The sequence below is a fragment of the Equus caballus genome, chromosome 24 (assembly GCF_041296265.1).
Source record: "Equus caballus isolate H_3958 breed thoroughbred chromosome 24, TB-T2T, whole genome shotgun sequence".
Lineage (NCBI taxonomy): Eukaryota > Metazoa > Chordata > Mammalia > Perissodactyla > Equidae > Equus > Equus caballus.
The window spans coordinates 56,214,527-56,285,204 of record NC_091707.1 but is presented as its reverse complement, the minus strand read 5'-3'; the positions used below and the strand labels follow the sequence as shown (position 1 = coordinate 56,285,204).

Genomic DNA, 70,678 nt, shown 5'->3' with positions numbered 1-70,678 from the left:
GTGTCAACATTCTATCAGCAGGAGTGAAACAGAGGAGGCTTCCTCCTTTGAGTCACTTTACCTCCTTTATTTATAATAGAATTGTCTTAAGTGTTCCCTTTACACACATTGAAATCTACATCAGCAATGTTACACTGTTTGGTTCAACTATCAAACATAATCTAGAAAACTCAAGAGAGAAGGAAAGTCTGTGGTATTTATTCACGTTTGCTCTTTACTCGTTGTTGTTCCTTTTTCCTTCCCGATGTTCCAAGCTTCTTTCTTTTACCATTTCCTTTCTGTTTCAAGAACTTCCTTTGACCAATCTTTTGGGTAGATCACGCTCAACGAGGGCTGGCCTCTTCGAACTTTCTCCTTACTGCTAGGATATAATCTGCACTCCTTGGATGTGGTCCTCACTCCTGGAGCATTGCCCTTACTTCTAAGATGTGGCCCCTTTGCACTCTCCTGTGAAAGCCCAGGGGGTCTTCCAAAGCCCCTCGGTCTCACAGGGCGTGAACTCCAACCTCTGTCTCCACGGTTCTGTGTGGCTCGTGATCTCTGCTTAGCTCCTGAGCCTCCCGGATGGTTCTTGCACGGCTTTCTCGGGTCTCACCCTGAGCCATCACAACTCATGACAGTGACTTGAGAAGAATTTGTGCGGAGGTTACTTCTTCGTGGTCGTCTCCACCTCACAATTTTATTCCTCAAGTCTCAGCTGATTTGGCAGCTCCAATCTCCAGCTCTGTGTCCCCAGCTCACAAGGTCTCTGCTTTCTGCTCGGACTTGTTTCCCAGCTTTGGGAGGTAGAAACGCCACTATGAAAAGGGTGGGCCTGTTTGCGGAATTCACATCATCCACTCCTCTCTGAGTGGGCATAACCTTTCAAATTCTGTCTGCCTGGGCTCTTCTCCAGGGCCTTCTCATGCTGGGTGCGTATATTTTACCCACCTTTTACAGTTGTCAGAGAGGATTAGCTCTACAAAGCATTCTGTTATGGCTACAGCTCGAATCTCCCTCCCTTTTAAAATTTCTTTTTAAAATTCAATGCGTTATACTCATTGATGATAAAATTTCCCCAAATTTGTCTGACAGGAGCCTCTTCAAGCTGGTTCTTATGAAATTTTGACAAGTCTCCATCAGTTTTAAATCTTTCCTTGTTTTCTGGCATAAATAATTTTGACTTTTCTGGCCCCAGGCCTGTTACCAACTTCTAGGCCAGTTCAGTGGAGAGAGCTAAAAAGTAAATATTTAAAAATTGGTTCATATTGATGCTTTTAATTTCATTCCAGCATCTTGGGGTTCTTCCCATCCTCCCTGTTACATTTTTGCATCCCTGTTCTCCTACAAAGAACTCTGGTTTTCAATAACATCCATATGTTTACTTTTCGCCCAGTCCTACAATACACAGGAAATAGTTTAAGAATTGCAACCCCAAATCCATTATCAACGACAAACTCCTCAGTAAAGTCAAGATTTCTTTTAATTCTTCTTCTCCTTACCCAAACAGATTAACATGTTCAAACAGTACTTGGATTAATTCTTTTTTTTTTCTATGTGGTTATGTTATCAACCTGATAAACAGTTACATCCATTTGTTTTGTTTGTATTCAGTTTCAAGGTTTCTCCCAGCTCTTGTTGATTTAATTTCATTTTATGAATGTGTAATATAGTAACACGGTTCAAAAGTCAAAATAGTTTCAAAAGGTATATTCAGGGAAGTCTCATTGTCCCTTACTTTCCCCTACTAGGAGTGAATCTGAGCATTTAAAAAATATGTTTAAGGTTTCTACTCTTACAGCTGACTAATTTTATTGGTTTCTGTTTTATTCTATTTCTTTTTGCAGATCTCCATAAGTTCTTCTATTTCTTTTTGTGAAATTAGGCTCTTTAAACTTCCTGTCTTTGCTGGGATCAATTTTGGTAAATTGTACTTTCTTAGAAAATCATTCATTTCATCTAAGTTTTCATATTTATTTTCGCAGAGTTGTGCAACGTAGTCCATTATGATTTTTAAAAAACTCCTCTTTCCCTATGTATATTACCTTCTTATGCTTTCTTGTTTTGTATACTTGTGCTTTATTCCTTTTTTCTTGATAACTGAAGGGTTCTCTATTTCAATTTTTTCAAAGGGTCAGAATTTTGGTTTATTAATTAGTTCTATGGCTTCCCTGCTTTCAACCTCATTAATTTTTCTTTTTCTTTTTAAAAATTGAGGTGAAAGTCACCTAACAGACTATTAATCATTTTAAACTGTACAATTCAGCGGTATTTAGTGTATTCACAGTGCTGTACAACACTAACTGTCTCTAGTCTCAAAAATTTTTCATCACCCCATAAAAACACCCTGCACCCATCCAGCAATTATTTCCTGTTCTCCCCTCCCCCATCCCTTGGCAATCTGCTTTCTGTCTCTATGCATTTGCCTATTTAGGATATATTATATAAAAGGAGTCATATAATATGTGAAGTTTTGTGTCTCCCTTCTTTCACTTAGCATAATGTTTTTTTTGAGGTTCTTTCACGTTGTGGCATCAGTACTTTGTTTCTTTTTTATGGCTGAATAGTATTCCACTGTCTGGACAGATCAACTTTTGTTTATCTAGTCGTCAGTGCACAGACATTTGGGCTGTTTCTACCTGTGGCTGCCATGAATAACGCTAATGTAAACACTCATGTTCAAGTTTCCGTGTGGACATACGTTCATTCCTCTTGGGTGGATAGCTGGGAGTAGAGTTGCTGGGTCATATGGTAACTCTGGTTGAACTTTTTGAGGAACTGCCAGACTGTTTTCCCAAAGTGGCTGCACCATTTGCGTTCCCACTCCCTCATTAATTTCTGCTCTCTCTCCACCATTTCTTTCTTGTGCATTCTTTTGGGTTACTTTGTTGTTCATCTTCTACTTTTTTTTTTTTTTTCTGGTGAGGAAGACTGGCCCTGAGCTAACGTCTGTGCCAGTCTTCCTCTATTTTGTATGTGGGATGCTGCCACAGCATGGCTTGATGAGCGGTGTGTAGGTCCACACCCGGGATCTGAACCTGTGAACCCCAGGCAACTGGGCCGCTGAAGCGGAGAGTGTGAAATTAACTACTATGCCACTGGGCCAGCCTCACATCTTCTACTTTTAAGTTGGGAATTTAGTTCACTTATTTTCATTATTTTGTTTTTATTGACGTATCTGAAGTCATGAACTTTTTCTCTGATAACTGTCTTAACAGTATCCCAAAGATGCTGATACGCAGTGTTTATTTTTTTGAAGAGATCTTGCAATTTCAATTTGTATTTTGCCTTTCACCTGAGAGTTGTTTGAGAGAGATTTTAAATTTCCAAGGCAGAAAATTTGTTTTTTTGAATTTGTTTTTAACTTCCACTTTAAATGCATTGTAATCAGTAACATTTATTTGTATTGTTTCTACTTTATGAAAAGCATCGTGACATAATGTGTGTGTGTGTGAATTTCCATCTTGATGAGTGTTTCATGTGTGTTTGAGAAGAAGGCATACTCTCTTTTGTTGTGGTGTAAATTTCATACAAAACCGTGAAATCTTCCTTGTTGATTCTATCCTTTAGTCATTTTATAACCTTCCTGGGTTTTTGTTGCTGTTGTTCACTTGCCCAAGAGCAGCGTGTTAACTCTCCTGTTAGCAGTGTGTTCTGTCCGTTCCTTCTTACACCTCCTGTGGCTGTCGCTTTATAAAGGTGGTTGCTGTGTTATTTGTTGCATAAGTATTCCTAACTGTTGAATCTCCGTTGGCCTAATAACATAACATCTTTGTCACATTTAACGCTTTTTGGCCTGAATTCTACTTTGTCTGATGTCAGAGTCAAGCCTCTGTTTTTCATTGTTTCCCTTGGCCCCATATAGCTTCGTCTATCTCATGACTTTCAGTCTTTCTAAACCGCTCTGTCTAGAGTCACGGCTTGCTCTGTAAACTGACGTGAAAATCTTTTTCTTATAATAGGTGAGTTAAATGTATTCACATTCGCTGCTATGACTCATATGCTGGTCTCCACTCTGCCGCCTTATTGTATGTAACGTCTACTGTGTATATCGCATTTTGTTTATTCTATTTCTTCTTTGATGTTTCCTGTTTTCTTTGTTCTTATTTTTTAAAGCATAATTTCCTTTATTTTTCTATTGTTGTTTTGTAAACAGCATTATTGAGATCTTTTCCACATACCATAAATTTATCCGTTTAAATTGCAATTCAATGGATTTTGGTATATTATGTTATTAATTTTTTTAAACTTTTGGTGAAATATATATAATATAAAACTTATCACTTTAACCATTTTAAAGTGTACAATTCAGTGGCATGAAGTACATTGCAATGCTGTGCAGCCATCACCACTATCTATTTCCAAGATTTTTTCGTTACTCCAAAAAGAAGCTCTGTCCCCATGAAGGAATAGCCCCCCTCCGCCGCCCCTGGACACCTGTGGTCACTTTCTGTCTCTATGAATTTGCCTCCCCTCGGTACCTCTAATAAGTGTAACGGTGCGGTATTTGTCCTTTTGTGACTGGCTTATTTCACTCAGCAGAACGTCCTCAAGTTTCATCCACCTTGTAGTGTGTTTCTGTTTCTGCATTTCTTCCATGAGTTAGGGACGTTGGCATTTTTGTCCGATTGGCTGTCTTTATTCTAGTATATGTTATAATCTTTAATTAGCTTGAGCCATATAGAACTGGCATTTTTGTAGGTGAAAAATGGTCAGATATTGCTAATTTCAGATGGTGCAAACTAATATTATTTGGTTTGTCAGTGTTCAGTGACGTCATCTGTCTCCCAGCTATTATTGATGTGACAGTTAATGAGTTTATTCCGTTTACCTCTTTCCCTCTCCCTTCTCTTCCCACTTTAAGTTGCATTCTTTCTATTTTGTCAGAACTGATAACATTTATGTGTTACTCTTCCAGATCCAAATTAAACATATCTAATGCTCGCCACCAGCCTTCTAGGAGATTCCACGGGAAGGGCTGGAGAGTAGATATTTCCTGCGTTCTTGCACATTTAAACTGTTTTTCATAACTTGGGTAGTTGAAGGACAGCTCGGCCTGATAATCCTTGCAATTTCCAGTTAAATTCACTCAGATGTCCCACGATGTCAGGTTAAGTACACCATTTTCTGAAACCAAGTGGGATTTGCTAAGTGAGTCATTTACACTTTCCGCCCCCATTTCTTCTCTCAGCTCTTAAACTCTTGACAAGTCTCATTCTTTGGACAGCCACTTTGGTATGGAATAGGCGAACTTGGTATTCCAATGCCATTTTTTGTTTTTTTCACATAATGTTGAAATGGATGGGACTGTCACAGCTTGGATTTTATTAAAGTCACCTGTTTGTTCATGTCATTTAACGCGGAAGTCAGATCCGAGTGCAAACTTCTTATACAAGAGGCTGTGAATAACCCCATGCATTACTTGCATCTCGGTGCTTTCTAGAATAAATTTGTGATGTGGAGCCGTTACACCTTCCATCATTACGGCACATCTGTACGCGACGCAGCAGGGCCTCCATAATGAGCTCTGTGTCTCAAAGTATTAATTTACCAGTTTGAATGTTTCATTTCCAGTAATTTGTTTTGGGACGACTTTAAAGAGCAAACGGTGTGTCTCCAGTTTTTTTCCTTTAGGGATTCTAATTAGCGCTATTAACTGAGCCCAATTAGGAAGGTGTTAATATACAGATTCATCAATCAGCAATGAAAACTTTTTTGGACTTAATAAACCCCTGGAGTGGAGTTGTCTTTGTCATCTGACATGTCCGCAATTCGTTTATTAATAATATTATTTGAAAATGTCACCTTTTCCATTTCCTTTGCTTCATTAGTCTCAGACACAGTGTTGACAATTTCCAATCGGCCTGCTAAAATGAGCGATTCTGCAATTATGTGACTCATTTCGGCTTCAGCTTTTAATTGCCTGACCTTGTAACCAGGTCGTCGTGCTCCATCGGATACTGGGGCAATCGATCTCGCCAAAGAACTTTGCTTCTGAATTCCTGCTGGCGGATGCTGATAAAAGGTCACAGCTTTTTTTCTGCACGATGCGCATCGTGCTCGGTGAGATGCTGGCGAGGTCTGCTTGGCCCCCTTCCTCGCTGGATGATTCTTCCAGCCAAATAAGACATTTAGGCCGGGGGGGATTGTCAGGGCACGCGAATCCCCATGTGCGACAACTCTCATTATGTTTGCCTAATTAACGACTTAGACTTTTGGGGGCAATTACTGCTTGTCTTGTGACTATAACTTTCCAGCCTTAATTAAAAAGTTGTCAGTTATGGAGGGAATATAAGTATCTGTAAAAGTACCTCCATTTAGATATGAAATACTTAAGGAAACCCAGGGCCCTTGCAGATTCTGCAAATCAAATTTTCAAGGATTTAAAAAAAAGATTGTCGGCATTAGTAAATGTTAAAAATAAATAAATAAATGTTAAAATTAAGCATGAGGTCAACAAAGAAGAATGTATTAAAATCTTGATTTGTATGTAATTCAGGAATTAAATTTCTGAAAAATTCACAAAGTGTTACTATTACCTACACACATGTATAATAAAATATATTTTGAAAAGATAGATTGCCCAGTGCCATAAATGCCTACAGTGCCCTTGAGTTAATTGGTATGCTTAAAGTATGTTAAATTATTATTTTTTAAACATGTAAGCTTGTTTCTTAATTTCTAAAACCAAATAATACTTCATTATGAAATTTCATTAAGAATCAGACTTTGGCTAATTGTAAATATCAGTTTTTAAAAATAAATTAAAAGAGAAGTAGCAATCAGGAAAATTAACAAAGTCAATTATGCTTTATTTGGAAACACCTAATACTGAGATTCATCACCATCAAGATAAAGAAAAAAATCATACAGACCTCCCGTGATAGAATTAAAAACTGTGAAAAATAAAAGCAAATCAAAATCGAAAATAAATATTTCCATACCTTTGCAAAACAAAGAATTTCGCTGATGAAGAGTGGGTGAGCAAAGTCCTGATCTGACTTGCTGGTTGATTGATGAGAAGGCCAGAGTCGTGCCACTGGCTGTAACCTCTGGAGGTGCTCTCCGGAGGACGGGGTGTACACGTGATCTCAGATGCCAGAATAATAATGACAATTCAGGATGTTCATGGAAGAGCTGTCCAGCTGAGATTCCTCCCAAAGAAAAGGAGTCCCTGAAAGAGATGTCAGGTCCAGCTACCATGACTGGGGTGGCAGCCACCATCTTGGTTCCAGCTGGTGGACAAACCAACGCTGAGGTGGAAAGATGGCCACACAGAGCATAGAGATGGAAAGAACCTGGGTCTTTGAGCACAACACTGAGCTGCTGAATCAAGCCGCCCTGAAACCTGCCCGACCTCTGGACTTCCTGTCATATGAAATAATAGGTGTTCCCCTCATTTTAGCTTGAGTCAGGTGTTTTCTGTTCCTTGTGACCCAAGACATCTAAACTGAGGTGGTCCTCAATGAAGGTTGGTTCAATAGATAGATGGGAATTGAATGAGAAGAAGATTATTAAGGAATTAAAATACAAGCAGTGTGTGGAGAGAGAGGGCTCGAGTCCCTCCTACCCCAGGGGGTGGCTGGTGTGGGTCCTAGTGGGTGAAGGAGCCCTGCCAGGCTGGCACTTACCAGCAGGCATGTCAGAAAGTGCCTCCATTTTCAACAGCAGGGGCTGTTGAGAGAACCAAATAGTTTTGCAAAGTTTTATTATGATTCAGACAGGAGTGACAGTGTTTTGGTGTGGGGGCGGGTGGGGAATGAGTGATCACTCTCGTCTCAGATAGGTTTCATCTTCCGAACATTCGATCAGACCATGAGTGATGGGTGGGTATTAACTGCTCACCTTTAAATGTCAGCCACAGAGAGGCGGCCGCATGGCCCAGACGTGGGCTTGGGCGACTGCGGCGGAATTCATTAGCCTGTGACAACTGTCCCAGAGCCTGTCAGATGTCCTTCCATGGGATATACGTTATCCTCAATGACTTCCAAACTGGCCAGGCCAAAACGGGAAGCCACTCAAGCCCCAAGAGTGGGGAATTTTGGGGAAGTGATGGCCAGTGCTTAATCCAATTCCATCCACTTTATTCTAAAACTTTACTGAGAATGACAATAGCTGGCACGTTCTGAGGGCCCGCTGGGTGCCAGCCCCATGCCAAGCTCTCCATACTTAATTTTCACAACCCCTCTGGAGGTGCACGTGGTGAGTCCCATTTAGAGAAAAGGAGGCTTGGAAAGTCAGGTGATGGCACACTGGATGCTGTGGACCCCGAGCCCATGCTCTGAACTGCCACACTCAACACCCCCACCCGGTGACATCACTGGGCCCTGGGCAACCAAGAGAGAGGAGGCCAGGTCCTTCCAGTGTGTCGCACTCACACACACACACAACAAGACACACAAACAAGTCACCAGGAAAGGGGGAAGGGGCCAGCTCCCTGGCGGTTTAAGCTAGTCCCCTCGCCTCACCTGTGACGGAGCTAGGCGCTGAGGGCCCTGCTGAGACCCCGAGTTGGGGGAGGCTGATGGGGGCCTCCAGGCATGCAAACACTGCAGGCTGGGGGAGGAGGCCGGCCCCACGAGAGCATCACTCTCTCACCTGGAAATTAGGGCTGGCTGATTCCCTCCCAGACCACCCTGGTATTCAACATATATTCAAAAAATGATTCAAAAATTGTGTTCTTTGACTCCAACAAAAATGCCAGTTCACTGTGGAAGATCTGGACAGTGCTGAAGCGTATAAGTTAGAACATAAATTACTCAGAACCCCCCGAGAGAGGAGCTGAACACTGCGGGCTATCTTCTCACCCACTTCTCTCTCTCTCTGCGTCCCTCCTGAATCTGCTTTAACTTATTCCACGAACATTTACTGAGCACCTACGATGTCCCGGGCACTGTCCCTCCCCCTGGCCCCAGTGGGGCCTCAGCCCTCCTGGGCTTAGGTCTGGAGATGGACGGGGGTGAAGGGAACAGGAGCCTGGAGGCCACTGCCCAGGAGGCAGTGGGTGGACAGGAGGCTGCTCCTTGTCAGACGTCAGGAGAGGCCGGAGGCAGGAGGTGGCATTGGGCAGAATCTGAACGAGGCAGGTGGGAGCCATGGGAGGCTCAGGGAGAAGAGTGTCCTGGGGCAGGGAGCTGCTAGGGCAGAGGTCCCAAGGAGTGAATGCGCTTGGTTGTTGGTGGGCAGCCAACATTCCCTGGGGCTGGAGCAGGGGAGGGGGTGGGGATGAGGGGGACGTGGGCAGGGCTGGCAGCCTGAACACGGAGCCCGGCGGGCAGGATACCCGGGCTTTGGAGCCAGCCTCGGGGGGCAGGTGGGGTGAGGACCACATGCCTCCCTTAGAGGGAGGCCACTCCCAACTCTGACAGATCTGGACATGCAGGGACCCTCTGGGGCCGAGCTGCCCTGTGTGTTTGGCAGCTTAGAGGCCCCGAGAGATGTCCTCCAAGCCCGTTCCCCCTGTGCACCTGGTGCCTGTCCCCGCCTGGCCCTGGGTGCCCCTCCATGTCCTAGGGGCCCCACTTCACCCTGCCTGGCCCTCCTCCCCCTGATGAGCTTTGGGTCCTGGCCCTCCCGGCTTTGGTGAGTCAGCGCCCCAGAACCCGGGGTTTCTCCTCTATGCAGGGGTGATTGCACCTGGCCTCTCCGGGGACCCCAAGTTTAAAGCCACTGCAGATGACACTGCATTGAGGACCTCTCCCCTGGGACGCCCCCACCTCAAACTCAGCATATCCTGAACCCAACGCTCCACAGCCCCCAAACCTGCTCCTCTCCCGCTGTCCCCTGTCTCTGGGAACCATCCAGAAGGTTCATCAGGCCAGAAGCCTGGAGTCACCTCACCAGCCCAACCCCGGCTCCTCCGAAGGCCTCTCTCAGGTCTTGCGAACCCCACCTCCTCAAGGCCACTGGAGTCTGTCCACTTGGCTCCATCTGCCTTGGTCCCTGCAGAGTCCAAGAAGCATCCTCTCTCCGGTCCACACCTCAAGAGCAGCCTCCTCGGAAGGCCCCTCCCTGGGTCCCAGGCCACAGTGTAGACACAGCAAGTTTTTAAACCACGTACTTCTGGTTTCACCGCCCTGCTTGAAATCCTTCAATGTCAGGCTTTCCACTGCTCTTAAGACAATGATCAAAATCCTCAACAAGGTTCCCCTGCTAAGTGCTCTCGAGGCGCCCATGCAGCGGCGCTCCTAACTGTAAGGAATTAATCATTGCTCCGAACGGCGGTGAATTAATCATGTGTGAGTGTTGGTTTAATATCTGTTCCCTACCGGAGTTTAGCTGTCACTGCCATATTCTCCGCACCAAGCACAATGACATGTTTATATGTTGAGAAACAAGCGAATAATAAAATCAGCTAACATTTGCGTACTTATTATCTTCTAGGCAGTGAGCTAAGCATTCTGCATATATTAGCTCTAATCTCAGCAGCCTCATGTGGCAGATGCTGTCCTCACCATGGAGGCGAGGAAACCGAAGCACAGAGAGGTAAAGTAACTTGCCCAAGGACACACAGGAAGTGCTGGACTCAGGCAGTCTGACTTCCAGGCCACGCTCAGAAATAAACGATAATATTAATTCATTGTGGGAAACATCAGAAAATGCAGAGAATTAAAAAAGAGTAGTCATTCAGAAATGACCACCACTGACATTCTGGTGTATTTCTTCTAGGCTTTTTCCTATGCCTATGAATAAATTATAGACTCAGATGTTCTTACTATTTTACTGAACGCGATTGGTGACATACTGTAGTGCTTTGTAATCTCCTTTTCTCACTGGACAGCTTGGTGAGACCACCTTTTCATGGCGTCATCTACAACAATACTTTTATTCATACTCAGGGTATGACTGAACTGCAATTTACTCAACTCAGCTGCTCTTGTGAACATTCTGTCCACTTCGCCCAGTCTGAAACATTGTCGCAATGATCGTGGGAGTAGCCAAATCCTGAGTCTTAACTTATTTCCTGTGAGGTGGAGTTGCTGGGTCCAAGGGCAGGAAGGGTTTTAAGACTGGGGTTCAGTGGTGCCAGAGCCCCCCAGGAAGGGTGGAGGGACCCACTTGCCCATCCCAGTGCCCCGCCCCATCTCCTAGTGCAAAGTCAGGTCCACACCCGGCACCCACATCTACCCGGGGCTGGGTCCTTGGCATGCAATTATGTGGAACAGACTTAGAAAACGCAAAGCAAACTGTCTTCTCCTCCACCTTCCCTCGAGGACCAGCTGCCTACTGTCCCTCCCCGGCCCCCCACGCCTTTCCCCTCCAGGTTCAGGCTCCCTGAATCATGACCCCCCAGCATGGCCAGGCCCGGGAGGGCTGTCCTACAATTTGAGGGTGGAGCATTGGCACGGAAGCCAGCATCTCTCTCTGTGCCTCACTTCCCCCTCACTCTACATCGAGAATCCAGCCAGGATTATGCCTGTTCCAGCAGAAACAAGAGGTGATCTTTTTCTTTTCTCCTTTTTTTTTCAGGTCTGGAAAATTTCTGCAGCTGCTGAGTTGGGACTGTTAAGAAAACACTGGCTTCCCATTAAAGACACGACTTTGCTTCTTTTAAAGAAAAGGTTTTGTAAGTTTTCAAATAACTTGGAAGAGCTAAACAAACTTAGTATTAAAGTGGGCCCTGGGGTGGCCCCTGCTGCTGGGTTTGAGGGGACAGGGGCTTGGAGTGGAAACCCACGGGCCTCGGATCTGGGACTGGAGGAGAAGGAGGCAGCCTGGGGAATAAAAAGGAATTCTTTTCCCTGAGACCCTCTACATCAAAACTGGAAAATGCCGGGCTGGGGTACTTGCTGGCTGTAAAAAAAGCATCGTGCATGTTGTAGGCAAGAGCTGGCAGCCCCTCCCGGGGAAAGCCCTTTATCTGGGGCCGAGGAGACCTCCTACAAGGCGCCTTTCCCAGACTCCTGAGGGTCTGCAGGAAAAGAGGTCAGAGTTTGGAGTCTCTTGGTGACCATGCATCAACTTGTATTGCTGTTTCCATCTCAGGAAGCAAAAAAAAAAAAAAAAAAAAAAAAAGGTGTGAGTGCCTGTGTGGGAGGACTGTCGCACATGGTAACCCTAGCAGAAAGCCCGCCAGGGAGCTGACGTCCCTTGCATTGTGCGTATGAGAAACTGAGGCCAGAGAAGTGAAGGGATGTGCCCAGGAGCTCCGAGGTAAATGGCGTTGAGATGAGAATCTGCCAAAACCCATCTCCCCATGTGGCCTGCCCCCCTTGAGATTAGACACGTGGCATCTGCTCGGGGTGGTGCCTGGTTTCCAGCACCTTCTTCTCCTCTGCAGAGGGGGCTCGTTACAGCTCAAGCTCCCTGGGACAGAAGTAAATGCCGAGGTGGGGGTTTTTCATCTCCACATTACCTGACGTGGAGGATAGGAGCCATTCAGTCAGAGATGCCTTTTTCGGGGGGGATTTCTCTCCCTATAGGTAGCTGTAATTCACACTTCCACCAGCAGGGTGCGCGTGTCTTCTCATCCTGGCCACACCACGGAATGTTATTTTGTTGCCAACCTGATAGATGAAACATACACCTTGGCTTTAGAAAAATATACATTGTTTTCCCATGGAAAAGTAACACACCCTCATTAGACACATTTAGGAAACTGTAGGAAGCGGAAATAACTGCTGTGCTCCCAATGCCTCCAGCAGCCTAGGGTGCTCCAAGAATATCTGCTGAATAAGTGAATGAGGAAAAACAAATTACCATGGGTCCACCAAGAAGAAACACTTCTGCCGACCTTTTGACGTGTGTGTTTTCTCTGAGTATTTTTTCCCACCAAAGTTTAGGTTTGTTTACTTTCATTATGTACCCCCCCCCCCCGCAGTTTCTTTTATCCTGTTTCTTTCACTTCACGTCAGCTGACACATATGTTTCCGTCTTCTAGGTGCGGTTTTAAGGGTCTCTAACATCCTCGCCAGCTTGTGAACCACAGTTTGACTCTTCTGCTGCTGCACTTTTAGGCTGTTTTCCATTTTTCTCTTCATAAAGGATGTGGCTGATGCCTTTCGGCAGAGAACTCTTTCCATATTTCACCTTATTTCCTAAGGAGAGAGTGTCAGAAGAGGGATGAACTTGGTCACTTGGTCAAAGTTTTTTCTTTTTTAATCTGATTTCATATTTCTTAAGAATGATGCACCTTATGAAACAACTTTATATCTGTTGAGAAACCTGGTTAAGTTCTTTTTTTAATATTGTTTTTAAAAAAGACTTGTTCTGAACAATATCCTGTGTCTTTCAGAAAACAGCGGCGGATATGAAAGGAGATTTGTTCCCTCCAAGCTCTTAGGAGACGATCTGGCTCAGGAAACAGACACATCAGATCCTTGCGTGTATCTGATGGTTGCCATGGGAACAAGTCATTTAACACAATGCTGGGTTAAAGCATTGATCAATAAGGGAGGGGGCAAGATTGAAACAAATTAGTTGGTGTCTGAGCAGGCCGGACAGATAATGACAGTAACGGGCAGTGCTCTGCCTGGCCTCCTCCCGTGGCCGGGGCCTGGGCCTGGGCCAGCAGAGGCAGGAGTGGGGTCCCTTCATCTAGGGTTGGGATGTGTGGGGCAGAGAACAGAGTCATATCAGGCTGAGGAAACTGTTCCCCAAACCAGATACTGGGGCAAGAGAGGCCTGAGAGGAGTCTGGGGACCTGGGCTCTGGGGGTGAGTGGAACACAAGGCGACATGGGAAGAAGCTGGGATGGACCCCAGGGCCTGGGCACAGCCAGTCCCGGCTTCTCCACGCTCCTGCACCATGTTTGCACAGACGGCTGGGACATCTTGCCACATCCTTCATCTCTCAGGTGGGGCATCTGATTCCAGAGAGGAGCCGTGACTTCCTCTGGGTACGCAGCAGCTCCTGGTCCCAGCCCCAACTCTCTGTAGGAGTGACATGGGTCCAACAGAGGACCCAATCCCAAATGCTCTCAAGGGCTCCTAGCTTGGTGGGGGAGAAAGGAGATAAGTTACAATGCAGCCTTCATGAGTTTGTTCATTTATCCATCCAAAAATACTTTCTGAGCATGTCTGTGGGGCTGTGCCCCGGCCTGGGCGGACAGCAGAGACAAAGTGGACGGAACATGGGCTCTGGGGCCAGACCATGGATCGGCCACTTGGCAGGCTCCACATCTGTTACATATGATAGTGACGTAAAGCCTTAGATCTGGGCATGGGGAATAGTGACTGCTCAGTGGCCATCACTATGACAATGATCTGAAGGAGAGGCAGAGCCTGATGGGGGTGAGCTGAGTACCCACTGAGATGTTACTGAGTCCTGAAGGGTGACCCAGGGAGGTCAACATGCAGAGCAAGGCTGTGTTCAAGGACCAGAGGGTGGTGATGGGCTGGATTACTCAGGGAGCAAGGACAGGAGCTAAGCGAAGGGTCTGGGACCACCCAGGGCCGTGCCTGTCCACCTCTGACCCTGGAGGGTGTGAGGGTGGGTGGGGCTGGGTCAAGGGGCAGTGCCCATCCTGAAAGACCCGGGACCAACAGCTGAGAAGTGGGATCCCAGGCAAGCTGGGGTTCTCCAGCACACCAGCCTGGGCGCAGGAGTGGGGCTTCAGCCCCATCACAGGTTGTCTCTTGGGGGCTGCCCAGCACGGTCTGGGGCCGGACGCCCTCCACAAATAAGTGTAAGCTGGGACACACTTACTAGAAGGCAATTTAGCAACATGCATCCCAAACCTAAAACTGCCCCCACCTTTGGTTGCAGCAGTTTGACTTCTGGGAATCTTTCCTAGGGAAATAACCCTAACCCAAGGAGGTCCACTGCGGCATTATTCACAGCCGGAGCTGGAAGCGACCTAGAGGCCCCAAATCGTGCATTGGTTAAGTAAATAATGATTCATTTTCTTGCTTTCACTCAGGTGTCTGCCAAAGACGCAGCCGCTAACCCCGTGCCCTGTGTTTTGGGCATGGATGGGGCATTCCCTCCTCCTTCTGGGAACCGGAAGCATCCGGGCTGGCCTGGGAGCCATCAAGGGCTCAGACTCCGCATTTGGCAAGACCTGTTTCTAACTGCTACCCCCACCTCCTGGCCGTTGAGCTGGCAAGTCACTGAAGCCCGTGCCCCTCAGTCTTCTCATCTGTATGATGAAGGAACCATGCGCAGCGTCTGGCTTGGCGCCTGCAACAGAGTCAGCCCTCAGGATGTAGTAACCTCGCCCTATTTATACCATGTTCGTGTGCCTGGAACAGGCTCCGGGGGCGCCTCGGACCCCAACTGCCACGGCAGCCACACAGCAGGACGAGGAGAGAACAGCCCGTGGGGCCGGATGCGGCGGGGCTGGGACGCCAGGCAGACGAGATGCCGGCTGTGCAACCTCCCTGGTCCCTTCACATCTCTGAGGTGCACTTGGCTCGCGGGTCAAGTGGGGATACAGCGCCTTTCTCCGGGGGCGCTGAGCGCGGCGATGAGCGTGGGTAACACAGCCAGGAGTGCTTCTCCCCCGGGGGAACAGGATTTTCCGGGGTCCGGACACTCACGCCCCCCGGATCGGCGCCCCGGAGCGCAGGCGCGCGGCGGGGGGCTGCCCCCCAGGCGAAGGGCCGGCTCCCGGCATCTGGAAAGACCCGCGGGTCGCGCGGCCCCGGAGCGGCCGGCAGGGGGCAGGCTGTCCCCGCGAGCCGGCCGTGTCCTCGCGTCACCCCGCCGCCTCCAGCCCCCGCGCCTCCTGAAGGGGCCACGCGGCCGCCTCTGCGCGGAGGGCGAGCGGCCCTTCCCCGGGGAGCCCTCTCCATCAGCGCGGGCCCAATAATTTACGTTTAATTTGGGAGCGGTTTAATGTTTAATTTTAAAAACTGAATGATTCATTACCATATTAATAAATAATAACATTTATTATTCTCCTAATGAGTGTCCAAAATACAAAGGCAATTACATGTCTTATATCTTTTCTCATAAATTGAGACAGCAGAGCGTTAATTACAGAGACTCATGCGCCGACCATGTTCTGATCGGGGTCCTGATCCTGCCTTTGTCTCTTGTCTCTGAACCAGCTGCTCCCCCCGCTTCTACAGCCCCCCGCTTTTAGGGGAGGGGGGGGGTCCCGTGACTCAGCTCCAGTTTCCACAGGACCCCCGCCCCAGACCCAAGAGGTGTTGCTGTTCAGCTACCTGGAATCCCACAGACTTAGAGACATTTTCCCCATCCACCCTCCTCCCCCTCTTCCCCGTCCTCCTCTTCTCTCCCCTCCTCTTTCCCCCTCCACCCTCCTCTCTCTCCTCTCCCTCCTCCCCTTCCTGCTCTTTTCCCCATCCATCATCCCCCCTCTCTCTCCTCCCTCCTCCCCCTCTCTCCCCTCCTCTTTCCCCATCCACCGTCCTCCTCTCTCCCTTCCCTCCTTCTCTCCCCTGTGCATACTGTGTTTCCTCAGCTGGGTGGCTGGGAAATGGGCTTCTGCCCCTCAGAGCTGGGAGAGTCAGGAAGGAGGTGCGCCCTGAGTTCCTCCTCTCACCCCTGCTCATTCCTTCCTTCCACACATATCCACGGGGCAGTGCAGGTGTGGGATCCTCAGGGCACCCATGGGGAAACTGAGTCTTGGCAGAGGAGCTCGGTGGCCCTCCTCGGGTGCGGGACAGGCTCAAGCGACTCCACACTGTCTGCTGGCCCCGTGCTGGTTCTTGCTCCCGCCCAGTGCAGGCTGCGGCAGGCCCCGGGCCGGCAGGTGGAGGGCGCAGGGTCTGGACAAATCCAGAGCCGGTCAGTGTCCCGGGCCGGCTGCGGTATGGCTTTGTTTCCTCCCCCATCAGCAAGTTGTTCTTGCTGGTTGTAGAAAATGTGGAAGGTTAAAAAAAAAAAAAAAAAAAAAAAAAGAGAAAGACAGCAAAGCAGTCGAGTGAGCAAGACTCCTAATCCGGTCCTTGGAGGCCCCACAGGGCTGGAGGTTTAGCACCCCGAAGTTTGAAAGGGCAAGGCCTCTGTTTAAAGGGCCCTTCTCCCCTGAACTTAGACACCCCCCTTCCAGGAGAGCAGGAGGGAGATTCCCTGCTTGGTCCCTAAGAAAAGACGGTCAGAGATCAAGGTCCACCCAGGGCCACCCCTATGGTCTGCACCCCATGTGGATCATATGGAAAACTACCAGGAAGTTCACCCACCTAGAGAGAACCAGGCATTTGGGTACATATCCATCTAGGACTGTTTCCATGCAAATGCTCAAAAAGAAAGTTTTTCCCCCAATAGGCATGAGATCTTACTCCACATGCAGTTTCCCGTCGATTTTTTTCACTAATGTTTTATTTCAAGCATTTCCTCACATCATTGAGTCATTCTTCAAACACCTGAGTTTGCACAGCTGCATAATATTCCACCACAGTTACTGAGGCTGACTTCCATTATTGCTTGCACCTTTCTCCTTTGCTGACGGCACCACAATGGTCGTCGTGGGGGTAAGTCTCCGTGGGAATCCTTGATTACCTCCATCCATTCCTAGAAGTGGAACTACTGGGTCAGGGAGCAGGAGTGCCTGGAAAGCGGCTGGCGCCGTCTGCCAGCGTGCCTGCCAGCAGGACACACCCAGGCCCAGGCACACTCTCGGGCATGCCTGGCAGGGCCTGTTGCACCGCTGTGCCTGCCAAAGCTGGTATTATCTTCTGACAAGCTCTTTGCAGCACTTAACCATTTTCAAGGTGCTGCTGTACTTGTCCTTTCATCCCCAGTCCTCGTGGGAATCTGGAAATACATGCAGGCTGGTTGTGTTCTCCTGTTTTATACAGGGAGAGACTGAAAGTCAAGAGCATTTGGCTCAAATGATTTTAAAGTCTCTTTCTGACCTCAGGGGCCTCTAAAGCCCCTGTGTTTCAGATTATGGGGGAAGACTCAGTGAGATGTCACTGTCTCTGGAATCCATCTCTCTACCTACCCACCCACCCATCCACCCACCCATCCACCCATCCACTCATCCATCCATCTACCCATCCACTCATCCATCCATCCATCCATTCATCCATCCATCCACTCATCCATCCATCCATCCATCCATCCATCCACTCATCCATCCATCCATCCATCCATCCATCCATCCATCCATCCACTCATCCATCCATCCATCCATCCATCCATCCACTCATCCATCCATCCATCCATCCATCCATCCATCCATCCATCCATCCACTTGTCTATCCATCCATCCATCCACCCATCCATCCATCTACCCATCCATTCATCTGCTCATCCATTCAATAAGCATTTACTGAGGACCAGCTCTGACTCAGGCCCAAGTGCAGGGAGTTTTGCACAAACAGCTCTGGCTCTTGCAGGGAAGGCTGACGAGAAAGAAGGGACCGCAGGTGTGATGACTCATCTGCAAAGTGAGGGTTAGGCTGTCACAGGAGTGTGTGACAGAAGCCAGAGCTAGCTGGGGCAGATGTCAGGGGACCCTTCCTGAGGTGGGTGAATCCTGGCCCCCACTGGCACTCTGTGTGACTTTGGGCGAGTCCCCGCGACTCCCACCCTGCTTCCTGCTCTGCAGCATGGAGGAGACAAGCCCTAGTTCACCCGTGGGCTGGGAGGCTGGGTTGGTCAGGACATTGAGGATGAAGGGGCAGGTCAAGGAATGAACGGGAGGTACAGCCCCGTGCTGACATCTGTGTGGCGGTTGTTCTCAGGAGTCTCGCAGGGTTAGTGAGAACTAACAAGGGCTCAGTGCCAGGCACCATCTTGCTCAGTCCACACAGAGCCGTGAGCTCTTCATTATTATTATTACTAACCCCTTCTGAGTTTTCACTATGGGCCAGGCATTATACTAAGCACTTCCTGTATCAATTCATTTACTCTTCTACCAGCCTTGTCAGGTGGGTAGAAACTACCATGCCTACTTTAGAGATGAGAACACTGAGGCACAGAGCAGTTATGTAACTTGCCCAAGGTCACACAGCCAGTGGGTGGGGATCTAGAATTTGAACTGGGCAGCCTCACACCAGAAGCCATGCTCCTGACCCCACAGTGCTGTGTGCCCTTCTGATCCTTGTTCTTATTGCAGGAACCCACATTTTACAGATGAGAAAACTCCAGGAACCTGACTTGCCAGGGACCCTGTGAGCAATCAGGCCTGTGGGACTCCCCCCCCCCCCCCCCACCAGCCTGGCTCTTTTCAGCCCTACCTGCCCGACGTCCCTGGAATACCACCTGTGAGAGTCCCCTCCCCCTCCAGCATGAGGTGATGTTTCCCCTTACTCAAGGCCCTGGGAGCTGCCAGACACACCTGAACCCCATAAGGGGTGGAGGGGAAGCCCAGACATGGGCAGAGTTTGAGCTGTGTGGCTGCACAATCTTTCACCCTCTCTGAGCCTCCCATGCTTGATCCAAGGAAACCATGGATGTGCAGGAATGCTGTGAACGGGAAAGCACCAGGAACATTGACTGCAACTGTCATTCATTCATTCATTCAGTGAATATATATTCTGTCCTACTGTGTGCCAGGTCCCTGCTGGGCACTGGGGTTCCAGCAGTGAATAAGAAGGCAGGACCCTGTCCTCAGGGCACTGACAATCTAGAGAGGGAGGCAACAGGGAACAAAGAAACAAGTAATTACCTACTACAGTGTGAAGACTAGGAGGCGTGAAGAAAATCCGAATGGGAGGACTGAGAATAATGGGAAGGGAGATCCCAGGGGAGCCAAAGAGGTCACATTTAAACAGAACGAATAGGGGACAAGTCACATGACTATCTCAGGAGAGAACATTCCAGGTAAGGAACAGCAAGTGCAAAGGCCCTGAGGTGGGCTTTGCTCAGTAAGTTCAAGGAACACCCAAGAAGCCGTGGAAGAGAAAGAAAGTGAGAGATGAGGTCGGGAAGACGGGGTGGTGTTAGAGGCTGGATCTGGTGTGGCCCTGCGAGGAGGACTGTGGAGTGAGCTGGGATGTCCTGGGCAGGTTCTGAGCAGAGCAGTGACGTGAGGTGACAGGACTTCAGGATGCTGCTGGGTGCCCGAGGAGCAGGCTGTGGGCACGAGGGCAGAAGCGGAGAGGCACTGCCATGATCCAGGTGAGAGGCAGAGATGGCTCAGGCCAGGCTGGTGGCTGCAGAGGTGGGGACTGGCTGGATTTGGGGTAAACTCTGGACGTGGAGGAGACAACAGAATGACAAGGTGGGTGGGACATTGGGATGGAAGACAGAAGTCGAAGGTGATTCCCAAGTTTGGGTCTGAGCCACGGAAGGAAGGTGGTGGCATCTGCTGAGTGGGAGAGCGGGATGGAGATGCTGGGAGGGGACCAGAAGCAGGGTGATTCTGGGTGAGGATGGAGCGGCTCACTCCCTGTCCCACCGGCAGGCCGGCAGGCAGGTGGCCACCTGAGTCTGGAGCTGGGGGTGGTGCCACCCTAGGGATGGAAAACGGAAGCTTTTTCCGGAGCCAGGAACAGACGCTCCTCACTCCACATCCTTGCTCTGAGAGCCAGGAGTGACCCCTGGCCTCCAGACCACCAACCCTCAGGCCTGTACTGTCCCTACCTTGTCCTCACATCCACTGCTTCCCCTCATCTGAGCTATTACCCTCTTGCCCCAGAACCATCTTTGTAAACCACCCACCTGATCAGATGCCTCTCTTTCTAGCACCATCTGTGGCTCCTTGCTGCCCCTCAGACCAGACTGTCCCGCAAGACCCCTGCCCCTTCTCCAGCCCTGCTCTCACCACTCCTGGCCCCCACCCATGTTCCAGCCCCGCCAAACTGCCTGGAGTCCCCCAGAACACTGACCGCTTCCTGCTCCCAACACTGCTGTTCCTTCCGTCCCCTCCACCTGGAACTTCCCCGGCCTTCTTCTACCTGACTCTGAGCTACCATCTCCTCCCTAAACCTCCGCTTCCCCATCTCAGGGTGGGGGTGACAATCATGGGCCCTGCCTCGCCATGCCCGGAGGTGTCAATGAGACAACACACCTGGAGTGGGAGCGCACTGCCTGATAAACACTGACTTCAAGAAAGCAGAGCTCAGGGGCACTTCTTCCTGGAAGCCCTCTCTGGCTGCCTCCCACCCTCATCAGAGCGCCCCCACCCCCCTGTTCTTCACACTTCATGCTCTTGGCTGATTTCCCCCCAGAAGCACCCTGAGGGCTGAGCTCCTTCTGGTCCCCAGGCCCACCCTGGGCCAGGTGCACAGCAGGGGTGAGGGAAAGAATGGAACAAAGGGCTGAGTGCCCTGACTGCAGACATGGACAGGCTGTCGTGTCCGTCCCCCCCAAATCCTCTCAGAGCCCGGGGAAGGGATCTTGTCCTTCTGTGCCCATGAGGATGCTGAGGTCCAGGGCGGGTAGGGAATGGGCCCAACGTGCCCAGCCCAGGGGCTCTGACTCCAGGTCTGGCCTCAGGTGACCTCGGGAGGGGGCAGCTGGGTTGGGGCCTTGGGAGCAAAAGACGGCCAGCGCTCTTCCTTCCTGCCTGGAGTGACACAGGGCTTCCCGGAGGAGGGCATGGCTGAGCCGGGCCTTGAGGGAGCCACAGAATTTGGCCGAGCAGTGGATGGGGAGGGCCTCCCAGGAAGGGGAAACTGCAGGAGCAAAGATGCGGACATGGGAAGTGGGGCAGTCTTCTGATTGGCTGGAGGGAGCTCGAGGGTCTTCTGATTGGCTGGAGGACAGCGCGTCTGACCCCAGCACTGCCCGCTTAATGCTGGCGGTGTCCTGAGCGATGCTGCATCCTCCATCGACCTCTGTGACCCCGTGAGGATGGCTTGCCACACTCTCCCGAAGGTGGCTGCTGCTCTTTGCTGATGGACCACAAATGCAGGTTGTGCCCAGACAGTGCAGGAAAATGCGAGCTGGGTTGTTTTCTGGTCGTGTTAAAGTTGCTGTTGGGGACTTCACAGCGGGGACGCAGTGTAAACACCTCCTCTAAGCGTGTCCTTGCTTGAACTCTTTAGGTCACAGCTTCCAAGGTTCTAAAAGGTGTCCTCTGTCTGTGCTGGCCGCGCCCTGCCTTCCCCACATCACGGGGTGGGCGAGGGTCGTGGGTCAGCAAGAAGAGCCATTCATTCATGCGAGGAACATTGGACCCAGAGCATGACATCCCCACTCTGACCGACTGGGGCAGGAGAAGATGAGTAGGAAGGGCCCGTGGCATTGCGGGCAGTGGTCTCTGAGGTCCTTGGAGGGGCTGCCCCTGGAGGATGGTGATGTTGGAGCCTGGGGACAGGGTGGCTGCCAGCAGGTCACTCATGTTAGACAGTTGCTGTCACCACCGTCTGGGGTGCCGTAGACCAGGAGGAGCACCGTGGCCAGAACAGAGAGGGAGGACCGACCCCTGGGCGCCCCTGCAACTCGTGCCTGAGGGTTAGTGGTTCACCTAGGGCCTTGGACTTGCCTTGTATTGGCCACGAATGAGTGTCACCCCAAATGAGAACGTTTACACCATTCTGGCAGCCTAGTTTCTTGGGATCCCATGAAAGAAAGGGAGCGCCGGGTGGTGGGAGCGATCCATTTGCCAGGCCTCCCTGCAATGCAGAGTGTGACTCATTCTGGCGCAGATCATTCCAGGAATGTGCAGGTCCAAGCAGCTGAAGCCTCTGGAGGAGACATGCTGTGGCCAGAGGGACTGGAGAAGGCACCTGTGGGGAGGGTCCCCGGGCCCCATGGCCCCACCCTGCCCACCCCTAGGCCAGTGGCCCCCGTGCCGACCGTGCAGCCTGTTCTGGGTATTGGGAACAAGCCCAGACCCCTCTGTGGGGATGCTGTGTCTCCTGCAAGCCCCCAGTGGGCCTCGGGCAGTGCTTTCTCCCAGCCTGCTGCCCATCTGGCTTCTCCACCCACCCCGCAAGTCTGACGCCCTTGGGTCCCTGAGTGTCTGGTCCCCATCGCTGCCGTGCACAGGACTCTGAAGCAGAGGTGGCACTCTTCTCTCTGAGGTGCTGGCTGTCCTTTTTTCCCCATAACTCCCCTGATCTATTCCCCTGAGCAAGGGACGGAGGGGCCCAGGACTCCCTCCTCCCTGTTGTGGTCAAGGGGTCTGACTTCCTGGACCTGTTTGTTTATTTTGCCCTGAAGTTTCCCTCCTGAACCAAGCTCCAGGCTGCTGGACTCTCCGGTCTCAGTCTTGCAGACTCTCCTGCTTGAGTCGTCCGGGGAGGTCACATTACATAAACAAACGTGACCTCTGCTAATAGACGATTTTACTTCTTCCTCTCCAATCTTTATGCCTTTTATTTCATTATTCTTTCCTAATTACAATGCCAGGACCTCCAGGATAATGTTGCACAGAAGTGGTGACGTGGACATCCTTGCCTTGTTCCCAGTCTTAGGAGGAAAGTGTCAATATTTTAGCATTAAATAGGATGGTTGTGTACGTTTTTCTTTAGATCACATGCAGGAAGATTTCCTTTATTCTTAGTTTTCTGAGAGTGTTATCAGGTACGGGAGTTGAATTGATCATGTGTTTATTTTCTCCTTTCTTCTTTTAATATGGTAAATTATATTGGTTTTTAAGGGTTAAAGTAAACTTATACTCCTGGGATAAATCCCCATGCCTTTTTATATATCATTGGATTTTATTTGCTGATATTTTGTTAAGAATGCTTGTGTCTATATTTTCATGAGAGATGTTGATCTGAAATTTTCTTTTGTTTGCAATGTCTTTATCAGAGTTTGGTGTTATGTGTGCTAGCCCCCTGAAATAAGAAGTATTCCCTTTATCCTCTATTTTCTGAAAGAGTTTGTGTAAACTTGGTGTTATTTTTCCCTTCAATGTTTGATATAATTCTCCAATGAAAACATCTGGTCTTGGAGTTTCATTTATGAGAACATTTTTGATAAAAAAATTCAATTTCTTTTGTAAATATAGGACTATTTAGATTTTCTATTTCATCTTGTGTTAGTTTTGGAAAGTTGTGTTTTTCAAGGAATTTTCCCATTTCATCTAAGTTGTTGAATTTGTTGGCATAAAGTTGTCTGCAGGATCTGTGGTGAGAATCTCTTTTCAATTTCTGGTATTGGTAATTTGCATTCTCTCCTTGTTTAGTGATCAGTCTTTCTACAGGTTTATCAATTTTGTTCATCTTTTCAAAGAACCAACTTCTGACTTTGCTGGTTTTCTCTTTTTCCTACTTTGTTGATTTATGCTCCTTATTATTGCTTTCTTTCTCTTTACTTGAGTTGACTTTGCTCTTCTTTAGCTTCTTGGAGTGTAAGCTTAGGTCATTGATTTTATACCTTTCTTCTTTTCTTTATAAGCATTTAAAGCTATAAATTTGCCTCTAAGCACTGTTTTAGCTGCATCCCATAGATTTTGACGTGTTGTATTTTCATCATTATTCAGTTCTTGTGATTTCTTTGACCCATTGATTATTTAGAAGTGTGTTGTTTAATTTCAAAATATTTGGGGGTTTCCTAGATTTTGTATTATTATTGCATCATTTAATTGCACTGTTGCTAGGTATACTCTATCTGATTTCAGTCTTTTTAAATTTATTGAACCTTGTTTTGTAGCTCAGCATATGGTCTATCTTGGTGAATGCCCTTGAAAAGAATGTGGACTCTGTAGTTGTCAGATGTAGTGTTCCATAAACATCAGTTAGGTGAAAGTTGTTGATAGTGTTGTTGAGATTATCTCTGTCATTTATGTCTGAACTAAATTTTTAATCTTTTGTTTTATCAGTTACTGAACGAGTGGAGTTAAAATCTCTGATGATGATTAAAGAGTTGTCTATTTCTCTATTTAATTCTGTCAACTCATGCTTCATATATTTCAAAGTTTTCTTATTATATGAATACACATTTATGTTTGCTGTGTCTTTCTGATGAACTGATCGTTTATCTTTATGAACTGATCTTAATTATCTCTAGGAAAACCCTTCATCTTGAAATCTCTTTTATCTGATTCCAGCCTTCTTATAGTTACTGGGTCCCCCCCCCCCCCATTCACATCCACTTATTTCAACACTCTGTGTATTTATATTTAAAGAATATCACTTGTAGAAGCCTGTGGCTGGTTCTTGCTTTTGTATCCATTCTGACAGTCTCTGCCTTTTAATTATAGTGTTTTGCCCATTGATCTCTCATTTTATTATTTGTTGTATGATTATCCCTTTTGTTTTTGGATCCTCTGCTTCTGTATTTCATCTTCTTTTGGATAATTTGAATATCTTTTAGAGTTTTATTTTAATTTATTGCCATTTTTAGTTATACTTTCTCATATTTTTATAAATTTTTGGTAGTTGTTTTAGGGATTAAAATATGCATTCTTAACTTTTGACAGTCTACTTAGAATGAATATTTTACCACTTCATGTAAAATGTAGAAATCTTGCAACCATATTGTGTTGGGGGCCCTGTAGTTGGTGTATTAAAATAAGAATATGCAGATAACGAGCTGCTGAATGAGGCACAAGCCACCCACCAGGGTCACAGGTGCTCTGTCAGCATCTGAGCTCCCACTTTGGGTAGGTGAAAAGCCCTGGGGTCATTTTGACTGAAGGCACACTTTCAGTATACACACACAAAGGAATTGAAGTCACAAGATTTATTGCTTACAGATCCCAGAAATGGGGTAGGGGGAGTTGCAGTGAGCTAAGCAAAGAGCAGTCCTCTGTCCTAGTTGATGAGTGAGCAGGAGGTAGAGAGCAGGGTAGCGAGCGCCTATAGGAGGAGGTTGGGGCAGAGGTCGCTACCTTTTCATGGGCTCAACTCTAAGGGGTTTGTTGAAAAAGTGCCCCAGGAAAACAAAAGCAGGAACTTGTGGCAGGAATCCTAAGCTGGGGTCCTCATCTCAATGTCCAGACTGTGGGTGTGAGCAGCATTGTCGTCTGTGAAATGCAGAAGCAGCAACTCAGAATGGCTGTTCTCTCATCACACATGCCTCCATTTGGCCCTCCCCTCATCCTTTATGTTATAGTTATTAAATGTAATATATCAACACATTATAATTACCACAGGAAAATGGGATTTGCTCTTAAAAGTCTTATCCACTTTTAAGAAATAAGAGGAAATTAAAAGAAAGTTTACCAGATATGTAAATGTTTCTCATTGTTGAGGCTCTTTATTCCTTCCTGAAGATCTGAGTTTCCTTCTGTATCACTGCCCGTCAGCCTGAAGAACTTCCTTTGGGATTTCTGGCAGGGTGAGTGTGCTGGGTAGGAATTCTCCTGCTTTTCTGTGATCTGAAAATGTTCTTGCTTCACCATCATTCTAGAAGGACATTTTCTTTGGATATAGAGTTCTGAGTTGGGAGTTTTTTCTCTCCACATTTTGAAGATGTTACTCTACTGTATTCTCTTCTCCTTAGTTTCTGATGAGAAATCAGAAATCAGAAATCAGTGAAATTGGAAGTGCTGTTCTCCTGCATAGAACTGTAGCTTCCTCTGGCTGCTTTTATGACTTTCCTCTTTATTTGTGATTTTCAGCAATTCAACTCTTGTGTGCTTAGGCACTTTTTTTTTCCATTCTGCTTGGGGTCTGCTGAGCTTCCTGAATCCTTAAATTTTTGCCTTTCACCACATTTGGAAAATCTTGAGCATTATTTCCTTAAATGTTTATTCTTCTCCTTTTTCTCCTTCTTCTCTTTTTGTGCCTCCAATTACATTTGTGATTGGCCTTTTGATAATTGCCCCACAGGTCCTGGAAGCTCTGTTTGTTTCTTTTCAATTCTGTTTTTCTCTGTCCTTCAGACTGGATAATTTCTATTGATCTATTTCGAGGTTACTGACTCTTTCCTCTTTCATTCTCTTACGATTAATGAATCAATATTGGTACATTGTTATTCACTAATGACTGTGGTTCGTTCACAGTCGTTAGTTTTTACCCAATGTCTTTTTCTGTTCCAAGATCCTATCCCACTTACATTTCATGTCTCCTTAGGGTCCCCTTGGCAGTGAGGGTTTCTCCGTCTTTCTTTGTTTTGATGACCTTGCTCCTTCTGAGGAGCACTGGGCAGGTATTTTGTAGAATGTTCCTCAGTCGGGATTTGTTTGATGTTTTTCTGATCATTATACGGTAGTTATGGGTTTTGGGAGGAAGACCACAGAAGTAAAGTGCCATTCTCATCACATCATATCGAGGGTACATGGTATCAACATGACTTATCGCTGCTGATGTTGACCTTGATCACCTGGCTGAGGTAGTTTTGTCGAGTTTCTCTGTAATGTTACCCTCCCCCATTTCCAAACTGTCGTCTTCAGAAGGAGCTCACTGTGCAGAGTCCACACTGAAGGAGAGGGGCGTCATGCTCCCCTCCTCGAGGGCGGACTGTCTACATAAGTTATTTGGAATTCTTCTGCAAGGGAGATTTGTCTCTTTTCCCATATTTATTTGTTTATGCAGTCATTTATTTAAATCAGTACGGACTCATGGATATTTATTTTTTACCTTGGATTATAATCCAATAGTTTATTTTCTTGCTCAAATTGTTTCAGCTTTGGGCATCGGGAACTCTTTCAGTTGGTTCCTGTGTTCTTTTGACATATCCTCCTGAATGGATCTAGGGGTTTTTTTTTAAAGCACTTCCTTACTTACTGACATTATGAAATGCTCCAGGCTCATTTTGTGTACTTCCTGCTCCAGCCCCAGTATCAGTCATTTCTCTAAGGAGCCCTGGTTCCTTTTACTGGAAAATGGTATTAGAGACCAAGCTCTGCATATGGGATGTGCTCATTCCTGCTGAGTGTTGTTGCTTCTAGGCCCTCTCAACTGCCAGAACAAGGAGATATGCATGTTTATAGGAACCTGTGTCTATAGACGGATCTATCAATATTTTTGTTTCTAACCATCTGTATCTACACTAAGCTAAATGTGAGTTCATACTGATCTCTCCAACTCTAATGCATCATCACACGGATCATTCTAGGCCTCTCCCCTCGCTCATCTGTAAATTCCCACTCCAACAGTGAGAAACCTGGATTCTGCCCCACCAACATCCATTTACTTAATTGTTCAATCCTAGTGTTTGTGCGTAGCAGTATCAGAATTATTCACCTGTCCCACTGTGGGAAACAACTATCAACCAGAGCACAGTGCTTGTGTGTCACTCCTTTTGTCTTTAGTCTTACAGACCCTGCTCATTTCCAGAATTACTTGGGTCAGCATCTTTTCCCCCAACCCCTCTGCCGAGGTTGTTTCATATGTTTGTAACATAGTTAGAGTCTCTCATTACAGTCTGCCTGCCTCCCTGGGCTCCCCTGAACTCCTAAATGAGTTTTTAAATTTGCTTATACTGGGGTTCCTTTTTTGTGAGGTATGGTTCTATGTATTTTGACAAATGCATCATGTTGTGTGTCTGCCATCACAGTGTCATATAGAGCAGTCTCACTCCTCTTGGGTTTTGTCTCGTCAATCTTTCCCTCCCCTACCTCTCTGGTAACCACTGAGCTTTTTATTGTCTCTATAGCTTTGCCTTTTCCAGAATGATACAGAATTGGAATCATAGACTATGTAGCTTTTTCAGACTGGCTTTTTTCACTTAGTTAGGTGCATTTATGGTTTCTCCACATCTTCATGGTTTGATATCTATTTATTTTTATTGCTGAATAATACTCCATTATATCAATGTCCTGCAATTTATTTATCCATTCACCTTTGAAGGACGTCTTGGTTGCTTCCAGCTTTTAAGGATTGTAAATAAAGCTGCTGTAAACATTTGTATGCAGGTTTTTGTGTGGACATAATTTTTCAAATAAGTTGGGTAAATCTCAATGAGTGTGATTGCTACATCATGTGGTGGGACTATGTTTAGATTTGTAAGAAACTTCCACACCATCTTCCAAAGTGGCTACACCATTCTGCACTCCTGCAAGCGATGCACAAGAGTTCCTTTTCTCTGTATCCTCAGCAGCATTTGGTGTTGGCAGTTTTCTAGATTTTAACTATCTAGTAGGTGTGTAGTAGTATCTCATTGTTCTAATTTGTAATTCCCTAATGACAGAGGATTTTGAGCATCTTTTCATGTGCTTATTTTATGTCTTCTTTGGTGAGATGTCTATTCAGATTTTTTTCCCATTTTTAAATGGGTTGTTTTGTTTTCATTGGATTTTAGGAGTTCTTTTTTATATTTTGGATGCCAGTCCTTTATCAGATATGTATTTTGTGAATATTTTCTCCAAGTCTGTGTTCTGTGTTTTCATTCTCTTTGCAGTGTCATTTGCAGAGAAGAAGTTTTAAATTCTAATAAAGTCCAACTTATTATTATTATTATTTGCTGAGGAAGATTCACCCCGAGCTAACATCTGTTGCCAATCTTCCTCTTTTTGTATGTGAGCCACCACCACAGCATGGCCACCGACAGAAGAGTGGTGTAGGTCTGTGCCCAGGAACTGAACCTGGGCTGCTGAAATGGAGCATGGCAAACTTAACCACTAGGCCACTAGGGTTGGCCCTTATTAATTTTTTCTTTCATAGATTATGCTTTTGATGTTGTATCTAAAAGCATGTCAAACTCAAGGTCACCTGGATTTTCTGCTATGGTTTCTTCAGAAGTTTTACAATTTTGCATTTTATGTTTAGATTTATGATCCATTTTGAGTTAATGTTTGTGAAAGGTGTAAAGTCTGTTTCTAGATTCCTTTTTTTGTGTGTGTCTGAATGTCCAGTTATTCCAGCAGCATTTGATGAAAAAGTATACCTCCTCCACTGAATTCTGTTTGCTCCTCTCTCGATCAGTTGACTATAGTGTGGGTCTATTTCTGGGCTCTCTATTTTGTTCTATTGATCTGTTTGTCTATTTTTTCACAGTACCAGGCTGTCTTGATCACTGTAGCTTTACAGCAAGTTTTGATGTCGGCAGAGTCAGTCCTCCAACTTCGTTCTTCTTCTTCAGTGTAGCTTTGGCTGTTCTGGGTCTTTTGTCTTTTTTGAATCATTTTGTCAATATCTACAAAATAGCTTGCTGGGATTTTGATTTGGATGGTGTTGAATCTATAGATAAAGTTGGGAAGAACTAACATCTCAAAATATTGAGCCTTCCAGTCCATCAACACAAAATATCTCTCTGTTTATTTAGATATTCTTTGATTTCTTTCACTAGAGTTTTTGTAGTTTTTTGTGTATAGCTCCTGAGCATATTTTGTTAGATTTATACCTAAGTATTTCATTTTTGGTTCTATTATAAATGATACTGTGTTATTGATTTCGAATTCCAATTGTTCATTGCTGGCTAGGAAAGCAACTGACTTTTGTATATTAAAGGTGTGTTCTGTGACCTTGCTATAATTGCTTATAGTTCCAGGAGATTATGTGTGTGTGTGTGTGTGTGTGTGTGTGTGTGTGTGTGTGAATTCTTTGGGGTTTTCTTTATAGATAATCATGTCAATTGTAAACAAAGACAATTTTATTTTTTTTCCTTTACAATCTGTACATTTAAAAATTTCCTTTTCTTAGAGCAATAGCTGGAACTGCCAGTGTGATGTCGAACAGAAGTGTTGAGAGGGGGCATCCTTGCCTTGTTCCCAGTCATAGAGAGAAAGCGTCCAGTTTCTCACTATTGAGTATGATGTTAACTGCAAGAGTAATTTTTAATTTTTTTGGTAGATTTTCTTTATCAAGTTGAGGAAGTTCTCCTCTATTCCTAGTTTGCTGAGAATTTTTTTTTTTTTTTATCATGAATGAGGATTGGATTTTGTCAAATGCTTTTTCCATGTTAATTAATATGGTCATATGATTTTTCTGCTTTAGCCTGTCGATGTGATGGATTACATTAATTGATTTCCAAATGTTGAACCAGTCTTGCATACCTGGAACAAATACCACTCGATCGTGGGATATAATTATTTTATGTATTACTGGGCTCAATTTGATAGTTTATTGAAGATTTTTACCTTGATGTTCACAAGAGATACTGGTCTGTAGTTTTCCTTTCTTATAAGATATTTACTTGGTTTTGGTATTGGGTTAATGCTGACCTCATAGCATGAATCAGGGATTCCCTCCACTTCTATTTTCTAGAAGAGATTGCAGAGAATTGGTATCATTTCTTCCTTACATGTTTGATAGAATTCATCAGTGGAACCACCTGGGCCTCGTGCTTTCTTTTTTGGAAGGTCATTAATTATTGATTCAATTTCTTTAATAGACAGACCTATAGAATAAGCCTATTTAATTTTTTTCAGCTTATTGAGATATAATTGACAAATCAGAATAGGCCAATTAGATGATCTTATCTTCTTATGTGCATATTGGTAGATGTGTCTTTTAGGAAGTGGTCCATTTCATCTGAGCCATCACATTTATGGGCATAGAGTTGTTGATAGTATTTCTTTATTATCCTTATCCTTTTAATGTCTGTGGGATCAATCATGATTAACTCTTCTTGATTTGTGATATTAGTAATTTGTCTCTTCTCTGGTGTTTTTCTTGGTTAGCTTTGCTAGAGGTTTATCATTTTTATTGAGCTTTTTAAAGAGCCAGCTTTTGGTTTCACCAGTTTTCTCTTGTTTTCCTATTTTTGATTCTATTGATTTCTGCTCTAATTTCTATTATTTATTTTCTTGTGCTTGTTTTAGGCTTAAATTGCTCTTTTTCTCAAGTTCCTACAGTGGAGGCCTAGGTTATTGATTTTAGATTTTTTCTTTTCTAATACATGCATTTAATTTTATAACTCTTCCTCTAAGCGCTCCTCTCATTGCACCTCACAAAGTTTGAAAATTGTATTTTCATTTAGTTAAAAATATTGTAAAATTTCTCTTGAGACTTCTCACTTGACCCATGTGTTATTTAAGTGTGTGTTGTTTAATCTCCAAATATTTCTGGATTTTCCGGCTATCTTTCTGTTATCGTTTTCTTGTTTAATTCCATTGTGGCCTGAGATGACAGTTTGTATAAACGATTCTATTCTTTGAAACTTGTTAAGGTGTGTTTTATGGTCCAGAATGTGGTCTGTCTTGGTGAACGTTTCATCTGAGCTTGAGAAAAGTGTGTATTCTGCTGTTGGATGAAACGTTCTAGAAGTGTCAATTAGATCACGTTGATTGATGGTGCTGTTCAGGTCAACTATATTAAGGCTGATTTTCTGCACGCGTCTTCTATCAATTATTGAAAGAGAGGCGTGGAAGTCTCCAACTCTAATAGTGGATTTGTCTGTTTCTCCCTGAGTTCTGTCAGTTTCTGCTTCATGTATTTTGATGTTCGGTCATTAGGTGCATACGCATTAAGGATTATTATGTCATCTTGAAGAACTGGCCCCTTTATCGTTACGTAATGTCCCTCTTTATCCATGATAATTTTCCTGGCTCTGAAGTCTGCTTGGTCTGAAATTAATAAAGGTGCTTCAGGCTTCTTTTGATCTGTGTTAGCATTGTAGATCCTTCTTTCCTTTCCTTTAAATCGATAGGAGTTGTTATATTTAAAGTGGGTGTCTTGTTGACGCCATGTAGTTGGGTCTTGTTTCCTTAATCTTCCCTGACGATCTCTGTTTCTTAATTGGTGTACTTATAGCATTCACTGTGCTCTAAATTATAAATTTAAAGTGAATTATTGATGTTGATAAGTGATCATTGATAGAGTTGGATTAAACATCTACCATGTTTGTAGCTGTTTTCTATTCATTGCATTTGTTCTTTGTTTCTTTTTTCTTCCCCTCTTTTTCTGCTTTCTCTGGTTTTATCTGAGCATTTTTTATGATTCCATTTGCTCTCCTCTTAGACATATCAATTGTACTTAAAAATATTTTTAGTGGTTGCCGTAGAGTTTGCAATATACATTTATAACTAACTTAAGTCCACCCTCAAATAACCTTATAACTGAGTATTCTCAGTCTCTCCTTCCAAAGTCTTTTAAAATTTCTTTCATTAATTTCACTTATCCATATGCTATAAGCACAAAATACATTACTACTAACATTATTTGAAGCAGACATTTATCTATAAGAAAAATAAAGGATTTTATTTTGCTTTTTTAAAAGTCCTTCTCTGATACTTTTCCTTTTTTTTTTTTTAAAATGTAGGTTCAAGTTTCTGACCTATATATTTTTTTCACCTCCCTGAAGAACTTTTAACATTTCTTGCAAGGCAAGTCTAGTGGTGATTAATTCCTTCAATTTTTATTTGCCTGAGAAAGTTTTAATTTCTCTTTCACTTTTGAAGGACATTTTTTCTGGATATAGAATTATAGGTTGGCAGGTTTTTCCCTTAAACACTTTAAATATCTCCCTCCACTCTTTTCTTTCTTTCTTTCTTTTTTTTTTTTTTTGAAGATTTTATTTTTTCCTTTTTCTCCCCAAAGCCCCCCGGTACATAGTTGTATATTCTTCGTTGTGGGTCCTTCTAGTTGTGGCATGTGGGACGCTGCCTCGGCATGGTTTGATGAGCAGGGCCATGTCCGCACCCAGGATTCGAACCAATGAAACACTGGGCTGCCTGCAGCGGAGTGCGTGAACTTAACCACTCGGCCATGGGGCTGGCCCCTTTTCTTGCTTGCTTTCTGAAGAGAATTCTGATGTAATTCTAATCTTTTTTCCGCTGTAGGTAAGATGTCCTTTTCCTCTTGCTTCCTTCAAAATGTTCTCTTTTTCTCCAGCTTGATTATGATATGTCTAGGTGTCGAATTTTTGTTGTTTTCTGAGCTTCCCAGATCTGTGGTTTGCTGTCTGTCACTAATTTTGGAAAGTTCTCAGCCATTGTTACTTCAAGTATTTCTTCTGTTCCATTCTCTCTTCTCCTTGTGGCATTGCAGTTATATGTGTGTTACTCCTTTAAAACTGTTCCACCATTCTTGGATGCTCTCTTCTCTTTTTTTCAGTCTTTTTCCTCTTGGCATTTCAATTTGGGAAGTTTCTGTTGACACGTTTTCAAGCTCACTAATTCTTTCCGTCGCTGTGTCCAGTTTACTGATGAGCCCATCCAACCTGGTCTTCATTTCTGTTGGTTACACTGTTACAGTTGCACTCTGTCAGTTACATTCTTCATTTGTTACAGTGACACTGTGTTACAATTATGTTCTTCATTTCTGTTACAGTTGCACTCTGTCACAGTTACATTCTCCATTCCTGTTACAGTGTTTTTCTAGCATCTCCTTGTGATTCTTAGACTTGCCATGTCTCTGCTTACATTGCTGACCTATTATTGCATGTTGTCCACTTTTTCCATTAGAGCTTTTAGTATGTCAATCATAGTTATTTTAAATTCCTGATCTGATAATTCCAAAATCTGTGTCATAGGCAAATTTAACAAGTAGGTGACAGATGAGGAGAGTATATGTGCAACATTTAAAACTGACCAGGGGTTAATGTCTAGAATATACAAAGAGCCATAAGAAAAACCCTGAAAACTCACTGGAAAAATTAGCAGTCAATAATAGCTACCATTTGTATAGTGATCACTATGTTCTAAGGACTTACGCAAATGTCAGAACAGGATGCCTTGAGACTTCTGGGGCTCTGGAGGAGGGAGGTACCATGTCCAGCTTTGGGTGGGTGGTGGTGGGGATTGAGAAATGCTGTCTGGAGGTGATGGATTCTGAAGAATAAATAGGAGTTTGCTAGGGAAGGAGGTGTGGTGCAGGCATTCTAGGCTGTGGGAACAGCCTGAGCAAATGTGTGGACATGTGTGAGTTAAGTTTCCCAGATACATGTGAGCGACAGCAGCAAGAGACACAGCCAGAAGGGCAGGCTGAGGAACTAGGATATGACCCTGTAGGCAACAGGGAGCCATGGATGGTTTTTGAGCAGCTTCCCAGAGAAATGAAAGTGCTCGTTATGAATGCGAGTTGGACAGTGTGGGGGACGGACTGAGGGGAAGGTGTGGGAGACACGGTCAGATGGAGGCTGCCTTCAGGCTGGAGTGAGGGTTGTGGTGACATGGAAGGAGGTAGAACAAGCAGGACTTTGAGACTTGGGCTGAGGGCTGAGGGAGAAGTCAGGGGCTGTCTCCCAGGGACTCTGCCTCAGAGTTTGGGGCAGATGGAGCTGCTAGTCGACATGAGGGTGGAAAGCAGGAGGGGGAGATGAAGAGAACAAGGCTGGATAGGTCTGAGGTGCCACAGATGGCCAGGGCTCAGGAGAGAAGTGGGGCTGCTGTCCCCGAGGCGGGCACTGGAGAGTGGGAGGGAGGCCTCTGGGGACTGGTCTGGGGTCGCCTGCGCTTAGTGTGTGATTGGGTCCTGGGGAGGCGGGACGCAGAGGGGAAGGCGTGGCTGCAGGTGTAAGGCCGTGTGTCCCCAGGCACCTTGGCCACCTCAGCACCATGAAGTGGGGCTTGGGCTCTCTGTGGTGACCAGAACTGAGGTCAGTATAGCTGTCCCCCACTTCCCGGGCCTGGGAGGTCCAGCCGGAGCAGTGAGGTCCTGCCTGGGCCGGAGATCTGGGATGCTAGGCAGCAGCAAGTTTTGGGAGGAGGAGCCTGGGGTTGGGGGTGCCCAGGACTGAGAGCAGGGGGAGCACAGGCCCACCGCGGGGCCTTCTCCACCACCCTCGTTCTCATGCTGACAGAAGGGGTCTGGGCTCAGCGCCAGGTGCCCTCTGGGTCCCCTGCACCCCCCAGGGTAGTGGCTGGGGGTGCCATCCAAGCCTGTCCGTGTGAGCCGGGGGAGTGTGTGGGCCTTGACGTATGCCTCCGTCTCTGTGCTCCCCACGTGGGCCCATCCCTTCCCACCTCAGCACCCCCAGCCCTCCTCCCAGCACCTCCCTTAATTCCCTTCCTCTGCTCCGAGGAGAAGGCCGCTCTTGTGATTTGCACGTTTGCTTCCAACGTGGACCCGCTTCTGCCTCCTCAGCCTGCCCTCCCACCTCTCCTGCTTCCGCTTACCTCTGCTGGAACTCACTGAGCGCGTTCCCACCCTCGGCCTTCACCCTCACTGTCCCCACTACGGATGGTCTTCCCGGTCTTGCTTGGGTTGGGAGAGACTGTTGCCATCACTGGTGCCCCTGTGCTTTTCCCTTTTAGCTTTGCATTTACTGGCATGTTTTCTTGTCTGTCTGTTGGATAAATGTCAGTGTGTGGCTGCGCCTTCAGACCACGCGCTCATTATGTTGGTGGAATAAAGCAAATTAAAATTTTAACTTAAAAAGACCACTGGAAGTTGGGCCGGCCCTGGAGCATAGTGGTTAAGCCTGACGCACTCTGCTTCAGCAGGCTGGGTTTGCTGGTTCAGATCCTGGGCGTGGACCTACATCACTTGTCAGACGTGCTGTGGCGTCTGACACATATAAAGTAGAGGAAGATTGGCACAGATGTGAGCTCAGGACTAGTCTTCCTCTGCAAAAAAAAAAAAAAAAAAAAAAGCTCCCTGGAGGGGAGAATCTTGAATTCTCAGACACAGATCCTACAGTGAGTTTAAGCAGTATAATCATAAGGTTATGGGGTCTCAAACCTTCTCCACTGAATGTATGTTTTGACTGAGAAATTCGGTTTTATGTTTTTTGATTAAAATAAGAGCTACAGAGAGAACTTCACTGTGATGATTTTAAACATGATACTGGAGGCCACGCCATTGGGAGAATTTCTGATAGAAGTCGAAAAGGGAGATTGGGAAAGCTGGAGGTACCTAAACCTTCCGGAATAAGCTGATCAGACTTGTTCCCTGTGGCCCCTGTAGACAGAGCCAGGGCCTGGGGAAGGTGGGAGAGTTACGGAGCTGAGCTAGCTCAGCTAAAGGAAAGATTATCTATCTGTGAAGAGGGAGTGAAAAGGCCGTGTGCGGCCCCAGAGGTAGGAGATCTTTGCCGCTGGAGGAGTGAGTGGAGAGGGCTCTGCAGAGGAAATGTCCAGGAGGTGGGAAGGCCTTCCTTACACCCCTAGATCGGGCGGGGTGGCCAGCTGGGCCCCACACCTGGAACTTGTGGTTCGTGGCTTCCCTGGGCTGGTCCCAGGAACTTGGGTCTCAGAGCCGGGGCTGGAGGCCTCCTGGAGATTGCAGCACTGCCCTCACCCCCGACATCCTCCGCCTCCCCGACCCAAGAGTCTCAAACTTCCTTCTTCATGGCATTCCTCCTCCCCCTATTTTCCCCAGAAGAAGCTGGCTGGAAGCGCTAGCACAGGTCAGATATGGGCTTTCTGGTGGGCTGGGAGGGAGAAGAGCTTCTTACATTGCCCTTTCCACAGGCCACTCTCCCTAAGGCTCCTCAGTGGAAACCTGTACTTCAGAGACAGCCCAGGATCAGGATAAAGGCCCTCCCCTGCCTGGGCCCGGGGTCTGAAGACCTGTCCTGCCCTCAGCCTCCCCCTGTGCCCAGTCTGATTCCTCCAGTCCTATCAAACATGCCCTTTCTTATTTTTCCTCATATCTTCCCACTTCAAACATCAAGTCCCATTCTGCCTGCTGGGTGAACTCCTACACATCCTTCAAAGCCCAGCTCAGTTTCTCCCTCACTGGGAAGCCTTCCTGGCTCCTATGTGGTATTTTTCATTCTTCCGCTGAGATTCCCCCACACTGGACACACAGCTGTCTTACAGCAGACATTGCCCTGTGTTATCATGTGCTCACGTGTCAGTGAAGGACCATCTTCTTACTTCTCTGTGAGTCCCAGGTGCCCTGAAGCTGCTGGAGGCAGGAGGGTCTGGCAAGAGCAGATGCTTAGAGACTATTTATTGCTTCAGCGCATGGATGGATGGGTGGATGGTTGGATGGATGGCCCGGCTGACCTCAGGCGGTGGCCCCGGAAGGTGAGCTCCCAGAGCGCAGGTTTCTGCCCCTTCGCCTTCCCAGGGGCGCGGCCCCGAGGATGCACAGTCCCTGGGTAGGAGCTTCCCTATCACAGGCGTGGCCTGCGACCTCTCCCTGGGGTGGGGGGCTGGGATGTGGCAGGGGACGCTCCTCGGGCCCAGGCACACCTGCCCTGGTTCATAGGGAGCCTCCCTGCCTCTCTGGGTGAAGAGAAGGCAGAGAGGCAGGGCCTTTGCGGAGAGGGTGAAAGGCAGTCGGCACCTGCCGAGCCCCGTCCTCTGGGTAAGGTATGCAGGGGGGACAAAGTTCAAAGAGTCTTGGGCACCTCCTAGGGACAGGTCTGTGGGAGTGGGGGCCTGCTCTGGGCCTGGCCCTCTGGACGGGCTCCAAGGGCCCTCAGGGATGGGCTCCCCTCCTCCCACCCCTCCCCTCTCCCCTCCCCTCCCCCTTCTCCTTCCTCCTATCATCTTCCTTCCTCCTCTCTCTGCCCCGACCCTTGTCCTCTCTGCCCCTCCTCTTCTCTCTTTCTCCCCTCTCTCCCCCTCCTCCTCCCCCTCCTCCTGATCTCTCTGCCCAGTGGGCCCTGCCATGAGGTCAGACACCAGTGCTCAATCCACACATGTAAGACGGCAGACCGGGCTGCGGGACGCGCTGTGGAGCGGTCAGCCCGAAGGCTGGACAGAGGCAGCAGGAGAGGAGGGCCTTGCGTGTGGGGGCCTCAGAGGCGCTGGCCACTCGCAGATGGCCTCTGTTCCCTTCCAGGGCCACTGTCAATTCAGTTCAGCTAGAAGGCTGCAGGTGGGTGCACAGTGCTCGAAGAGCCCTGGTCACTTGGTCCTGGGGCGCCCCTGCTGGTCACTACCCCTCAGGGCCCCGCTGTCCTCATCTGTGAAATGGTAGTAAGAGTCGCTTGCTCCCTCCCTGCCTCCTTCCCTCCTTCCCTTCCAGGCCCTGGGTCTGGGCCCCCAGCTCCTGCTCTGGGCCTGGGATCGAGCTCCTGGTGCTGCCCTCCCTCGCGGGGGTGCACAGACTGTGTCCTGCCCTAGAGTGATGGCCTGCGTGCAGGGGAGGAAGCGTCACCTCAGAGCACATCCAGCAGATAGGTGGCAGAGGCAGGCTGCCACCCTGGGCGCCTCCCAGCAGGCAGGTGTCAGTGGGTCACACTGTGGTGACAGCAGCACGCCCTGTCTTCCTCCCCTCAGGGAAGCAGCACAGTTCTGAAGCATCTTTCAAGGACCCCCAGACGCCCTTTCCTGTGCTCTCCTGGAACAACTGCACTGCTGCTCCTGTACCCCGCTGTGGCCTCTTCCCTGTTGTCTCCCAGGGCCTGGGAACAAGGGGGCTGCTGCTGCTCCTGCTTCCTGTTCTCGGTCCTTCCCTCTAAGATGCTCAGCTAGGGTGGGTGGGGGGTGGAGCTGGACCAGAGTTGGTGTGGGGCCACCTTGGCAGGTGGGTGCCCAGGCCACAGGGCACTCCCAAACCCCGGTCGTCCATGGGCAGGGCAGGGCCCATGGTTCCCATGTCACAGCTAGGGAAACTGAGGCCCAGAGGGGCAAGGGCCTCTGAGGCCTCTGAGCTGCGGGGAGCAGCTGGCAGGTGGTGGGGTCTGTGCCCTCCTCTGACAGCCCCTCCCCAGGCAGAGTCTGCTCCGGGCCTGGCTCCCAGAGGCCTGTAGCCCAGGCTCTCCTGCCTCTGGGCCTCTCTGCCGCTCCTGCCACCCCTCACTTCCAGGACACTCACATGGGGTGAGGGTGCCCAGCGCCAGGCCAGGAGGGGTGGAGGGCGCACAAGTCCATTGTTTGAACATGATGCCGTGGGGCAGACTGCAAGTTTGTGCAGGAGCCCTCGGCCCAGTAGTGGGGTGTTTTTGGGGTTAGAGGGTCCCATAGGGAGAGCTGAATGCCAGTGGGCAGGCTGCCAGGCCTGGCTCTCCCTGTGCACCACCCTCCCAGGCTGTGCCCGCAGGGCCTTTGCACACACGGTGCCCTGACTGGAAGGAGGCCAGGGGTGCATGAGAGCCGCCAGGCAGGACCTCCTTAGGCACCTGCCCAGGCCCCCTCCATCTCTTCTGACCCACAGGGCAGTCATGTGCAGGGCTACTGTCCCTGTGACAGGTGGGGAAACAGAACCTCAGAGAGCTCATGGGAGTCACCTAAATTTGCTCAGGAGGAAGGGGCAGCCTGGCACTTTCCATGTGCATACCTCCAATGTGCTGGGGTCAGACCACCGTCAAATGACTCCAGGAACGCGAGGTGAAAGAGGGGGCCCAGCCAGGGGCGTCTGGGCTCTGCACTTCCACTCTCTTGGGTGCTCCCCAGCTGTGCATCCTTGAAAGGTCGCCTCATGTCTCTGAGCCGTCTATCCTGTGTAATGGTACCAAATTACTCCCACCTTCCCCACCCACCACATAGTGAGGCCCCAGCCTCTGAGGAGGGGTTCTGCGTAGGCTCGGGGCCTCTCTTGATAGTGAAATTAGATGACATGGGAAGTGAGTAGACTTGTAAGATGGACAACTGGGCTGGAGTCCCAGCTCCAGGGATTCCTGACTATGGGTCCCTGGGTGAGTCACCAGCCACCAGAGCCTCAGGCTCCTCACCTGTGAAATGGGTGTGACAGCCCCTCCCTGACTGGGCTCTTGGTGTCTAGCTGGAGGCCCAGCACAGAGCTAGGCCCATAGTGGGAAGAGCAGGGGTGGGGCAGTCCGTATGGGTCAGGGTGGCTGCGGGGTGGGCGGGCCTGGGCCTGACTCCAGGGACCTTAAATAGCCTGGCGAGGAGGCTGCCTTTATGCTGAGGCAGTGGGGAGCCATGGCAGGCTTAAGCAGGACGGTGATGCCTCAGATTGCCTTTGGGAGGTCACTTTGCCTGAGGAGCAGAGGCTGCCTTGCTGGGATGGTAAGGGCTGATGGTGGCCAGGCCAGGGCAGCGGCTGGGGCAATGGAGAGGAAGATGTGGCCTTGAGGGAGATGCGGAAGGGGAGACACTAGGAGAATGGATTTTCGAGTCTGGTGATCTTTGAATGGTGGCTGTGTCGGTCACTAGCTGTGTGATCTTGGCAAGTTGCTCAGCCTCTCTGAGTCTCAGCCTTTTTCAACTGTAAATCTGGAGTTTTGATGCCTTCTTCTTGGGTTGTCATAAGAAGTCCATGGAAACATAGAGGGGAGAGGCTCAGTGTGTGTGACAAACACCCGGGGACTGGCAGCTGTGGTTCTTTTAGTGGATGGGGCTTGCCTGTTGAGACCTCCCAGGTTTCTGACCTAGGAGATGAGAGGACAGAGTGGCCATCTGCTGAGATGGTGTCTGAGTTGGGACATAGGTTGGGTTGCCTGTGACAAACTCAAAATACCAGCAGCTTCAACAAGGCAGACATTTATTTCTCTCCCATAGAGGTCCAGGTTACGGGGCCAGCTGTGCTCTGTGAAGCTGTCACGGCCCTCGCCACCCCTGGCATCTTGCCCTCACCTGCATGGTCCAAGGTGGCTCCCACCATGTCTGTGTTCCTGAGGGTGATGGGAAGAGGACAGGAAACGGACAGACCCACACCGCCCCTTTAAGAGCATGACCTGGAAGTGGAACATGGAGTGCACTTTTGCTCACATCCCACTGGCCAGAATTAGTCACATGACCACACTTGGCTGCAAGGAAGACTGGGAAATGTAGTTTTTATTCTGAGTGGCCATGTGCCCAGCAAAAATCAGGGGTTCTATTATCCTGGGGGAAATGAGAATGGAAGTCTCTGTGGGAAGAGGAGCGGATTGGGGTCATGAGGGTGGGGCGATAAGTTCAGTTTGGACTGGGATCAGCTGGGGAGGAGACAGTTTACTCCCAGGGCTCGGGGGCTGTACCGTTGTGCCCCCACTGCTGTGTTGCTCTTTTCCCTTGACCTTCTTGAGCACACATCCTCCCACCTCACATGGCACGTGTGAGCCACATCTGAGAGCCCCGCTCCAGCTGCAAATCCAGGGTTTCCTTGGCACCTGCAGGGCTGGGCTGTGAGAATTTTCTGATTCTTCTGAGGTGAGCCATACTGCTCTCTCATTTTGTGGCCAGTGATTTTTTTCCCCTCACTTTAGGGGGTCATTTCCTGCGGCAAAGTCCCCAAAGCAGGGTAGACAGCAATAGGCTTGAGCTAAGCCGCCTCATTCCCCCGGCTGCCCCACAGAGTCAAGTGGCTGCCAAGGAACCCTGAGTCTTGGCATGGAATCCCCAGCACAACCTTTTCCTTTTTCTGACCCCACCTGGAAATGTCCACACACGTGGTCTGCAGCCAACAGCTGGGATGCTGCTCTCCCGGTGATGGGAGGGTAGCCTGGGGCCGTGTAGGAGTAGGAGGTTTTTATGGGACTTGCTTGTGCTGATGCAAAGCCTTACACAGTGTAGAGGCTTTTAACAAAGCAGCTGACACGTGCCTGGGGCTCCTCGATGGAGATCTCCATTCCAGCCCTGCATTCCTTGGCTGGGGGACCACAGGCAAGTTACAGCCTCTGGCTTCTCCTGAGACCCTGACAAGGCTCCATTCCGTGGACTGTAAATCTTAAAATAGACTGCATATCTGTTTTTGCTTTGGCTGCTAGGGAGCTCAGTGCCAACACGGGAGCCTAGTTTTAGGAATCATATTCTTGCTGACTTTCTGCCCTTATTTCTTTATTGACATATTTATTCTTATTCCGCCATTTCTGACATCATAAGTTTTTGGGAACACATTAGGTGAGCCTCATCTGCTTATCCGCACGATGGGGAAAATTTCATCCCCTTCTTGGGTTCTTCTGATGATTATAGGAAAGGAAGGTCCTGGGCAGAAGAGGCTGGCCGGTGCGTGCTGCACTGATGTTGGCAGAAGAAAGTGTGGATTTAGTAAAGCCACACTCAGGCTCTGTACTCCCAGTCAGAGCTGCCCCATTGTAGGTGTCTGCAGCTGTTAGAGATGGGACCAGGGATTTGCCACAGAAAGGCACCTGACCAGGGGGCTGAGTCTTGACTGTCTCCGCCCCACAGAGAGTGGGCTCCGGGAGGGCGCGCAGGGGCCGCACACACAGCAGTGGGAAAGGAGCAACAGCATTCCTCTCTCCTTTCCTGCTCCTCACCCAAGACTGGCCTCTCACTAGGGTGCTGACTGATGGGCTCCCCCAGCCAGGCCTCCAGACAACGTCTTCCCCCAGCCTCCCCCAGGATGCCCTTGGCTTCTGATTCTGTCTGGGCACCAGCTAGTGGGTGAGATTTCCCACTCCTTGGGCCTCTGGAACCCCTGAATGAGGGCAACCCAACTTTCTGGAAAGGCTGGGATGTCCTGGTGTTTGTGAATTTCCCCTACTGTAGGCGTCTTGTTTTATGGACATGGGGCAGGGTGGGTGCTGTTCCTCCTCTGCTTTGGAAAGCTCTTCGAGTGTCCACGAGCGCCGACGACCCCGCAGCTGTGGCTTCATGGAGGAGAAAAGGCTGTGTTCAGGGCGTGCGGGCATCTGCGGCTCCAGGGGCCTCAGCTCTCGCCTCGGACTTGAAACCCATGGAGGTGGGGCCGGTGCCAGCTGCTTTCAGTTCCCATGTGGGAGAGCCAGGCCCCCAGGGGGAGGCCAGGCAGGCTTCTGGGAGCAGGAAGTAAGCGAGAACGTCCTCGCTGGAGAGGCATCTTGGGGTTGGGGGGCCATGGCGGGGGGTCAGAGAGCCGGCTCTGAGCCCCCTCTTCAGCTTCTTCCCTCCTTGGCTCCCCCGCGTTTTGTTCTTGGATCCCAACACAGCAGGCATGCCCCCAGAAATAGGACGTGAGCTGCTTCCTCTCGGAGACCTTTGAGGGCCCCACCGTGCAAAGATGTGAGCCACGATGCGGCCAGTTGTGGCTCTTCAGAGGCCTTCTCCATGACCATGGCTGGGGTGCTGGGGCACAGCGGGTGCTCTGTAAACAAGTGGTGGAGGGTTAAGCCAGTCTGGGTGTGGCCTGCAGTTTATGCCCACCTCTTGGGGCCTGGCAGGAAACGGCATTCTTCCCTGATTCGGGCTGCGACAGTGGAGTCCCTCAGGGCTGTCTTGTGCCTCCTTCCCTTCTCCCTCCACACATGTCCTGGGGAGGGAGACCCTGGCAGGGAGAGCCTGGCCGCATCACGGCTCTCATATCCCTCCCTCCGTCATTCTGACCTCGCTGACCAGCCAGAGCGCTGAGCTCGGGGCTCGCAGGGGCAGCTGCCCAGGGCCGTCTCCGCCTGGATGACCCACAAAACTTCAAACCTTGTTCCTCCCCCACTGGGCTCGTCTCCTGCCCCGCCTGCCCAGCCCTCTGTGTTCCCACCTCAGTCAAGGGCCCTCTCTCCCGCACACGCTGGCTTACAAACCCGACTCACCTGCTCCCTCTCCTTCCACGTCCTGTCTGTCACCTTGGCCCCTGATTCGATCCCCGCTCTACCTCATGTGTGTCTGCTCTCCATCCTCCCACCTGGCCAGGCGACCACCCCTCCTGTGAGTCTCCTCCGGCTGCCTCTTGCTCATCTTCTCACTGGGGCCAGAGTGAGTTTTCTAAACCACAGACCCCATCATGCCACCCCCCTCCCCTTGCTTAAAATCATTAGGTAGAGCCCGAATTTGAGGCCTTGTGGGCTGGGTTGTCTGGAAGCTGACACTGAAACAGAACTTGGGGTGTGAAGTGTTTATGGGGGATGGACAGCTGAGAAAGGCAGAGGGCGGGAACAGGACTGAGCAGAGGGAGAGGCCGAGCTGTGACACAGGTGGGACAGAGCCCATTAGAGTGCCCCTTACTGGGCCACATGTCTGGGCCCTGAAAACGCGCCCCGCTCTGGTTCACCACCCTGGAAGGGCTGACTGCGGCAGAGTGCTCGCAGAAGCTGAGGTGGGGCCACTGGGGGCTGCCCATGGGGGACCATCTGACGGCCACCCTTCTGCACCTGGGTGGCCAGGCCTTCCTGGAAGGGACACTGGGCGACACATCTCCAGGCCTGCTGGGGTCTGCCACTCAGACCCACTCCTCCATATGCACTTGGGGAGCAGCTCCTGCAGAATTCTGGCTCTCTCTTCCTAAGGGGAGCTCTGAGGAGGAAGCTCCTGGATACCACAGTTGGTCTCAGGGCCATGACTGCCACTCGTCCTGTCCCTCTTGGGTTATGCATTCTCTATTCCCCTCACCCTCCGCTGTCAACTCTGCTGCTTCAGCGGCGCCCCTGGAGGCGAGACTCAGACCCTCCTTCCCGGGGGCCTGAGCCCCCGTCAACAAGCCTTTCGCAGGCCAGCATTGTTATACTTATTCCTCTATGTCACAATTGGCCAAGGAGGCACCAAGCGGCACCTGGTCACACACGTGTTCTTTCCTACCCCCATTGTGACCCGGGGGCCTACTTCTTCCTGTGATCAGTGGGTCGCTCCTGCCTCACAGGTCATTCTTCTTACCTGGAGGCTCATAAACCTGAGATGCCCAACTGCCCAGGGGGCAGCAATATAACTCATTGGGACCCTTTGTGTGTCCCCTGGTGAAAGGGTGTCCTTTTGGGGAGTGAGGGTCTCTAGCCGCGTGGAGCCCCACGGTGGGGGAACGGGAAGTGCAAAGTCCTGGTGGATCGCTGGGGGTCCCCTGCTTCTGTCCCTTGGCTCCTGGACCCCTGCATTTGTTTACCTGCTGGAGACACAGAGGCACATAAAGGCGGATACCGTGTATATGCTGCATCCTGCAGGACGTCCCCATCCTTCCAGAGGCCTGGCCCCGAGCTGGAGCTACAGAGGCGCCCTTAGCAGACAGTTCCAACACTGTCGGGCCAGCAGCTTCTAGTGGTATGGGTCTCGTTGGTGATTTAGGGCCTCTCTTAGGGTGGCTGTTTGCTGGCGTCATCCTTTGTTCCTGCTCCCACATGTACATGATGTCTCTGCCTCAGAATTCCTTGCCCCTCATTTACCAATTTTTTTTCCTTCAGGATCCTAACCAACTGTCCAGGCCGCTCATCACCACTCCTGAGTCCATCTGTGTTCCAACCTCTGGCTGCTTCTCTTCCCACGCAAAGTAGGTGACCGCCTGTAGCTCTGCTGATTGCGAGGCCGCCTGGCGCGGGGGGGTGGTGCAGCTGTCATCTATTTCTGGCTTGCATTCACATGTTGAGCTGACCCATTCGTAAACTCCATTCAGGCATTTCCTTCTCCACGTGGGCATGGGCCTGGGCAGAGGGAGGGGTGCTGAGATGACACTGCTGGGTGCCATGGGGAGGTGGGAACCCGCTCCTACAGTTCGCGCCCTCTGTTCCTCGGTGTCTGATCCTGGATACACCATTTCCATATGACGCTGAATTGCCACTTGGCCCATTAAATCTGGACTTGTTGGGTCTGATAGAACTCAGGATAAGGGGCTGATGGTGCGTGGTGTGACATGGTGTAACGGCCACTCGGTATAACATGGTCAGGCGTCCTGTCTCTAGTAGGACCAAAGGGCATTCCAGGAGTTGTTTTTCAAAAAGTGTGATTCTCTGTTGCAGGTGGCATGGCCTTGCTCTAGAAGTCCAGGGCCCTGTGTTGTGAATGTCCAGCTCAGCAAGCGGCAAACTCCAATGACATCTTTTCCTGCCACCGATACCTCCACCCCGGTGAGGCTGCTGGATCCTATGGGCCAGGAGGCTGCCCGGCTGGGAGGTACAGCACAGCCTGTTCCTGGTCTGGCCCCTGCTCACAGCTGGCAGCCTTTTGCTGAGTCCAGGATGTGGGCTGTCCCCGCTCAGGGTGGAGTCTGTGCCTCTAGAACCAGAACCATCAGACACTGTGCTACCTTCTCCACGGATGAGGGGCGAGGGGCAACAACTTGTCTTTTACCTTGGGCGGATGGCCCTGCATGCCCCTGACCGCTGCATCCTAAAAAGGCTAAGGCTACGGCAGGCCCTGAGATGTCACGGGATTTACCTCCCCCCTCTGGAGCAGCCGGATCTTCCCGAGGCCTGTAGTGGTCCGATTCCCTTTCACTTATCTGGCTCAATCAACATGGTGCCATTGATGAAATTGATCACTATGATTTTCTGGGACAAGGTAGTCCAGACTCTTGGGTCTGTATAATGTCAGGACAGGCGAGTTAGCACGGCCCCGGGGGAACTAGGCGTGTGTTGTTCATTCCGCACGAATGGACACTATTTCCGACTCCCCTTTTTGCCTGGGATAGAAAAGAACACATGTGTCAAGTCAGTGGCTGCATACCACGTACCTGAGGCCATGTTAATCTGCTCTAGCAAAGACACCACCCCTGGCACAGCCATGCCATCCGGGCATGTGGTCGTTTCTGTCTTCCCCAGGATCCTTTAGGTTTCTGCACAGGCCAGTTGAAGAATTAACCAGAGACTTGATGCGGACCAACACCTGCATCCTCCATCTCCTTAAAGGTGGCACTAATCTCTGTCATCCCCTCTCCTGGGAAGGGATATTGTTTCTGATTTATTATGTTGGCCAAGGAGGGGTTAGTTTCAAAGGCTTTGATCGGCCTTCCCCACTCCCATAGCTCTTACCCTATGCACCAAGGCCCCAGTGTGGGGTGTGCACCAGTTGCTAAGTATACCAATTCCAACTATCCATTTGGGAACAAAGAAATCAATTCTGGGTGGGTCTGAGGACCCCGTGGCTTTGTGGTCCCTTATCTGGTCCAACGTGTCCTGAATCCTAGCCAGAAGCCTACCGGCCAGCGGGGAGGGTGGGCAGATCCCAAGGGGGCATGAGTTGCCCTGAGCGGGGCAGCCCTCTGCGTTGTTTCCCTTTGCAGTGTCACAGCTGTAAGCTCTTGTTGGAAGGGGGGGGTCTATCTCCACAGGCTCGGGGGGGGTTCAGAGTCACTGGGGAGGGAGAGCCTTCAGGGTCCCTGTTGTCCTAGCTTTGGGAGAACGGCCCCCCTCAGTCGGGCGTTTACTCTTCCATGAACTTTGGCCGCTCAGTCTACTGGGTCCTGGGCCGGGTCTGCGGCCTTCTCTGTCCTGCTTGTGGGAGGTGAGAGCCTCAGGGAGGCCTTCTGGGTTTCACACGGGCGTTCCATCGCTGTTACTCACCAGCAGCTGTTGTCACCTTTCCGGAGAGCACCGCGGTGCTTAGCAACAGCCACCATTCCCGATACCCTCATGTCTCCTGTGTCCTCCACGTGTCTCCACCGCGTGCTTGGTGACACCTGTCGGAGCTTCCCTCCCCCCCACCCCCTGGGCTCTTCCTGGTGATGGCTGTCACACCTGTACCACTGTGCTCCTGCTACCCTCTGGGGGGCCTCAGTGCCGGCCGTGGGGCCCAGTGCCGAATAACCTACCTCCCTGCCTTCTTGGGTCATGCCCCATGCCAAATGTCTCGGGTTGGCTTGTCTGGAGGTAGGTGCTGAGACGGATTTGGGGGGCAAGGTGGTCATCAGGGTCGACACCTGTGAAAAGGAGGGGGAAGAAGTGGGTTTTGACAGAGGCAGGAGCCAAGCAGACAGAGGCTCTCCTACGTCCTCGCGCCGGCCCTGGGTGCGGGCTTCCCGGGCCATGTGGCCTGGGTGGGTGGGCAGAGGAGCGGTGGTGGCTGGAGGCCCCTGCTGACCACCTCACCTGTGGGAGGGTGGGAAGTCCCTCCTGGAACGGGCCTGGGGACAGCGTGTCGCATGCCTGCATGGAGCCCCAGCGCATTGCACGGAGTCCCACCTCCACCTTTCCCGTGACCTCTCGGCTGCGGACATGTTTCCGTTCCTCAGACAGTGTCCTCTCTCCTGCCCTGCCTTTGCACACCCTCTTCCCTCTGCACAGTGCTCCGCACCAAGGCAGCTGGCCAACACTTTCCCGTCGTCCCTGTCGGCTTGCACTGGGGGGCGCTCTCCCGACCCTGTGTGGCGGGTCTTCCCTGTTGCAGCGCCTGCTGCACGGAGCCACAGGTGCTCCGATTCCGTCTGTCTTCTCCGTGGGCCTGAGCTCGGTGAGGGCGGGCGTTGTGGCGGCCTTGTCACCCCTGTATCCCCAGCAGGGAGCACAGGGCCTGGCCCGGGAGGTGCTCAGCCCATGTTGCTGACGCCAGCACCGAACCCCTCTGGGCCGGCTGCATCAATGCGCGTGATTTTACCTCACCCTGATCACCACCCTGGAGAGGGTAAGGGGACCCCACTTTACACGTGGGGAAACTGAGACCCTGACCTCCCAGTGCCTGTGGTGAGGCCACATTGCATAGCACCCTGCACAGCCTGCGCAGGTGCCGGGGGCCTCTCTTCGCATCCCCGTGCCCAGGGGTCCATCCCAGGGATGAACTGAGAGCCTTGGCTTCAGGCTCTCTTTCACAGACCCCCAGCCCAAACTGGTTTTGTCCTTCGAGTCCCAGATGGGGAAAAGCTACCCATGGAACTGTTTGGTCCTCTCTCGGGGAAGGCAGCTGGGGCTACTGTCTGGATGCTGGAATACTGGCATCCATATTATATTGGGATATTGGTGTACTGGGTTTTCTGAGGGGTGGAGGATTTGAAGGAGGCCTGGCAGCCTATGTGGGGGTCTGGCCTCTGTCTCCTGATGTAGCCCCTTGATGGAGCTGACCGGGGGGCTGACCTCCTTCCTTGGAGCAGTCACTGCCTCCCACCTGACCCCCAACAGCCAGATGGTCTCAGGTGCAAAGTGCTTTCTCTCCAGGCTGTGATGTGTCCTCTAGCCACTGTTTGGTCCTCAAGAGAAGGTGAGCTGACTTGCTTCCAGGGGCTCCGGGGACCCACCCTCCACCCTCCCAGGTTCTTGGTCCCCATCCTGTGTGACCTTGGGCAACAACCCCTCCCCGCCCCAACACACACACACTTTGAGTCTCTGCAGCCTCATCTGTAAACTGGGGCTAATAATGCCCGTGCTGCTGAGAAAACGCATGAAAAGTATCAGGCTAATTCCCACACACACAAGGTAATTCCCAGAGCTGCTAGAATCTTCTCCCTTGAAAGAGGAGGAAGGATATAGTTATTTGCATGAATAAAGTGGTTTGCTCGGGGAGTGGGTGACTTCTCTTTACCTTGGAGCTGGAAGAGGGTGTGGGGTGCTGGTGACTGCTTTTGGGGGGGTCACTGGGGGCAGCTAGGAGCCTGCCACAGTGCCTGCAGCCCCGCTTCAGTGCCCCACTGCTCTGGGTCAAGCACTGCCCCCCTCTTGGCTTTGCAATCTGCCCTCCCCCCTTCCCAGATGTTCTCGGAGAGACAGGGAAATGGCCCGGGGCAGCAAGCAGGCAGCCACTGGATGCTGTCCCAGCTGTGGGATCGGCTCACCCAATGGCCTTGGGCAACTCATTTCTCCTCCCAGGCCCTCATTTTCTCTGGCTTGGGAACCTGGGAGTATGGGGAGAGATGGGTTGGAAGCTCTAGATAAGCCCTTAACCTTTCCAACCTTAATTTCCTCGACTCTAAAATGAGGATATGAAAGTGCCTGCCTCCTAGGGGTGTTGTGCAATTAAATGAGATGATGCCATGTCTGGCACACAGTAAGCTCTCAGTAAATGTGAGCTGGTATGAGCATGCCTTTAGTCATAATTGCACACATCACATTTGCAAAAGGGAGGCCTGCATTGGTGGGGATGGGAGATACAGGACTGCGCCAGCCTCCTCGTGGGCATGCAGACTGGTGTGGCCATTCCGTAGAGACGACGGGCAAATGATCCATGTGCCTGCCCTGTGTGCAGCATTCCACTTCTGGACATACCCCAGTGGGGTTCTGAGCCACCCCGCCAGGGGCATAGACCAGGATGTCCATCTCAGAGGGGTTGGTAGGGGCAGGGTAGGGGGGGTAAGACATGCCCCATGGAAACTGAGCAGCAGCTAGAACCAAATGGACACAGCAACACAGATGGATCTTAGAAACACTGACCCGAACAGAAAAAGTAAGAGAAAGGATGTGAGCTACCACACAGCGCTGTTTATGTAAATTGAGACGGCATGCAGACGGAACGTGCAGACCAGTGTGTCTGAGCACAGGCAGTCAAAATGGTGCTCTGTGGATGCAGGGCCAGCGGGCCTCTGGGTGGGGCGGACAGGAGAGCCCCTCAAACAACAAGCCGAGGGCTGCGCACAGACCAGCAACGACCACGCACTGTGAACGGGGGCGGTGGATGAAGTCAACCTTCTGCAACTGACGTTGAAAGAGTAACAAAAGAAAGAGAGAGGAAGAGAGAGGGAGAGAAGGAAGGAGAGAGAAAGAGAAGGAAGAAAGGAAGGAAAGGAGGGAGGGAATGGGAGAGGGAGGGAAGAAGGAAGGAAGGAAAGAAGAAAGAAAAGAAAAAGAAAAAAGACAAACGCCCAGTCAACTATTCTGTATTAGTGCTGGCAAGGGATTTTGGCTGAGGGCTGTGGTGGAGGCAGCAGCTAAGTTGCCCCAGGGACCCTCAGTCACGTCCTGTAGACGACCCTGCTGACCATAGCTGGAAGAAGATATCCACCCGGCTGTTTTTAACGAGAGCTATGTCCCTTTGTGTCCCCATCTCTAAGCACAGAGACTTTTATTGGGATCGTTGTCCCCCTTTTACAGTAGAGGCAGCTAAGCCTGGGGTGGGTGGGGTGACCCCAGGTTGCACATCCACAGGGGCGGGAAGGCACAGGAGCCCCAGCCCAGCGCTGACTCAGCAGTGGCCTGGCTTGCCCCCTGCCGCACCTGGCAAGGCTGCAACCACACCCCGGGCAGCTCCGCTGCATCCCTACCCTGTGTGCGCCCCCTCTGAGCCGTGAGCATTCATCTGAGCCTAAGCAACCGGCACACCCGACGAAGCCCGTCACCACGCGTGTGTCCCGGGCAGCTCGCTGGAGGGGACTGTGGTTTTCATTGTGGCCCCGAGGCCCCACGTGAGCCCCCCGGGCCTTTGGCGTCGCAGGGGACCATTCGACGACGCGTGGACAACAGTTTTAGCAGCGAGAGTGTTTATGGCATCGGCGTTCTTGGAAAACGCAGATCCCCGTGACCTAAAGCTGCCACAGCACTGAGCCCAGCACCTGGCCCCCATCTGGAGAATCCTCTGGATTCTTCCAACTCCACCGGCACCCCTGCCTCCTGCCTCCAGCTCCTCCAGGCCTGTCTGGAGCTCCTGCTACCTGTAAGAAAACGCCCTAGCTCTTCGTCAGGATGCTGCAGCCCCTGCCCTGGCCCAGGTCTGAGGGCTGTCACCTCGTCTCCCCCTTCACCTTCCCTCACCTGAAGGCCCCAGGCCAGCGGTCCCAGAATGGCGCCAATGGGCCGAGGCAGGCCCGGCGCAGCCCTCCGCCCCCAGGCCTGTGCTCTGGATGTTCCCACCCTCTTTGATGGATCAACTGACGCTTCCCTTTGGGTGGAGTTGGCCGGTTCATCCAGGGGCCTCGTTCACCTGTCCCCCCCAGCTTGGCGTAGGTTGGGGCAGAACAGCCAACTGCAGACGCAAGACGACTTGCCAGGAGGGTGGGGACGCCCCTTCTCTGCTGAATGAATGCCTGCAGCTGAAGGGGAGAAATGCTCAGGGCTCCTTCCAGGGGCCAGGGATGGGTGGGGCAAGCCTGGCAGAGAAGCTTTGGTGACACCGCATAGGACCAGGTTGTGGGGTCCGTGCCTGGGCAGAGCCCCCAAGGCCGAGGCTGAGACAGAGCTTGGGGTCACGGATTCCTTTGGGAAGTGGCCCAGGGCTGTGAGTGGGGTTGGGGGTGAAACGGGAGGTGGGGACACTGCCTGCAGGTGCCAGCTGCTCAGGCCCATGGAGTCCTCTGGGAAGCTGTGGCGAGGTCTTAGGATCATGTGTCTCCAAGGAAGGGGGAGCAAGTGCTGCAGGGGTCAGAGGTCACCCACAGGGTGCGAACTGCCTAGCACTCTGGGTTGACACACATGATGCCGAGTGGGTTTCCCGGGAGGAAGGCCGGGGGGGGGGGCGGGGCGGGCAGGAAGAGAGGCTGGGGGGCTCCCGAGGTAAGGCACCTTCAGGTGGCCCCAATGCAGGAGAGCTGAGGCCTGGGGGCTCATGACCACAGCTGTGGCCAGAACAAGAAGTGACCCGAGAGGGTCTCAGGAGTTGCCCAAGATGGGCCCTGTGCTGCTTTGTTTATTTATTTTTAAAAATAACTCGTTCTACCATTGAAAATTTGGGACATACAAACAGTATAAAAAAAGACATAAGGATGGTCTGCCGTTCCAGCCACCGGAGAGAAGCGCAGTTGATGCTTTAGCGTGCCTCCTTTCGATCTTTATTCTCTGTACGGGTGCGCCTCGGCAGCCATGGTGGTGTAGTGGCTAAGGCTCAGTGCTCTCACCACCGCGGCCGGGGTTCATCTCCCGCTCAGGGGACCACCCCACCCGTCTGTTGGTTGTCATTCTGTGGTGGCTGCATGTGGCTGTGATGCTGAAAGTTACGCCACCAGGATTTCAGGTGCCAGCAGGGTCCCCCGTGGTGGGCGGGTCAGTGGTGCTTTCAGGTCAAGACAGGCTAGGAAGAAGGACCTGGCCACCCACTTTCGAAAAAACTGGCCATGAAAACGCTATGAATGGCAGTGGAGCATTGTCTGATACAGTGCTGGATGGCACAAAAAGACTGGGCAGGGCTCTGCTCGCCAGGAGTGGGAATCGGCTGGACGACACTAACAACAGTGCGAGCTTCACACGCAGGCATCGATGTGTGTAGAGGAGACCAGCCGCTTTTGTAATTTTGTATATTGATCGTGGGTTTTATGCAGCTTAATTCTTCCTTTGACACTAATTTCCACGTTCGGTTCCGCTTTTTCTTTGCCTTCTTTAGATGCTCACTTCTCTGACAGCGTGGGCACCTCCTGGCCGTCCGTCAACACTGGTCTCTCATCTGAGACCTTCCCACTGGCCACCCTGCAGAGATGGTGTGATTGCTGCTTACAATGGTGAGGCTTTCCCGCTGCTGGTCTACACGTCTGCCGTTCCAGCCCGCTGGACCGCAGGCTCCAAGGGGCTGGGGCTGTCCAGCGGCGGCACTGTAAGAAATAACTGAGAAAAATGTATGAAAAGTGTCAGAATAATTGTTGGCACAGAGCAGATGCCAGAGCTATTAGCTTCCCCACTTGAGAGAGGAAACGGATGTAATTGTTTGCACGGGGCAAAGTGGGTCTCACTCATTTCTCTGTTTCAGTGCCTAGCATGGACCTTGGCATACAACAGGCACTCAACAAATGTTTATTGACTGGGTAAGCATAGCCACAGTGTATCAGACAGACTATTGTAAACAACTCAGACTAGTTTAAACAAAGAATGGCTTCCAAAACTGGGAAGCCCATGTGCAGCTCTGGCTTCAGGAACAGCTGAATCCAGGAGCTCAACCTGTGTCACTGGGCCTCAGTTTCTCCCTTTTTCCATCCCCTTGCTTGCCTCTGTCTTGGCTTTCTGCACAGAGGAGACAAGAAGGCCTGAAAGCTGTGTTTTTGTTACAGTTTATGATCACAGCTAAAGAGGAGACACCTCCCAAGGGTCCATATAGAAAATTTCCAGGAAGTTTGAAAGGCTGGGCCTGGGTCGTGGACATTGTTCTGTGGCTGCCAGGGATCAGCCCCCTCAAGGCACATTGAATGCTTCTCCTATAAGAAAAGAAAGGGCTTTGTTATTGAAAGATGGGGAGGGGTGCTGGACAAAATGAAAACCACATGGGGCAATTAAAATGTGGAGTGTAGCACACAGATCATTGGGATGGGGTAGCAATAGATTTCTCCGAACTATCTGTAATGGTGACCCTAAACTCATTCTTCCCTCCATGAAGCGAGTCATCCCAATCCCAACATCCTACCAGTATGTGATTGGTTCTGGACAGTCACGTGACCCAGTTCTGCTGGGGGCCTCTGGGAAATTCCCACCCCCCACCCCCACCTCCCACAGTACCCTAAGAAGAGATGCTTCCTCTTCTTCCTTGGGCATTGTTGGGCCTGAGTGTGAACCAGAATGACTGCTGCCATCTTGCCACCAGCTCTGAGGGCAGGAGAGTGAGGGTCTTCCAGGACCCCAGCTCCCAAGGCACTCACGTTGCCCCCCACAGCCCTCCCTGCTCCTGGCTAACCGGCAGGAAACCCGTCTGAATTGGAGTCAGCCGTGACTTGAGGCAGAAACCACCCTAATTGATAACAGCTGTCATGTTTTCTGTGGCACCGAACAGAACTGAGACTTATGTTTCACAATTTACTAGCTGAGTTCATGAGCTTTTGACAGCTCCGTCTCATTTCCGGAAGTTATAAAAATGTTTCTCCTCTGGGAATAGGGGCTGCACGTGCGCCCCATCCTACAACCTGGGTGAAGAAGGAGTTTTGCAGCACAGATGGGGTCCCTGAGACGTGTAAATCATATTTATGTGAAAGGAATCCCATTTCTTTATCGACTCTTGTTGAATTTCGCAGATGCCGAAATCAGCAGACCTAATGAAACTGCAGCCTGTCCTTCTCCAGGCTCCGGAATATTTAAGTGAAGGGGAAACAAAGAGGCTGGGTGACGTCTGAGGGCTTGGGTAAGGGATCTTGGTCTCGTTAATGACTTCAGTTCCAGGGCCCACCCCAGAGTGAGGGGTCACTGAAATATTTGTTGAGTTGATTGTCTTCCCCATTGCAACAAATTAGATTGTTGAACTGGGTGGATGGATGGGTGGGTAGGTGAGTGGGTAGATGGATGAATGAATGGATGGATGGGTGGATGGGTGGGTGGATGGACGGATGGGTGGATGGCGGGGTGGATGGATGAATAGACGGATGAATGGATGGGTGAACCGATGGATGGATGAGTGGATGGATGGGTGTGTGGATGGATGAGTGTGTGGGTGTGTGGATGGATGGACGGATGGGAAGGTGGTAGATTTTGGATGGTTGGATAGATGAGTGAAACTTCCTGCACCAAGCTCTGATTTGGGAAGATGTTCAGACCTGGCTCTGGCTCTTCCAAGGAAGCCCAACATTTTCTCCTCTAATCAAGGAAGGCATGTGCCCTCACACACACTGCGAGCTCTGGCATTTTCAAAGAGGGGCAGGTGAGAATTCATTTTGCTGGTTCAGGGCCAAACAACCTCACCCAGATGCTTCCCAGGGTCTGTTCTGGGAGTCTGGGCTGGGTGTGTGGCTGTAAGCCTGTGTGCGCCTGGGTCTCTGTGTAGATTCCCCTGTGTGTGCACACTTGTTTGTGCATCGCCTGCCTGCTTGCATGTGCATGTCTCTATGTATGTGGCAATGAGAAGACCCATCTGAGCGAGGGTGCGGTGTGTGCCCCCTGAGCTTCAGAAGTCCCGTGGGACATGCCGCTTGAGACTTCTTCTGCAGGGCCTGCTCTGCCCTAAACAGAGACTGTCTTCAAGGCTCTGAACTCTGTGTGTCCCAGATCCACTTACATCCAAATAACCAGAGTTCTCTGCACCCTGCGGGCAGCCAGGGGCTGTTTCTGGACGTCTTGAAACAAAAAGCTGGGCTGTGCACTGTCAGAAGCCACCACGGCCACGGAGGAGGGCTGTTTTGGGGTAGAGGGTGGGGGTGGATCTGCGAACCAGCCCTGGTTTGGGGATGGGGGTGGCACCTCTCCGTTCCGGAAGCCTTTGCTGTCGGCTCCAGCATTGGCAGTTCTGGGAGGGCCCAGGTCCCCCCTCAATAGGGCGATCGTTCCAGTGCCTCTGACTGATCCCCCCACCTTGGGTCCTGGGGACCCCTGATACTCAGGGATGCTATAAATCCCACCCTAACTCCATGGTTCTCTTGGAGTCCTGGCTCTCCCTGATTGTTTCCCCAGACTGCCGGGCCATGGCTAGGACACGGGCCTCTGTGCAGATGCCAGGTGCCTGCCACAGACTCCCACCACCTTCTGTCTGCCTTCCCCAACTGCAGTCACAATGAGCCCTCTAATGGGCTGTCTAAAACCCCGTTTAGATGTTGGGACATCTTGCTAAGAGGCCAGGGCGGGCCTCCATAGTGGTGGCTGCTACCTTTATCAAGCACTTGCTATGTGAACCGTGTGGGTGACACCCACAACCACCTTAGCAGCTGCGTGCCACTGTCAACTCCATTTTCAGAGAAGAAATCAAACCAAAGAGGGGTGAAGTCACTGGCCCAAAGGCCACACAGCTACAAGTAGGGGAGCATAGATTTGAACCAATATCCAGGGTCCGGGCTCTGAACAGCCCACATACTCACCCACACTCCTGCCCTGCCCCAAATGCCCCCTCCACATTGCCCTCCCTATTCTGTCCACGTCTCTGAGAAACGACTGTCGCATGGGGTGAAGCCATCCTGTGCAGACCCACCTGGGCTCCACGTGAAGACTGCTCTGACCAAGACCTCTCTGTGTCTCTGCCTAATGGAGACTTCCACACTAGCTCCTCCAGCCTGACCAGCGGGGGGCCAAGACCCAGCCCCCCACGAGGCGCAGACACCAGGAGATGTGGGCAGGACGGGGTTGACCCTGAGTGGTTCCAAATGAACTGAGTGTAATGGGACAGGGAAACGTTTCCCAGCCGGGAGCTGGCCCCTGAAAGGCAGGGCTTTGCACCCACCTTCACGCCCTTGACGTTGTACGCTCTGCAGTTATTTGCTTAATTAAGACTGGCCCCTCCTTGCCGTGTGACACAGGATCTAGGGGTCTCAGGAGCTCCCAAGCTTATCTGTTTATTGATGGGGGGACCCATTTCTCCACGAAGACAAACCAATTATGGGCGGGGAAAGAAAGTTTGCCTGTAAAGAAAAACGCTTTATCCTTCCACGAAAAAGAGGAGAGAAGCACCCTGTGACGGCTCCTCTCACAAGCCCAGAACTTCGGAGAATGTTGTCTCCACTCCCATCACACTCACCGCACACCCGAATTCCCGAGGGATGAGTCCCGCAGTGACTTCCCTGTGCCCTTCCTACTCCTGCGCTTCAGAAAACCCCACTTATTTACCGTTTTTCTTCTATGAGTGCTGCTCCCGCCTCTGCTCCTAGCTGGGGGCTGCAGCGACGGGAGCCATGAGCGGGGGTCTGGGAAAAGTGTTGCATTCGGGCTCAGCCCGCTGGTGGTAGGTGACCCTGGCCCTCAGCTCTCGGCCCAGGGCGTCCCCTGTGGGACGCAGGGCTGGGATACACTTCTCACCCAGCCCTTCCTGCTCAGGCATCCAGACTATTTATAACTCCTGGAATTATTTGCTGACACCCGCCGGCTGCTTTTCCTTCTCAAGTGGCCTGTGCAATATCTGGAAGAATGAAAGGCAATAAAAAAGATTCCTTCTGTAAATGATTTATTTCTAGATGTGTCACGGCAATTGCAAACACTTCTGACATCCAGAAGCCTTTAGACCCAGGCTGTATTGTTGAAATCGGGTCTCACGGAGGAGATCCGAGATTGACTGGCGTGTGGGGGCGGGGGGCCGTGTGGGTAATAATCCTCACGGCACAACCGTGTGACAGCCGACATCTGTCTGGCCCCAGGGTCCAGGCGCTGTCACATGCACCTTACTTTACCAGCTCCACAGTCCTCACCATAACCCTAGGATGGAGGTGCCACTATTATTTTTTTTACAAATAAAATAATTTTTTTACAAACGGAACAATTCTTTTTACAAATAAGGAAACTGAGGCACAGGGAGACCATGACTCGTCCTTGGCACACGGTTCCTAAGTGGTCAGGCAGGTAGTCGTCCTGGGCCATCTGGCCCCGAGACTGTGTGTGGCATTCTTTCCTTCCAAAGGGGAGAGAGCTGGGCTTGAGCGTCCCAAGCCCAGAGTTCAAATCCTGCCTCTGCTGCAGAATTTCTGGCAGCATGAGCTCGGGCTTGGCATCTGGAAGTCTCTGCTGCAGGAATCCTGCCTCGCTGGGCTCTCTGAGCTTCGCCAATCTGGGCCAGCTGTTGGGCTGTCTGCGGGGCAGTGGCCCCAGGACCGGGACCTGTGACATTCCTCCCAGGCCCTCAGGGCTGCCTCTGTTTTCTCCTGAACAACGAAAGTCGTGCTCTGGGACCCAGCTCTCTAGGAGCTGCCCTGCAGATGCACCCCATGCAACAAGAGCATCTGTTTCCAGCTGGGATGTTCTGCGGGGTGGGGTAGAGGAACAGGGGCTCCGGGGGCTCCAGGAGCAGCAGCTTCCCGGGGATCCTGGCCGGCCCAGGAAAGGGGAAAGGGCTCGTGGCCTCAGGGCAGGTTCTGGGTGGGAATGTCAGCTTCTCTGGCTCCAGGCTGTCTACCCACCCCTTGCACAGATGGGAACACCGAGTCCGGGGAAGGCAGGGGCTCGCCACACTGACGTTAGTGGCAGCAATTGGTTGAGAGCCCAGTGCAGCCTCTCTTGACTCAGTAATGGTGACATCTAGAAATATTGCTACCAACCACGTTCACCGAGTTCTTGGGCATTTTACAGGCCCCAGCTTGTTCAGTCCTTACACACTCGGTGAGGCAGGCAGTGCCACCCCCATTTCCCAGAGGAGGAAGACTGAGGTCCGGGGAGATTGGGACTGCTTCTGCCTTGCACGTTTCATTCTGAGCTTGTGCAGGTGTCCTGAGCTACTCCCCAAGCTGAGGGTCTTGTTTCATGTTGTTCCCCGCCAGCTTCTCATCCCTGCTGCCCACCCAACATCCAGCATGCAGCCGAGCCTTGACCCCGGGAGCCCTTCCCCTTGGGCAGATCCCGGGGTGCTTCATCTGCACAGGGCAGAGGCTGCAGCCGCAGAAGCTCCCAGTGCAGGTCTCGGCTAGTGGCCTCTGCCCAGGCTCAGAGAAGCGGTCTGAGATTCCTCCTTACCCATGTCTGCATGCGACATAACCTGAGTGCAGGTGGCCTGGGGCTCACGGCGTGGAGCCACCTGGGCCCATGTCAAGGGTGGTTGTGGAGCCAACTCCAGGACTCCATCCGGGGCCCCGATGGTGTGGTGATTCACCTCTTATTGCCTCTTCCTTTGGCTCATCCAGGAGTGCTGGAAGTTTGTAGAAACAAGACACAAGGGCAGTGGGTTTGGGGAGGGTGGTACCTATTCTGGAAAGGAAGTGCCAGCCCCCACAGCCCAGCACACAATCACCTGGGCTTGATTGGGACGGCGTTTCTAGGATGTTAGGCAGAGGGGTAAACGCAGTTAAGCCCGCCTCGGGACCCCGCTTGCCTGGGGGGATCCCGGCTCTCCCTCTTCCTGGTTGGGTAAGGTAACCGCCAGCGCCTCCTTGTCCCCATCTGCAAAATGGGAATTATAATGGCGTCTTCTTCAGGGAGTTGCTGTGAAGGTTCATTTGGGGAGCCCGTGTGAGGTGGTACTCTGGGGGGCCCGGCCTTGGAGACCATGTGGCAGCTCTCAGGGGCGGGCTCCTCCGTGCCCGCCTCCTGGATCAGGAGGGCCCCTCGGAGATGTCCTCCGCGTGGCTGTGGCCACAGGGGCCTCCAAGTGCTGAGGCTTCTCTGCTTCATTGGGAGGCGGAGTGGACAGGCGAGGGCACGCTGCCCTTCATGTTAAATTATGAAGCATCTAAAACGCAGGGAAGAGTGCAGAGAAAAACACAACCGTGACTGCGGCCATGACCCAGATTCAACGCAGAGCAACATTTATTTTTGATTTTTAGACATGAAACAAATGTTCGATATGGCTGGAGCCCCCTTGTTCTCCCTCAAAACTCACCCTCCCCCACCCCCAGAGACACCTTTCGAGGTCACTTTCCATCTCTCCTGCGTGCGTTGTGATGTTGTCGCTGTGTCTGTGTGTGCACGTCCGTAAACATATTTTAGATAATCGGTGCACTTTCCATACACACGGCATGGTTTTGTACACACGCTTCTGCAGCTCGCTTTTTCCGCTCCCTGTAATTTTCTTTATTGAGGTAAAATTCACATAACACAAAATGAGCCATTTTAGAGTGTGCATCTGAGTGGTATTTAGTGCAGTCACGGTGTTGTGCAGACTCCACCTCTATCTAGTTCCAAAACATCTTCATCGCCCCCAGAGGGGACCTCACATCCATTAGCAGTCGCTCCCCTCCCCCGCTGGCAGCCACCCATCTGCTGTCTGTCTCTGTAGATTTCCTCTTCTGGATGCTTCATACAAACAGAGTCACACAGAATGGCCCCAGTGGGCTCCTGAGGTTTGCCGTGGTAAGACGGGTGGATCTTGTTCATTCATTACAGCTGAGGAAGGAAGGGGCCTGTTGCTCTGTAAGTCACTCACCTGCCCGCCTACCCTGTGTCCTTACAGGGCTTCACCGGGGGGAGGGACCTCCCGGTGCTCCTGAGAACAATCCTCATCCAGGTGTTCTTACCTGATGCTGCATAATGGGGCACCCAGAACGTGGTGCTTAAAACAATTGTGTTATCATTTTCCTGCCTCTGGGGCGGACTGGGCACAGCTGCGCAATCTCTCTGCTGGTCTCGTTTAGATTGTCTCCTGTGGGCAGATCGTGGCCAGCACGATAGGCTCAGGGGACGCAGGAATGGCCGGGCCTCTCCCCCTCTCTGGCAGGGTAGCTCGCCCCTTACACGGTGGCTCTGGATCCCAAAAGCATGAAAGCAGAAGCTGCCAGGCCTCCCTAAGGGCTGGACGCAGATGCCCAGACTGTCCCTTCCATTGGTTAAAGCCAGTGACAGGCCGGCCCAGAGGCAGAGTGGGAGGGGCCACACCCAGAGTGGTCCCGGGGGCCATCTCTGAGGACCAGCCCCGAACTGGGATATGGGGCTCCAGATGGGCTTCCTGAGTCACGGTGTGAGCATGGCCAGTTCCTGTGACGTTGTTGAGTTCTCCAAAACTCGTCTCCTGCGGGGTCCCAACAGGGCAGAGCCTTGATCCTGGGGCTCTCAGCATCAGCATCCTCACAGGTTGCCAAGCCGGGTGGGAAGTGGTGTGGCATTGTGGTTTTGGTTTGCGTTTCTCAGATTTCTAGTGAAGGTGCACTAGTTTCCTGTCACTGCTGTGACAAATCACCGTAATTTAGTGGCTTAAAGCGGCACCAAGGTGTTCTCTTACAGTTCTGGAGATCAGCGATCTGACGCGGGTCTCCTGGGCTGAAATCAAGTGTTGGCAGGGCTGTGCTCCTTCTGAAGGCTCTCGGGGAGAAGGCATTTTTTTTTTTCCCTTTTCCAACTTCTAGAGACACCTGCATTCCTTGGCTCATGGCCCTTCTTCTTTGTTCAAAGCCGGCAGCACAGGATCATCCAGTCTCTCTCCTCTGATCTTCCTGCCTCGCTCTCATAAGGACCTTGTGAGGACATGGGGCCCCACAGGAAAATCTGGGATCCTCTCCCCACCTTTAAGTCCTTAACTTTGTCACACCTGTAAAGTCTCTTTTATTATGTAAGGGGACACATTCACGGGGTCTGGGGAGTAGGACGTGGGTATCTTTGGGGGCCATTCTGCCCACCACGGGCGGGTGGCCTCACATGTTCGTTGCTGTCCTCCTTTCTTCTTTGGGGGACTGCTGGCTTACACTCTTTGCCCATCTCTCTATTGCATGTAGAAGTTCACTGTCTGTATTTTCTGTCAGCTATATGTGCCAAAGGTATGCTTCCAGGCTCGGTGTTGTCCTTTTTTAACTGCGAGGGCACCAGCAGGAAAGAACTGGCACCCTCAAATGGGCAATTTGAGGAGAGTTTAATAAAGGGACTATTTGCCAAGGTGCAGGGAAACCAGCAAAGGACGGTGCAGTACCCAGGCTGGCAACACCAGGAGCCATCGCGACACCTAAGCCTGAAGGGGAAAAGAGCTGGAGGCTTCCTGGATCGAGAGGTGGAGGGTCGGGCAGAGAAAGCCCCTGACAGGAGCAGTGGTCTCAGACACAGCCCACCCATGCCCACCCTGCCACAGGCATCGGGGAATAACTCTCCTGGCTTCAGGATCCCCCTACCCCCGCAGTTCCTGCCGGGGCCTCCGGAGATGGAGAGCCCTGACAGGCCATGGAGGGCAGGCTGCAGCCGGCAACACCAGGTCGAGTCCCGGCTGTGTTTATAGCATCTTTGGTTACAGAGAAGATTTTAACTTTGTCATATAGCAATATTTCCTCTATGTTTGCTTTCTCATTTTTAAATAGGAAAATTTCCCCTATCCTAAGAACATAGAGATATTCTTTTTCTAAGCTTCTGTGTGTGTGTGTGTGTGTGTGTGTGTGTGTGTGTATATATATATATATATTTAAATTATGGTATAAAACACGTATAACATAAAATTTGCCATTTTAACCATTTTCAAGTGTCCAGTTCAGCGGCATTAAGTACGTGTGCATTGATGTGCAACCATCACCACCATGCATCCCCAGAACTCTTTTCATCTTGCAAAACTGAAACTCTGTCCCCATTAAACGCTAACTCCCCATTGACCCCTCCCCCAGCCCCTGGCACCCACCATCCTACTTTGTCTCTGAATTTGATTACTCTGGGTACTTCACGTAAGTGGAATCATACAGTATCTGTCCTTTTGCGACTGGCTTATTTTTCTCAGCATAATGTCCTCAAGGTTCATCCATATTGTAGTCTGTCTCAGAATTTCCTTCCTTTTTAAGGCTGAATAATATTCTATTGTATGAATATACCACATTTTTGTCTATCCCTCCATCCATTGACAGAGACTTGGGGTGCTTCCACTTTTGGCTGCTGTGAATAATGCTGCTATGAACACAGGCGTGCACAGATCTCTTTAAGATTCTGCTTTCAATTCTTTTGAGTGCGTACTCAGAAGTGGAATTGCTGGACCACCTGGTAATTTTATGTTTTATTTTTTGAGGAAATGCTGTATTATTTTCCACAGTGGCTGGACCATTTTGCGTTCCCACCAGCAGAACACCAGGGCTCCGATTTCGCCACATCCTCACCAACACTTGTCATTTTCAGCTTTTTTTTTTTGATGGTAGCCGTCCTAACAGGTGTGAGGTGGTATCTCATGGTGGCATAGAGATGTTCTCCTACATATTCTTCTAGAAGTTGTAACAGTTTGCTTTCTTTACTCAGATCTTTTCCCCACTGGCAATTTAGCTTTGTGTGGGCCAGGGTTATAGCGTAATTTCCTCCTCAGTGGTCCTCACTCCCACCGACTGTGGACACCTGCGTCACGTGTTCTTACCACAGGGGCGTGAGCCTCCTTCTCTGTTCTGTCGTCTGTTTGTCTCTCCTGGGCCGACGTCTTCCTTTATTATCATCACTTTGTAAATTGCTCTATGCCCTTACTGTGGCTGTGGCGGGATGTATTTTCCGAAGACAGCATGATGCATTCCCCCAGTGTGACGCTGGCATGCCTCCCATCAGATGCTGGGGGTCTCTGTCCCCCCACCTCCAGCAGGCAGGCTTCTGCAGCTACCCGGACAAGCAGCATCTGCAGAGGGGGTGCTGTGTAACTTCCTGAGTTGTCGAGATGCCATGCACTTGTGCCTTCTTCTGTTGGGGCTCATGCTCTTGGATCCCTGCTGACATACTGTGATGATGCCCAGGGCGCACCGAGGGACCCCATAGAGGGATTTGAGCCATAGGCCCAGAAGTCCCCAGCTGCAGCTGGCCATAACCACCAGAAATGTGAGTAAGGAAGCTTTTGAGACAACACCAGCCCCAGCAACAGCCCAAGAGACCCTGGGCAAGAATCGCCCAGCCGGCCTCCAGAACTGGGAGAAGTGAGGAGAACGTGACGGTGGTTGGGAGCCGCCAGGTTTGGGGACATCCGTCCCACAGCAGTGGATGACCGAAACACTGAGCTTGTTTTTCCTCATAGCATTTTTTACTCTTCAATATTGATTTGTTGATTAGTACCATCCAGAGTTTATCTGTCCATTATTGTCCCCCCACCTTGAATGGGAGCCGCATTTGGGCAGCACTTTGCTAGTGTTGTGCCTGTGGAACGGGAATCGTGATGGCTCATTCCAGGCCTGGGATCAACACTGATCAGAGGAGTGAACGGATGCACAATGTTTCTCTCCCAGTTCTCTCTTCTCCAGGAATTCTCGTGGCCAGACCTGGGTCCCGCTCCACGTGAATCTGGGATAAGCCGAGAACCGTCCTCTCGGGATTCTGCGTGGCGCTGCTCTGGGTTTACAGACGAGTCTGGGAAGACCAACAGTGTTTGAACTCCTGCACCTGGAGAGCTTTTCCTTAGGGGGAGCTTCCCTGGAGCCTGGTGCATTCCCTACGAGCTGATGCTCCCTGGTTTCTAGTTCCGCGCTGTCTCTGGAGGAGGATGGGTCCCCACTTGGGACTGCTGTGCGGGTCAGGGTGCAAACACAGGTCGGGGGGCATTAGAGAGGGCTCGAGCACTTTCTCTGGGAAGGGGGTCATGGAGATCCAGCTGCTCTCACCGCTGAGCTTGGAGCCCCGGGCTCCGCCCAGAGCATGTGGTTGGGTCCAGCCGTCCCACAAGGCGGGGTTGGGGGGTAGGAAGCTCAGGCCAGAGAGGCTGGGCTGTGGCCAGGATGGGGGTAGAGCCCAGCATCTTCCTGCAGATGACCAGGTGCCATGAGAGACAGCCACCCTGGACAGAGGATTGTCCCCACCCGCTCTGCTCACTGCATGGCATTTTCCTGCCTCTCCCCAGGGCCTTGAAGGTAAAGCATCGACTCCACACAGGGCCTTCCAGCCTTGCCTCTCATCCCTGCCTGCCCCCTCTGGGCCTCACAGACTTTACTGCCATTGCCCAAACCTGCCAGGATGTTCTTGCCACCAAGGCTCTGCACACATCGTTCTTTCTATCTGAGGCCCTTCCCACCTGACTCCAGATCCTTCATGGTACACCTCCTCCAGGAAGGCCTCCCTGACCTCTGGCCTTGGGTTCTCCACCTCCCAGGCTTTGTGCATTGTTGGTTTCTGTCTCTCCAACCAGCCAGATTGCTCTGTAAGGATGGGACCAAGCCTCCCCAGTGGGTACTGGGGGCTCAGTGAAGCTCCAGAGAGTGAAGTTATGTGGTATACCTTACACACGCTTGCGCACTCACTCACGTACACCCTCAGGCACACCTGCACTGCCTCTCTGGCTGAACGATGGGTGGCGCCGTTTCTTGGCCCTTGCCCACGCAGTCCTCCCTGCCCCACACCTTCCCCCGCCCACCCCTGGCTCTGCCTCTGGCCACAGGCTCCCTGAGCCAGCAGAGTCCTAGTGCATGATCATGGCGAATGTCCACCTGCCGTCTTCACAGTGGCCAGCCTGGGGCCAGCAAACAGCCAGCAAGGGGTTGTCCCCTGAGAGGCAGCCAAAGGCAGTGGGAAAAGCCAGGGGCTCTGCTTTGGAGGCTGACTTGTGTGTCTTGGGGATGGGAGCTAACATCACGGAGCTTCACTCTCCTCCCGGGAGAACCGGGAGCAACCATAACTGAGCCCGCTGTGCCGATCAGAGGAGCCAGCTCCGTTCCCAGGACTCACAGCTGTGGTGTGTCTGAGTGAGCGCATGTGATGTGTGTGTGCCTGAGTGTGTGAGCGAGCGGGGTGCCTGCAGGTCTGGGCAGGGTGTGAGGAGGAGGCCTGTCCAGATGGTCAGGGCCTCTGCGCCTGCTGATCAGGGCCAGTTTCAGGGGCGTGCATCCTGGGCAGCTGTCCAGGGCCCCTCGCTCGAAGGGCCCCATGCTTGATTTAATGCTCTGCAGTTGCCGTCTTGCAATTCTGTTTTGCAATTTGGCTTTGCACTTGTGTTTTGCAAGTGAAGTCAGATGGGACACTGGAGTGTGCAGGTGAGCAGAGGAGATAGGATGCTCTGCCCGGCCTGTTCCCTGCCAGCCCACTCACACGCAGCATTCATGATGCCCCAGGAGCACAAGATGTCAGGGGACCCGCGACCGTGGGAGACTCAGAATGGGTACAAGGTAAGGGTGTGTGGAAGCTGCAAACCACTCGTCCTGAAAGTGATGGCCCAGAGGAAAGGGGAAGATCAGGCACCCGCGGCTTCCTTTCTTCCAGTCCCTTCTTCCTCATCAGCAAACCGAAGGCAGAGAACGTCACTGAAATGTGTGTGCACCAAGAAGTGAAATAAAAACAGCTGAGTCAGTTCTGTGCAGTGCTTCCACTGTGCTGGTGAGAATGAACACACGTGCAGGTGCAAGCTACGAAATGTGGATAGTGTCATTTCATTGACTCCATGTGCGGATTAAATGCTCTTTTACTTGCATTTAAAACTGGAACAGTGAATGGTAGGATGCATGTTAACAATTTGTGATGGTTAATTCATGTGTCAACTTGATTGGGCCACAGGGTGCCCAGCTCTTTGGTCAAACGTTATTCTGGGTGTGCCTGTGAGGGCATTTCTGGAGGAGATTAACGTCTGAATCAGTAGACTGAGTAAAGCAGATTGCCCTCCTCAATGTGGGTGGGCCTCATCCAATCAGTTGAAGGCCTGAATAGAACAAGGCTGAGTAAGGGAGAATTCCCTCTCTCCGCCTGACTGTCTTGGGGCTGGGACACCAGTCTTCTCCTGCCTTCAGACTCAGACTTGGACCAGAGCTTACACCACTGTCTCTCTGGGCCTCAGGCCTTTGGACTTGGCCTGGAGCTTACATCAACAGCTCTCCTGGGTCTCTGGCTTGCTGACTGCAAATCTTGGACTTCTCAGCCTCCAGAATCTCGTGAGCCAATTCCTTATAGCCAAACCTCTCCCTGTATATTCTATTGGCTCTGCTTCTTGGGAGAACCCAGACTAATACCTAATTTAAAATGTTAATTTTTCTTTATTTGTAACAACATTAAATAGAAAATAAACATGACAACAAGTTGAGGTGCTACTGTAGAAAGGAACAGGCTTTATATTTGCTACACTTAGTGGCACTTTCCCCCCTGTTTTTGAGCAGGGGCTCTGCATTTTCCTCTTGCTCAGGACGCTGCAAATGATGCAGCTGGCCATGTTGACCGCCATTTCTTCCCCGGCTCCCGGTCACCAGATGTAGTCTCTGGAGAGTCTGGGGGCCTCTCTCTGGCCCCAGGGAGATGGAACTGAACATCCTAAGACTGTGGCTTCATCTTTCGCACCCACGGTCCTTTGAGCTCTGAGGTTGCCCCTACCTGGACCTCCGAGAGACTGCACCATTGTCTCCTGTGCCTGCCACTTAGGACTGTCAAATTTAGAAAAACAAACAACCCAGCATATCCAGTTAAGTGTAAATATCAGATTAAAAACAAATAACTTCTTTTTCTATGAATATATCCATGCAATGTTTGGGACATACTTGTACTAAAAAACTATTTGTTGTTCATCTAACAGTCACGTGTACCTGGGGTCCTTTATTTCTTCAGCAACCCCACCCCCTTTCTCCCTTCCAAATGTCTCTCATCTCCATACTGGCCTCAACACCCCCGCCTCCCGCCCCCGGGCCTGGTCCGGAACTCAGCATCTCCAGCCAGAGCCTTTCTCTGCTCTGGCCTCCCCGCCTCCAGGTTTCTACTCGCCACAGCCCCTGTTTTTGCTGCTTTTAGTTTTATTTTTCTGTCATAAGAGCAATACATGTTCACTACAGAAGAGTCACAGGCTACAGACAAGCAACGAGAAGAAAGTAAGAAAACACATAATCCCACCCACACAGAGACAGCTACTGCGAGTTCCTCGGTGTAGATTTTTCTAGAGCTGCATGTGTGTGCATCTCTGCAGATATTAAAGAAGAGCATGCACCCTCGCTGCCGTGTTCAGACCCCCTGTCCTGGGAGCTGCATTTTCATGGAGCTGCAGAGGGAGGAACCGGTCTGTGTTGTGGAGGCTCACGCACCCTAATTTGTTTTAGCCACTATGAGAGGGATGCTGTGTATCCTGACGTTAAACCCCCAGCAAGAGGTCACAGAAGCCTGTGGTCAAAGCCCCTTTCTTGTCCATGACCTTGTGCATGGCTCTGCTACAGCTGCCATAACAAAGCACCACAGACTGGAGCCCTAAAGAGCAGACATGTATTTTGTCCAAGTTCTGGAGGCTTCGAGTCTGAGATCAAGGTGTCAGCAGGGCTGGTTTCTCCTGAGGCTTCTTTTCTTGCCTTGTGGACGGCTGTCTTCTCCCTGTGTCCTCACACGGTTGTCCCTCTGTGTGTGTCTGTGTCCGATCTCCCCTTCTTTTAAGGACATGAGTCATCTTGGATTAGGGTCCACCCCAATGACCTCATCCTGACTTAATTACCTCTGTAAAGACCCTGTCTTCAAATAAGGTCACATTCTGAGGTTCAAGGGGTTGGGACTCCAACATACAAACTTTGGAGGAGGACACAGTTCAGCCCAGAACACCTTGGCCAGCTTACTCCAACCACACCAAGCCTCAGTTTCTTCATCAATGAAATGGGCTAACGATTGTACTCATCTAAGAGGGATGTTAGGATGACCAAACTGAACAATCCTGAGAATGCACTTTGCCTGGTGCCTGGCCCCTGGAGCCAACACTCAGATGTCACTTCTCACTCTTCCAGGTGTAGGCAGCCCCACAGTTTTGGGATGTGACTTCTCTGCAATGGGTGTCTGGATAATGTAAAGGGGAGGCCATGGACCTCTGGGTAGCTTCCCACCTCTTTGTCCAATAGTTTATTTCCTTCACGTAAATACTAGACGACAGTTGCTAGGTCAAAGGTGGAGATGCCAGCCTGCCCCTTGGAAGTGCACCTGTCCCCGTCAGTGGTGGATGGTGGACATGCCCATCTACCCCCATCCCCAGGCATCTGACGCTCCTTCCCCTCTCCCCCTGACTTCCCCCATTTCCTGTCTGAGGCTCCCATCCCTGCGGCTCAGCAGAGACCTCAGGCTGATGCCCAAGCCCCCAAGCTGGCCCCGAAGCTCCTCTGGCCTCTCCTCCTCCTCCCCCTCCTCCTCCCTACCCTCCTGCTTTGCAGTCACACTGGGGCCTCCGGACTCTCTGAACACAACCTGCCCTTTTGGGCCTGCCCGGCTTTCCACTGCCAGTGCCCTCTGCCAAGGATGCCCTTCCTTCCATGTCCTCCTGGAAGAAGCGCTTGCGCCTTCAAGCAGCAAATAAGACCTTCTCTATGAACTCTTTTAACGTCCTCCCTCTCCCTGCCTAAAACTAAACTGTGTCCTAAACTGAGGGAAGACCTTGAAAGCACCAGTGACGAGGATGACCCTGACGGTAACCACAAGAATAATGGCTGCTCACGCCTCCTCCCCACTGATCCCAGCATTCCTTGAGAGCAGAGACGAGTTCCTCCTAGAGGTGGGGGGTGGGGTGCTCAGGCATCCATACGTGCCTGGCACAAGTAAGCCTGCAGACAGAGACCTGCTCAGACTAGATGTATGGAGGGCGAGGGGTGGGGGATAGAGAATGGCAGGAGAAAGTGAGTGGGGGTGGGTGAGGGCAATCATCAAACACTGCAGCACGCTCCTCACTCAGAACTATATCTGAGAACGTTCTCACACACTGTCAGCAGATGAAGGAGAGTCCGGAAGCAAACACCCAACAGTTTGCAGGGGCCATCCCAGTTGAGGGACACTCCAGGGGTGGCTTTCAAACATTTCCAAACGTTTTGATCCTTCAGGAGAAATACATTTCACATCAACCACCTTGTACATGCATCCACACACACAATTGAAACAAAAGTCTCAGGAAACTATGGTTACTCTAGGTGAAATGTATACTGGTATTTACATTGTATTTATTCTATTTCAGTTCTTCAAAATGCTCAACTTGATCTAATTAATTTCCTGACCCCCTGCTGCGTCCTGAAGTGCAGTTTGAAAAATCCTGCTCCAAGGGAGGGTGGCACTTTCTGCTCTAGGTTCTTCTGTATTTAAAATTTAATGTTGAAAATGGATTTATGTATTATATTCATATACTTCAAGTAAAAATAAAGAAGAGAGAGAGAGAGGACTGGGAGAATACAAAACAATGAAATTAAATTGACTTTCTGCAAGGCAGTTTAGCAAAATGTGGCAAACAGACATCTTTAAAGACTTGCACGTGTCTTGACCTGGCAATTTCACTTCAAGAAATGTGCTGGGGGGGGTGTGAGCCATGTGATGTGCACAGACTACTCATCGGATAACAATAAGAATAATGTGTGTAATAAAGAAACACCTCTCACACCTGGAGTGCCCGTGGAGTGATCTCTGGTTGTCCATTTGACAATGTGGCAGTGGTGCCATTCAAGACATTTATGGACGTGGAAAGAGGATACCCACGAGTCAAAAGTTAACGTGAGGTTTCAAAAGGATGGTCTCTCTCTTGTTTTTAAAATGCATCTTTACAAGTGCGGAGTATGAGGCAAGTTTGAAAGTGCACACACCAGGAGGTTACCTGGGGTTGGTTTTATTTTCTTCTCAGGACTTTTCTGTGTTTTCTGCAATGAGCGCGCACTACTTTTATAAGAAGAGATTTTAAAGGAAAAGAGAGGAAAAGTAGAAACAAGAAAAGAAGGAGGGAACGGGAAGAGAGAGAAACAGAAGATGAAGGGGAGGAAGGGAGGGAGGGAGCAGAAGAGAAAGA

At 50.6% G+C, this 70,678-nt stretch overlaps 2 long non-coding RNA genes across 4 annotated transcripts; one reads left to right on the top strand and one right to left on the bottom strand.

Annotated features, from left to right (window-relative positions):
* Window positions 1–41,119: 41,119 nt before the first annotated feature.
* Window positions 41,120–44,715, bottom strand: LOC111770415 (uncharacterized). Its single transcript, XR_002803693.2, has 3 exons — window positions 44,603–44,715; window positions 43,807–43,958; window positions 41,120–43,364 (listed from the first exon to the last, which is right to left on the bottom strand). It is a non-coding gene; the product is annotated as an uncharacterized lncRNA (long non-coding RNA).
* Window positions 44,716–44,810: 95 nt separating this feature from the next.
* LOC102150920 (uncharacterized) lies at window positions 44,811–57,591 on the top strand. 3 transcript variants are annotated; one of them, XR_002803691.2, is made up of 7 exons: window positions 44,811–45,241; window positions 45,382–45,467; window positions 45,934–46,087; window positions 46,735–46,821; window positions 53,144–53,258; window positions 53,504–53,558; window positions 54,753–57,591. It is a non-coding gene; the product is annotated as an uncharacterized lncRNA (long non-coding RNA). The 3 variants fall into 3 exon arrangements; XR_002803689.2 differs by lacking the exons at window positions 53,504–53,558; window positions 54,753–57,591 and having other exon boundaries at window positions 53,144–53,375; XR_002803690.2 differs by lacking the exons at window positions 46,735–46,821; window positions 53,504–53,558; window positions 54,753–57,591 and having other exon boundaries at window positions 53,144–53,475.
* The last annotated feature ends 13,087 nt before the right edge of the window (window positions 57,592–70,678 follow it).